The sequence below is a fragment of the Lithobates pipiens genome, unplaced genomic scaffold, assembly GCF_037356315.1.
Source record: "Lithobates pipiens isolate NorthernLeopardFrog02 unplaced genomic scaffold, aLitPip1_a1.2 Scaffold_19, whole genome shotgun sequence".
Lineage (NCBI taxonomy): Eukaryota > Metazoa > Chordata > Amphibia > Anura > Ranidae > Lithobates > Lithobates pipiens.
In genome coordinates this window covers 475914919-475987007 of record NW_027507764.1, presented here as the reverse complement: position 1 = coordinate 475987007, position 72089 = coordinate 475914919, and positions in this window count along the sequence as shown.

Sequence of the window (72089 nt, the reverse complement as noted above, 5' to 3'; positions counted from 1 at the left end):
GTCAGGGCAGCTTTAGGCCCCTTTAGGTCCGGGGTAGCCCCCATACGCCCCTAATAAAGGTTTAACCCCTTGATCGCCCCCCAGGTAACCCTTTCACCCCCTTTTGCTAGTGTCACTAAGCAATCGTTTTTCTGATTGCTGCATTAGTGCCGCTGGTGCCGCTAGTTATTTTTTTAAGTTCACCACCAGGTTTTTATAGCATCAGGTACCCCCATATGCAACCTTAGAGTTAACTCTTTCACCAGCGATCACCGTATAAGCGTCATTGGTGACGCTGGTTAGCCAGTTAGTTATTTAGGTTCCCCGTCAGGTTTTTATATAGTGTCAGGTACCCCCATATATTACCTAATAAAGGTTTTAACACCCTAATTGCTCCTAGTTAACTCTTTCACCAGTTCACCAGTGATCACCGTATAAGTGTTACGGGTGACGCTGGTTAGTTAGTTTGCTTTTCATAGCATCAGGGCACCTGCCATTTATTACCCAATAAAGGTTTAATCCCCTGATCACCCGGCGGGTGATATCAATTAGGTTTTGGGGTCTGCGTCGCTCAGGCAGCGTCGGGTTAGTGCCAGTACCACTAACACCCACACACAAAGCATACACCTCCCTTAGTGGCATAGTATCTGAACAGATCAATATCTTATCTGATCAGATCTATACTAGCATCCCCAGCAGTTTAGGGTTCCAAAAAACGCATTGTTAGCGGGATCAGCCCAGATACCTGCTAGCACCTGTGTTTTGCCCCTCCTCCCAGCCCAGCCCACCCAAGTGCAGTATCGATTGATCACTGTCACTTACAAAACAGAACACACATAACTGCAGTGTTCGCAGAGTCAGGCCTGATACCTGAGATTGCTAACAGTTTTTTTTTGGGATGTTTTATACAGTTCCTGACAGCCTATGTGCTTTTTTACCTGTGAATCTCACTCGTTGTACCAGTAAATTTAGATTTAAAAATGGCAAATCTAAGGTACACTAGCGAAGAGGCCTACACGTTTCTGAGCATGACAGATAGTGAAGAGGTCACTCATCTGTCAGATTCAGCCTGAGATTATGATCCTGTAGATGACAGCGGCTCCATGACAGCTCTGGCGACAAAGGTGAGGTCCCTGCTAAGGTCAGGCATTCCCGATCCCGATTTTCTGATGTTGTTGAGGTGCAAGAACCACAGGTCCCTCGTATGGAGCAGAGAGCCAGTGCTAGTACCGCTATTCCTTCTGGTGAACTGGCAAGCACCAACGGCCTAGTACACTCTGGACATACATCAGGCACTGCAGTAACACTTGGTGATGTGCCGAGTCCCGTAAGTGCAGTTCAAGCTGGCGAGTTGGCAAGCACAAGTAGTGTCCCGCTGCCACCAAGAAGAAGACAAAAGCAGGCCTGTCGTGCCCATAGTGTCCTTCCTGCAGAATTCGCCAATCCTGATTGGGTGCCCACCACTTCTGCAGAACCCGTACTTCCCCCATTCACTGGCCAACCCAGTATTCAGGTGGAAACAGCTGATTTTATGCCACTTGATTTTTATTCGCTGTTTTTCACGGAATATCTCTATAGATCTATTGTGGACCAAACTAATTTGTATGCCTTTCCCTCAACATGGGTATACATAAATTCATGAAGTGGTCGTATTGGTCCACGAGCCCAATTGACCACATGCCTGTGTTCTCTGCCTCCATGTCCAGGAAACGATACAAGCAGATCTTGCGGTTCATGCACTTCAACGACAATTAACTTTGTCATCCTCGTGGGGACCCTAAATACGATCGGCTCTACAAAATTCGGCCCCTCATAAACCACTTCAATGAATGTTTTGCAAATATTAAATCATAGTGTAGCGCTAGAGAACAAACTAATACATAGCAATATGTGATCATAGAATATTTTAACCAATCACAGAACTCATATAGTGTGCAAGAAATACACCTTAAGTGTATAATTCGTAAGTGTATATAAAAAAGTCCAAAGAAAAAATAAAATAAAAATAAAAAATAATAAAAGTCTCTGTATAAACGTTGATCGAATCCAAACGTGAGATAAAGGTCACCATCCACCTTCCTTAAATGAGACTAACATGCAGACACCATGTGGTATTCCCGTCACCTTTCAAGATAAAGGCTTACCAGATGTAATAGACCCACACGAATCTACACTCGGAGGGTCACACAGGCTTGTGTACTCGTATACGAGATTTTAGACGTCATTTTTCCAGGAAAGTAGTGAATCAGACTGGATGTCTCGGCTAGTTGACAAATCCTTCAGCAGTAAAATCCAACTCAAATAGTATTGAACCCATACAAAGAGAAAATAGGGGCCACAATAGTGTAATTCCGTTTAAGAAAAATATTTAATAAAAAGGTAATGAACTTACATGTAACCAAAAAATCAAGCGCTTAGTCAGTAAAAACAGTGCTACAGCAGGAGTCCCGACGCGTTTCGTCCTCCACAGACGTCATCTGGGGTAACACTCCACTGTAGCACACTCACTTTTATATCCCCCCTTTCAATCTGGGCGAAAATTCCATCTGCCTGTGTCACCGTATATTACTTCCGGTTTAAGATGGCGCCCGGCGTGCGTTCCACGCCTCGCTCTAATACTACAACAAAAATCTGCCAGCGTTTTAATGCCATAACACATACGGAGTAAACCGATAAATAAAATCAGCTTTAATCCACCTAGAAAGACAAAATACTAAGGATCTTCCCATCGCACAAAAAACCTCATATCCGGGTCATAGCTGAAATAATGACAGACGCCCAATAAGAGGACTGATCCCACAGTGGGCGTATCACATTGCATAACTAACCTCATATCCGGGTCATGAGTGAAATGATAACACACGCCATACATGGGAGACTAATCCCGCGGTGGGCGTGTCCCCGATTAGAGCGTGAATGAATGTTTTGCAGCCTTGTTTACTCCCGATCAAGTTGTCTGTGTTGATGAGACCCTGATTAAATTTTCTGACCGCTTGTCTTTCAAACAGTACATTCCCAGCAAGTGTGCCAGATATGGGGTCAAGCTCTATAAGTTCTGTGACAGGGCAACAGGCTATTATGGAGCTTTACGGTTTATGAGGAAAAAGATAGTTACGTAGAGCCGGAGAACTGCCCAGATTACATAGGGAGCGCTGGCAAGATAGTGTGTCACCCTTGTTCAGAAAGGGGTACCACTTGTATGTGGACAATTATTACACGAGCGTGCCACTTTTTAGTCACTTGTTTGATCATCAGATCAATGTAGCACCATGCAAAAAGCTTTGCTCAGCTCAGCGACTTGTAGATTCCCATCTTAGGCTGGGGGAGAGAGCCTGCTTGAAGTGTAATAATGTGCTCGCTGTGAAGTGGAGGGATAATAAGAATGTTTTCGTTCTTACCTCCCTTCATGCAGACACGACAGTCCAAATTACTACGGTGACTGGTGTTGTGGAGAAACCCCTCTGTGTCCACGAATATAACCAAAATATGGGAGGCCTGGACCTCAACGACCAGTTGTTGGCGCCGTATCTAGTTGCCCGTAAGGCCAGACGCTGGTACAAAAAAGTGTCTGTTTACTTATTTTAATTGGCTTTCTGAACGCTCATGTGCTATACAGAGCTTCAGGCAGGAATTTATCCTATTCCAGGAAGAGATTGTCACAGACCTCTTGTATCCAGGTTGTTCTGCACCTCACCATTCCCAACCAAATGCAATAAGCCGGCTGCATGAGAGGCATTTTCCGTATGTCCTCGAGAGTACCCCTACCCCCCAAAGAAGATGTTGTGTCTGTACCAAGCGCAGATATAGGCGTGAAACCCGTTATTATTGTCCATGCTGTCCTGACAATCCTGGTCTTAGCATTGGTGAATGTTTTGAACGCTACTGCACACTAGTGAAGTTTTAGCATAGGGTACAGCATTTCACAGACTAGGACACACTTACACAGGGTCTCCCAAGATGCCATTGCATTTTGAGAGACCTGAACGGTTACAGTTGTTACAATTACAGTTAGCCCTTGTACACACGGTCGGAGAATCCGTCGGAATGTGTCCTATCGGACCGTGTCGTCGGATAATCCGACTGTGTGTGGTATGCATCGGACTGATTCCGTCGGAATATCCGTCGGACCCAATTTTCCAACATGTTGGAAATATTTCCCGACCAACTGGGCCGATCGGACATACTCCGATCATGTGTAGAGAATTTTGATCGGACCAAGTGCCACACATGCTCAGATCAAATTCCTACATCAAAGCTATTGGCTACTAGCCTGAATGTAGTCCCATCGTAACGAAATTACGTCATCACGTTCTGAAAGATCGGATTTTTTCTCCAACTTTGTCCGACCGTATGTATGTAACAGTTTCGGACAAGATCCGACGGACAAAGTCCGACAGGCAAAATCCTACGGATTTGGTTGTGGAAATCTCCGACCGTGTGTACAGGGGCTTAGAGTGTAAGTGTAAAAATAAATAAATAAACGTAAAAAAAAACCACAAAAAAAATATTAAAAAAATATAGTTGTCGTTTTATTGTTCTCTCTCTCTCTCTCTACTCTCTCCATGCATGCTTTTCAGGTATGTCATTTTTTTTATACTTTACTGTTTACTGTGTTTTATTGTTAACCATTTTTTTGTTTTCAGGTGCGCCATTCAGCTGCAGCGTGGATTTATTTATCCTGACAGCAACAGCGTTTGCTCCCACGATACAGTGCTGTAGGAGGTGATTTCACCACCACAGTTTAAAAAAAGAGCATATATGCCGAAGCATAGGGGCAGCAGGGGAGGAGGAGCGATTTTGCTCCTAATGCCGCTTACATACGGTCGAAATTCCTACGGAGGCTTGCCTGTGGAAAATTCCGACCGTGTGTACACAGCATAACTTTTTTGCGGGAGGATGCCCCCATGCTTCAGCATATATATATATATATATATATTAGGCACAGGTTAAAAAATATTAAAAAAAGTTTTATATTTTACTATTTTTTTTTTTGGTATTTGCTTTTCAGGTATGGTATGGTAAAGTCTTACTGTTATACTGTAATGTTACTTTGTTTTAATGTTAACCATAATTTGCTTAGCAGGTACACCATTCAGTTGCAGCACGGATTTATTTATCTTGACAGCAACAGCGTTTGCTCCCTCGATACATAAAGCCGTGACTCCAACGCTGTAGGAGGTGATTTCACCACCACAGTTAAAAAAAAAGCATATATGTCGAAGCATGGGGGTAGCAGGGGTGGAGAAGTGATTTGCTCCTAATGCCGCGTACTACGAGTTTCAAAATGCGTCTGTCCACTCACTGAATTGGGCACTGTCCCCACCTCCATTAAACTTTCAAAGAGTCACTTTGCCACAACCTCATCGTACTGCTTATGCTGTAAGCTGCGATCTTATGATCGTCATGGATGTGTTGATGTCATGTTGGCACTTTTCATTAGCCAAAAGCTGCTAACTTTTCAGAGCAAGGAGGAGTTAGTGGTGCTGGCTTAATCACTTCAATACAGGACATTTATACACCCTTCCTGTACAGACCAAATTTTAGCTTTCAGCGATCTCACAATTTGAATAACATCTTTAGTAAAAATAACCCAAATTAGTGTACATTATTTGGTCTCTGTGAAAGTTATAGAGTCTACAAGCTATGGTGCAAATCATTGAAAATTGACCACACCTGATCACACCTGATGTACTGAAGGCCTATCTAATTTCTTGAGACCCTAACAAGCCAGGAAAGTACAAATACCCCCCAAATGATTTTTTTTTTTTACTCAAAATTGTCATAATAAAGTCATAAAAGTTCTCTCACACAGCACATGCATACTTGCAATGACACCCCAAAATACATTCTGCTACTTCTCCTGAGTAAAGCAATACCACATGTGTGAGACTTTTGCACAGCCTGGCCACATACAGAGGTCCAAAATCCAAGTAGCACCTCCATGCATTCTACGAGCATACATTGCACATCTCATTTGATGACAACCTATCACAAATTTTAAAGGCCATAGAGCACCAGATCAATGGAAACACCCACAAAGTGACCCCATTTTGGAAAGCTAACACCCCAACGTATAATCTATGAGGCATAATGAGTCTTTTGAATGGTTTATTTTTTCCAGAAGTTTTTGGAAAATGTGGAAGAAAAATTAAAATGCTTTTTTTTACACAAAGTTGTCCATTTATAAGATATTTCTTATATCCACAGGAAAAGAGGGGGGACAAGAGAGCACCCCTCTCCTGAACCGTACCAGGCCACATTCCCTCAATTTGGGGTAGCCCCCAAAGCACGTTGTCCCCATGTTGATGGGGACAAGGGCCTCATCCCCACAACCCTTGCCTGATGGTTGTGGGGTCTGCGGGCGGGGGGCTTATCAGAATCTGGAAGCCCCTTTAACAAGAAGACCCTCAGATCCCAGCCTCATCCCCGTGTGAAATAGTAACGGGGTGTGAAAATGGTAAAAATTACATGACACAGCTTGGGACAAGTCCTTTATTAATAAATAAATAAATGCAACTGTCTCACAAAGTCTTCTTCTTCTTCTCTTGCTATGCCGATGCAGTGAAAAATTAAATAAAAATAAATGTGACCGACCCGCCTCCATGGCAGACTCCCCGCCGCATGACGCGTCTTCACTTTGACAGTTCTTTTATAACTGAGAGCGGGGCCACGTGGTGAAGTCACTGCGACTTTTTTTATACCAGAACAGGGATTTTCATGCTCATAAACAGGACTGCAGCATTTGATCATTTAAAGCCACCCCCCCCCCCCCATGAATTTACTCGAGGATACAGGAAGGCTTTTGCGAAGTTCCACCGAGATGTCATCATGGATGGTGGACATGATGTACACATCTTTCCTATCCCTCCACTTCACAGCCAACACTTCCTCATTTATCAAAATTGTTGATTCCCCCCTTTGTAGCGCTGTAGTGACTAGATTCTGTGGGAAGCCCTTTCTGTTTTTCCCTGCTGTACCACAGACCAAAGTATTTTTCAGGTATAGGTGGCGGAAAAGGGGCAAACTGGTCTATTAGTTGTCTATGTAAATGTGATAACCCTTTTTGAGGAGTGGGAATGCCAACTCCCAGACAATTTTTCCACTTATTCCCATGTACGGTGGAAACTCCGGGGGCTGGAGCTGGGAGTCTTTGCCTTAGTACACGTGGAATGAGTGCACAGATCCAGTTGAGCTTTCACAGAGCTTGTTGAGCTTCAACCTGTACCTCACCCTCTTACTGGGGATAAACTGCTTGGTTCCCAGTCGGCCTGTGAAATGGACCAGGGATTCGTCCACAGAGATGTTCTTGTCAGGGATCTCACTATTCTGGTTTTCAGGATTGGCTGATTTTTTTTTATGCCATATTATGTAAAGGACTTTTCTCAAAAAGAGGTTTATGTCTTTAACCACTTCAGCCTCGGAAGGATTTACTCCCTTCCTGACCAGAGGACTTTTTGAGATACAACACTGCGTCGCTTTAACTGACAATTGAGTGGTCATGCAAAATTGATGTTCAAAAAATAGAGTTTTCTTTTGGTGGTATTTTGATCACCTCTGCGGTTTAAATTTTTTGTGCTATAAACAAAAAAAGAGTGCCAATTTTGCAAAAAAAGCTATATTTTTTACTTTTTGCTATAATAAATATCGCCAAAAAATAAAAAAAATCTTATTCAGTTTATATGAATTGATATGTATTCTTCTACATATTTTTGGTAAAAAATCGCAATAAGTGTATATTGATCGGTTTGCGCAAAAGTTATAGTGTCTACAAATAGGGAATAGATTTATGGCATTTTTATTATACATTTTTTTTTTTTATTAGTCTGAGATTTTCATCATGACTGCGACATTTCAGCGGACACATCGGACACTTTTGACACTATTTTGGGACCAGTGGCATTTATACAGTGATCAGTACTATAAAAATGCACTGCTTACTGTGTAAATGACAATGGCAGGGAAGGGGTTAAACACTAGGGGGAGATCAAGGGTTTAACTGTGTTCCCTTACTGTGGTCTAACTTTAGGGGGGATGGGCTCACTAAAACTTGAAGAGATCATTGCTCCCGATCCCTGGAAGCAGTAGATCCCTGTCATGTTGCTAGGCAGAACAGGGAAATGCCTTGTATACATAGGTATTTCCCCGCTCTGCCTCTCCATGTCACGATCACAGGCCACTGGCAGACATCAAGTCCACAGGAACCAGAGGCATGCTCACGCAGTGCAAGGCGGGCGGACCCACTAGCCTGCAATTTAAAGAAGACATACAAGTATGCGCAGCTGTGCCATTGTGCCAACGTACATCGCCATGCGCTGGTCAGCAAGCGGTTAAAGACCTCAAACTCATTCATTGGGGAGGTTGGGAAATGGACAAACCCCTTTGTAGTAATTGTGTATGGTGTCCATTCAAATGAAAATTGGAAAATTGGAAAGATTCACGACTTTGAGGTCTTGTGTTTTAGGGTCCTGTGGGCAGCCTCCTAATACCTCTTTTGGTTCCTGAGTCTCCCATTTCTGTGGCTCCTTGTTCTCTCTATTTATTTTCCTTTTCCGGCTGTGATATTTTTTCCTCCTTCCTTTCTCTTTTTGTTTTTGGTTAGCATTTACTTGGGATCTAGGTTCGTCATTATTCCCCCCTCTCTCCTCTAAAAAAGTTACTATTTTACTTGCAGTTTCTAAATTACTGTCTGAGGATTAGGGATGATTCGAACACCCCCTGGTTCGGTTTGCAACAGAACATGCGAAGCAGACAAAAAAAAATTTGAACACACAAATACCGTTAAAGTCTATGGGACGCAAACATGAATAATCAAAAGTGCTAATTTTAAAGGCTTATATGCATGGTATTGTCATAAAAAGTGTTTTGGGACCTGGATCCTGCCCCAGGGGACATGTATCAATGCAAAAAAAAGTAAAAAATTTATGGTTTTTCGGGAGCAGTAATTTTAATAATGCTTAAAGTGAAACAATAAAAGTGAAATATCCCTTTAAATTTCATCCTGAGGGGTGTGTATAGTATGCCTGTAAAATTGTTCCCGTGTTTAGAACAGTTCAAGAGCAAAATTAAGTTTCTAAAGGAAAAAAATAATGTAAAACTACTAAATTGTCGGTCCTGGCAATACACATAAAAGTCATTGAAAAAAATGGCATGGCATTCCCCCACAGTCCATTACCAGGCCCTGGTCTGGTATGAAAATAAGGAGGACCACGAACCAAAATGTAAAAAAAAATTGCGTGGGGGTCCCCCCAAATTCCATATCAGGCCCTTCAGGTCTGGTATGGATATTAAGCGGAACCCTGCGCCAATTTTTTTTCAAAAAGGGCGCAGGGGCCCCCCTCAAAATCCATACCAGACTCTTCAGGTCTGGTATGGATTTTAAGGGGAACCCAGTCAAAATTAAAAAAATAATGGCATGGGGGTCCCCTGCAAAAATCCATACCAGACCTTGTAGACCGCAGGAAAAGAGGGGGATGAGAGAGCGCCCCCCCTGAACCGTACCAGGCCACATGCCCTCAACATGGGGAGGGTGCTTTGGGGTAGCTCCCCAAAGCACATTTTCCCCATGTTGATGGGGACAAGGGCCTCATCCCCACAACCCTTGCCCGGTGGTTGTGGGGGTCTGAAGGCGGGGAGCTTATTGGAATCTGAAATGTACCCCTACCATTTCAAAAAAAAGTGTTAAAATGGAAAAATTACATGACACGGCTTGGGACAAGTCCTTTATTTAAAAATAAAAATGTCCCACGAAGTTCATTCATCTTCTTCTTCTCTCGCTCCGGCGGACAGAAAAAGAAAAAAAAAGCCGCACGCCACCACTGATCCACCTCCATGGGAGGCACCCATCGTAATGACTGTCCTCTCAGGTGACAGTTCTTTTATAACTGAGGATGGGGCCACATGGCGACGTCCCCGGGAGACCTCGTCCCCCGTCACCTGAGAGGACGGTCATTACGGCGGGTGCCTACCATGGAGGCAGAACGGTGGCGGCTTGCGGCTTTTTTTTCTTTTTTGGTCCGTCGGAGCAAGCGATAGAAGTTTAATGGACTTCGTGGGAAATTTTTATTTTTTAATAAAGGACTTGTCCCAAGCAGTGTCATGTCATTTTGACCATTTTCCCACTTTTTTGGGGAAATGGTAGGGGTACGGTACCCCATTACCATTTCACACAGGGGGTGGCTGGGATCTGGGGGTCCCCTTGTTAAAGGGGGCTTCCAGATTCTGCAAATGAAGGTAATTCAGTGGTTTGAACAGATTCAGGAATTCCACGTATCTTAAAGTTATTACGTCTGGCCCTGTCCTCTAAATCTGCGATTTTGTCCTTAATCCAGCACGTTTCTTGGGCCTGTGCTTCTTGGGCATCAATCATGTCATTTACAGTAATAGTGACATCTCCCATGTTAGCTTCAAGCTGTGTGGCTCTGTCCTCTAGTGCATTAATACTAGTGCTGAAGTTCTGCATAAGGGAAAGCATGTCAGACTGTAAGGAGCTCCTAAGGGACATCAGCATCTCCTTGAGAGTGGTGTCCATGACTGCCTGACCTGCTGTGGGGAAGGAGGCAATGGCGTCCGGTTGTGGGCTCTGCTGAGGGAAGACATAGGGCATGGTAGAGGCCTGTACACTATCCTGAGGTAAGCCACTATCCATTCTCATCTTAGACTTCGCCGGACTGTTAGCCAGCGGTGTACCTGGGGGTGAGGCATAGATTCCTCCGGGATTGGCACTTACCAGTGCGGTGTGATGTGTGGAGATGTTCTCTCCTTGATGGGAAGAAGTAGCTGCTATGTTCATCCCGCCGCGGGACAGGGCCTCGGCGCCATTTTGACTGCGCCGTGCGGACGGCTGATACATGAATTCCGTCAGCTTCCGCGGGATCCTGTCCTCTTTTCTTTTGAGGGACATCTCTCCTCAGCCTAACAGTAGAAGCTGCGGTCAGTCGGTGGAGAAAAAAAGTCCCGGGTGTCGCTGTAAGCCGCTGTGTACCGCCGTCAGTGTGGAGAGCACTGAGTTCAGGCGTCCATCATGGTCACGCGCCGGACACGCCCCCGGGGGCTTCCAGATTCTGATAAGCTCCCTGCCTGCAGACCCCCACAATCACCGGGCAATGGTTGTGGGGATGAGGCCCTTGACCCCAAAGCACCCTCCCCCTGTTGAGGGCATGTGGCCTGGTATGGTTCAGGAGGGGGGCGCTCTCTCATCCTCCCTCTTTTCCTGCAGCCTGCAAGGTTGCGTGCTCGGATAAGGGTCTGGTATGGAATTTTTGGGGAACCCACGCCGTTTTTTTTACATTTTGGCACTGGGTTCCCCTTAAAATCCATACCAGACCCTTCAGGTCTGGTATGAATTTTGAGGGGGGGCCCCCACACCATTTCTTTTTTTCAATTTTGGTTCGGGGTTCTCCTTAATATTCATACCAGACCCAAAGGGCCTGGTAATGGAATGTGGGGGAATCTCATGCTGTTTTTTTTCAATGACTTTTATATATATTGCTGGGACCGACAATTCATTACAGCCACGAGTAGTTTTAAATGACATTTTTTCCTTTAGAAATGTAATTTTGCTCTCGGACTGTTCTAAACACAGGAAACATGCGCCTCTTTACAGGCATACTATAGACAACCCCCAGGTACGAAATTTAAAGGAATACTTCACTTTTATTGTTTCATTTTAAGCATTATTAAAATCGCTGCTCCCGAAAAAATGGCAGTTTTTAAAACTCCAAACACTTTTTATGACAATACCATGCATATAAGCATTTAAAATGTAAAAATAGACTTTTAAAAGGTGTTCTGTGGCTTTTGAATTTGCCACAAAAACACCCCAAATTGTTCACTATTCGGCAAACAGACGGACACCTGATTTGAACATCGGGCTCATCCCTACTGAGGATGATCCTATCCTGTTTGTATAGTTACTTGTTTAGATCTGAACTCTCTAGACCTGCCTCTACTTCTATTCTGTTTACTAGGATCAAAAACATCACCCCTCTCTCAATCAAGCAGGTTTTGTTTCATTTTCTCCTGTTTAGTATATTTAATATTCTTTTATATTCTTTCAATTTCTTTTTTAAGAAACTTGTTGCTTTTTCAATTTTTTTTTCTTCTGCATAGGGTTCTAATTATTTAGCACTATTTTCATGTTCCTCCTGTAATTCCTGTAGCTTTTTTTTTTCCTTACATTTAAACCTCTGTTAACACATTCCTCCTTCCAAATCTGCATAAATCTGGGTGTATGGAGATGTTCAGCTGGGACAACTTTTTCTCTCAAACCCCTTGGTATAACTTTATTAGCAATATAGGAATTTAGTGAGGAAATGTCCCATTTTCTATTCACTAATTTTATATTTCATTTCTTACGGTTCGTAAAAAGTTTCTTAAGGGGTTTTTAATCAGTATCCAGATTATCCCCATCCCTAGAAAAAGCTATTTGTATTTCATGGTCTATATTAGCATCAATCATATATGCCATAGTATACTCAATGGTTATGTCTGGGAAAGAATGCCACACAGATCCTCTTTCTAAATAGTAAATTGGTGCAAATGATGGATCACAAAGGCAAAAGAACAGATCCAAAGGATCCAAAAGACCAGTTAAAAAATATTTGCAATGCCTGGATCTACCGCTATTAACTATATACAGTGGTGTGAAAAAGTGTTTGCCCCCTTCCTCATTTCCTGTTCCTTTGCATGTTTGTCACACTTAAGTGTTTCGGAACATCAAACCAATTTAAACAATAGTCAAGGACAACACAAGTAAACACAAAATGCAATTTGTAAATGAAGGTGTTTATTATTAAAGGTGAAAAAAAATCCAAACCATCATGGCCCTGTGTGAAAAAGTGATTGCCCCCTAAACCTAATAACTGGTTGGGCCACCCTTAGCAGCAACAACTGCAACCAAGCGTTTGCGATAATGTGCAATGAGGCTTTTACAGCGTCCTGGAGGAATTTTGGCCCACTCATCTTTGCAGAATTGTCCTAATTCAGTTACATTAGAGGGTTTTCGAGCATGAACGGCCTTTTTAAGGTCATACCACAACATCTCAATAGGATTCAGGTCAGGACTTTGGCTAGGCCACTCCAAAGTCTTCATTTTGTTTTTCTTCAGCCATTCGGTGGTGGACTTGCTGGTGTGTTTAGGATCATTGTCCTGCTGCAGAACCCAAGTTCGTTTCAGCTTGAGTACACGAACAGATGGTCGGACATTCTCCTTCAGGATCTCTTGGTAGACAGCAGAATTCATAGTTCCTTTTATCACGGCAAGTCTTCCAGGTCCTGAAGCAGCAAAATAGCCCCAGACCATCACCCTACCACCACCATATTTTACTGTTGGTATAATGTTCTTTTTATGAAATGCAGTGTTCCTTCTACGCCAGATATACTTGGACACACACCTTCCAAAGAGTTCCACTTTTGTCTCATCGGTCCACAGAATGTTGTCCCAAAAGTCTTGGGGATCATCAAGATGTGTTGTGGAGAAATTGAGACGAGCTTTGATGTTCTTTTTGCTCAGCAGTGGTTTTCTCCTTGGAACTCTGCCATGCAGGCCATTTTTGCCCAGTCTTTCCTGATGGTGGAGGCATGAACGCTGACCTTAACTGAGGCAAGTGAGGCCTGCAGTTCCTTGGACGTTGTTGTGGGGTCTTTTGTGACCTCTTGGATGAGTCGTCGCTGCGCTCTTGGGGTAATTTTGGGCGGCCGGCCACTCCTGGGAAGGTTCACCACTGTTCCATGTCTTCGCCATTTGTGGATAATGGCTCTCACTGTGGTTCGCTGGATTCCCAAAGCTTTGGAAATGGCTTTATAACCCTTTCCAGACTGATAGATCTCAATTACTTTCTTTCTCAATTGTTCCTGAATTTATTTGGGTCTCGGCATGATGTGTAGCTTTTAAGGATCTTCCGGTGGACCTTACTGTGTCAAGCAGCTCCTATTTATGTGATGCCTTGATTGTGAACAGGTGTGGCAATAATCAGGCCTGGGTGTGGCTAGAGAAATTGAACTCAGGTGTGGACAACCACAGTTATGGTATGTTTTAACAAGGGGGGCAATCACTTTTTCACACAGGGCCATGATGGTTTGGATTTTTTTTCACCTTTAATAATAAACACCTTCATTTACAAATTGCATTTTGTGTTTACTTGTGTTGTCCTTGACTATTGTTTAAATTGGTTTGATGTTCCGAAACACTTAAGTGTGACAAACATGCAAAGGAACAGGAAATGAGGAAGGGGGCAAACACTTTTTCACACCACTGTAAGTGAGCTACACTGTTAACTGTAACAGTGTAGCTCACTTATATAGATGTATTATCAACCTTTTACCATGCAGTAATTACCACATGATGCAGTCCATGTGACCAAAAACCACATATGATAAAGGGGGAGGAAAACCTTCCAAGAAGGCCACAACTGCGGGACACTAAGGTTAAATTCACTGGATTTTATTATAGAAAAAACACCATAAATATGAAAACAGAAACAGAAACAGAAACTCAAGTGTAAACCTTCCAAAACAAGCATTAAAAAGTCAACGTTGTCATTAAAAGAGGGATGACAGCTGTGCATGCATCAATTCAAATAATAATAGTAAACGTTGCAAAACTTCTATTATCACTATCACATGTCCAAAGCAGTCCCAAATTTCATTTTTGACAGAAGGAGAGTATACAGCTGATTACTGGTTAAATGTTGATGTAATCAGGCAAGGTATTCCCAGAGCCGCCCTATAATCAAATAATGTGTGTGGTAGTCCAAAAATAAGTGGAAGTCCTTACAGCCTAAGACTGGGCTCTCATTTACCTCTGTGAGATGTTGGTGGCTGATATATAAAGGTTACAATGTCCAGGAGCAGGCTGCGGGGATCAGCCTCTGCTGAGGTATATTGAATATAAAGATTGTTCATGGAGGATGAGGAGGGAGGATGTATACACGGGGAAGACAGAAAGCGCCAGTCTGCAGCGCAATCAATTCCTATGGAAGAATATGTATAGACGCTTCAGAGAGAGAGGGTACTCCCACAAACCCCTAAGAACGGCTAAAAGTAAGGCTACAAAGTGTAAACAAGATAATCTATTAGTAAACCTTGGAAAACTAAGTAAAAGTCAAAAATAATATCCAAGAATAATTACTAAATTTGGCTCCCAATGGAATCAAGTTAGAGGTGTTTTTGAAAAACACTGGCATGTTCTGAGCTCGACCCCCCCCCCCCTTATTGCTGACATTGTTGGCCCTAGACCCCTTATGACAGCAAAAAGGGCACAGAATCTGAACGACACACTAGTACACTCTGAGTATCAGAGGACACAGACAAAAAACTGGCTGAAAAAATGAACACCTATAGCCGGTATGCATGCCTGTGGACATTGCAATATTTGTAAATATGTGCACAAAACTGATGTTTTCACCAATACTGATGGAACGAAAGAATATAAAATTAAGCAATTTGTAAACTGCTCTACAATGAGAGTAATGTACATGCTTAGCTATCCATGTAATAAAATCTACATAGGAAAAACTAAAAGACAACTCTGTGTGAAAATTGGTGAACACATGGAAAGCATTAGGAATAAGGATGATGAGCGCCCTCTGTCGCTGCACTTTGCACAGTTCCATATGGCTGATTTCTAAAGCCGCGTACACACGTAGCCGTCTGTCCAACGTACTTAGTCTGGTGGACTTCCCGCCAGACTGTCCGTCGGACTTTCCGAACGGGCTACTTGCCCACACACGGCACTTTTTCAGCGTACTAATACGGCGTACTAAGTCCGCCGTACTATCCGCCCTACTTTTGAAATGAACGGACTCGCCCACACACGCGGAGGAAAGTCCTCTCATTTCTAGCGCGTATCCAGGTAGGCGGGGCCTGCGAAGGAGATGTCGCTGGCCCTGCCGCCTGGTATGGACTTAAAGGGGAACCCCAACGCCGAAAAAAATCGGCGTGGGGGTCCCCCCAAAGTCCACAACAGACCCTTGTCCGAGCACGCTACCCGGCGGGCCAGGAAAGGAGGGGCGAGCGAGCGCCCCCCCTCCTGAGCCGTACCAGGCCATGTGCCCTCAACATGGGGGGTGCCTTGGGGAAGGGGGGGCCGCGCGGCCCCCCACCCCAAAGCACCTTGTTCCCATGTTGATGAGGACAAGGGCCTCTTCCCGACAACCCTGGCCGTTGGTTGTCGGGGTCTGCGGGCGGGGGGCTTATCGGAATCCGGGAGCCCCCTTTAATAAGGGGGCCCCCGGATACCGGCCCCCCACCCTATGTGAATGAGTATGGGGTACAATGTACCCCTACCCATTCACCTGTAAAATAAAGTACAAAAAAAAACACAACACACAAGATAAAATAATTTATTGTACAGCTCCGGGGGTCTTCCGTCTTCGGGGGTCTTCTCGCCGGACTCCTCCGCTATCTTCTTGTAGCTCTTTTACTAGCGGAGGAGCCCGACATTCTTATTCATCGCCGCGGCCTCTTCTTCCGACTTCGGGGGTCTTGTCCCCCTCTTCGGTTCTTCTACCGGGCCACCGCGCCTTCTTGTAGCTCTTTTACAGGCGGTGGCCCGGTCTTCTGTCGCCGCCGCCGCCGCCGCCTTCCGTTCTTCTTCTTCTCCTAGAGATGTTGACTCGACACTCTCTCCGGCCGCAATGCCAGGGATGCGCTGCGCTGCCACTTATATAGATACAAGGGGCGGTGTCACATGGGTTGATGTCACATGGATTGGTGTCACATGGTGACCCCTCCCCCTTACGGTGTCACAGTCCCGGAGGATGCTGGAACTGTCGCCATGTGACATCAACCCATGTGACCAACCCATGTGACATCAACCCATGTGACACCACCCCTTGTCCCTATATAAGTGGCAGCGCAGCGCATCCCTGGGCATTGCGGCCGGAGAGAACGTTGAGTCAACATCTCCAGGAGAAGAAGAAGAAGAAGAAGAACGGAAGGCGGCGGCGACAGAAGACCGGGCCACCGCCTGTAAAAGAGCTATAAGAAGGCGCGGTGGCCCGGCAGAAGAACCGAAGAGGGGGGCAAGACCCCCGAAGTCGGAAGAAGAGGCCGCGGCGACGAAGAAGAATGCCGGGCTCCTCCGCTAGTAAAAGAGCTACAAGAAGATAGCGGAGAAGTCCGGCGAGAAGACCCCCGAAGACGGAAGACCCCCGGAGCTGTGCAAAAAAATTTTTTATCTTGTGTGGTGTGTTTTTTTGTACTTTATTTTACAGGTGAATGGGTAGGGGTACATTGTACCCCATACTCATTCACATAGGGTGGGGGGCCGGTATCCGGGGGCCCCCTTATTAAAGGGGGCTCCTGGATTCCGATAAGCCCCCCGCCCGCAGACCCCGACAACCAACGGCCAGGGTTGTCGGGAAGAGGCCCTTGTCCTCATCAATATGGGGACAAGGTGCTTTGGGGTGGGGGGGCCGCGCGGCCCCCCTTCCCCAAGGCACCCCCCATGTTGAGGGCACACGGCCTGGTACGGCTCAGGAGGGGGGGTGGCGCTCGCTCGCCCCTCCTTTCCTGGCCGACCGGGTAGCGTGCTCTGACAAGGGTCTGTTGTGGACTTGGGGGGGACTCCACGCCGATTTTTTTCGGCGTTGGGGTTCCCCTTTAAGTCCATACCAGGCGGCGGGCCAGCGACGTCTCCTTCGTGGGCCCCGCCTACCTGGAGACCCGCCCGAAATAAGCGGACTTTTCTCCGGGCGGGAAAAGTCCGTTCATTTCAAAAGTACGGCGGACTGGCATACACACGGCCGGATTGTCCGCCGAAATGCGAGTCCGGCGGGAAAATTGGAGTGTAAAACTCCATTCTAAGTCCGCCGTACTTTCGGGTCAAAAAAGTATGCCGGAGGCTACACACGGGGGGATTGTTTGGCGGACTTGAGTTTGCCGGACTTTTCCACCCGCTTGTTTGATTGTGTGTACGCGGCATAAGGGATAAAGGTGAAAGGCATCTATGTTTTAAATCTCCCTATGAGAAGAGGTGATTTTGATACAAAAGAAAAAATGTGGTTTTATAATTTAGGTTCTTTAATTCCACAAGGCCTCAACAATGAATGCAATCTACAACCATTCTTGGAAGTATAAAAAATAAGATAAATATAAAATTAAAAAATCCATTAATAAAACCCTTTACCTTGTGGGTCTTGGATTGTTCCCAGAATAAGGTAAATTTATAAATATAAATTACAATTCACTGGTGTAGTAAGTGAATTATAAACCTAATTAAAATGATTAATTCCAAACCTCAATTAAATTTCTTCCTTTTGTCCCCTGTTTTGTCCTCTTCTTCCTTTTGCTAATTCTTCTTTTTCATAATCTCTATCTAATTCTCCTTCTCTCATGTTCTGAATTCTTCCCCTAATTAAAACTGACATTAGAGTCCATCCATGTACTCCTGTCTAACCACAAACATCATATATTTTTCCCTATCCCATTTTAAGTATGAGCCAAGTGTACTTAATGGTCTGTTAATCTGTTCTTATGCTGAATGTTTAATGGAGGAGAATGCCTGGGTGACATCTAGTGGCCGAAATTAGGTACTGCAATGTATTGTGCAGGTATTTAAAGCGGAGTTCCACCCTAAAGTGGAACTTCCGCTCATCGGGGTGCAGATACCTGTCTAAGAAAGGTATTTGCACCCACTTCCGGGTATAGAATGCCACGGGAGTCTATCCCTCTTCCTGTCCCACCATGCTGTCTGTTGGGACACACACAGGTCCCAGAGACAGCGCAGACCATTCCTATGCGCAGTAGGAAACCGGGAAGTGAAGCTGCAATGCTTCACTTACTGATTCCCTCACCGAGAATGGCGGCGGCAGCAGCCAAGAGCCAAGTGATCGATCGGCCTCCGCTGCCGACATTGCTGGACCCTGGGACAGGTGAGTGTCCATTTATTAAAAGTCAGCAGCTGTAGTATTTATAGGTGCTGGCTTTAATAATTTTTTTTCGGGTGGACTCCCTCTTTAAGCCAACACCACTAACTCCTCCTTGCGCTAAAGAAGTTAGCAGCTATTGGCTAACAAAACGTGCCAGGATGACGTCAGAGCGACTTTAGCACGTCCATAATGATCGTAAGATTGCAGCTTACAGCATAAGCAGTACAGTGAGGTGGCGACAAAGGGACTCTTTGAAATCGGAGGTGGGGACAGTGTCCCATTCAGCGAGTGAACAGTCACCATTGGAAACTCCTTGGAGACCCGTAGAGCAGAGCTGAACCTGCAGGGATGGGTGGAAGTTTGAGAAAGGGGTGGAAATGGTGAGAGTACCTCTATCTGTTTATCTATACAGACTCCATAGGAATTGATTTTGCTGCGGACTGGTGTTTGCTGTCTTCCCCCTGTATACATCCTCCATTCTACTGATGTACAATCTGTATATTCAATATAGCTCACCACAGGCTGATCCCCTCAGTTTGCATCTGGACATTATAGCCTGTATATGTCAGCCACCAACGCCTCACATAGGAAAATGAGAGCCCAGTCCTAGGCTATAAGGCCTTCCAGTTATTTCTGGACTGTCACACACATTATTTGATTATAGGACGGCTCTGCGAATACCTTACCTGCTTAACTGCATCACCATTTAACCAGCAAGCAGATATATACTTCCCTTCTGCCATAATTGAAATCTGGGACTGCCTTGGAAATGTGATAGTGATAAAAGAAGTTTTGCAATGTTTACTATTATTTTTTTCCAATCCCTGAAGTTATTAGTGTGGCTGGTTGAATGAATGCATGCACAGCTGCGATCCCTCTTTTAATGACAATGTTGTCTTTTTAATGTTTGCTTTGGAAGGTTTACACCTGAGTTGCTGTTGTATTTCATATTGATTGTGCTTTTTCTATAATAAAATCTATTGACTTCAACTGTAGTGTCCCACAGTTGTGGCCTTCTTGGAAGGTTTTCCTCCACTTTTTTCATATGCATTTTTTGGTCATGTGGACTGCACCATGTGCTAATTGCTGCATAGTGGAAGGTTGATAATACATCTATATAAGTGAGCTACACTGGTAACAGTTAATAGCGGTAGATCCAGGCATTACAAATATTTTTTAAGCTTTGGAGGCATTGCAGATGGTTTTCCATCTCCAGAACCCTTGGGAGTAATACGTTACTGGCAGGAAGCAGTTCCAGATACTGTAATCCTCAGTGACCCTGAGAATGCTGCTTCTCATGCCTCCGCAAACTTGCGGTGCATGGGCTCCCTCATTCTTCAAAGCCTACAAAAGGACATGAGAATACATGACATCAAGGAGAAGGATCACTATTGGTTGGCAACTCTCCTTTACCACCATTACAAGGGGAAAGTCTCAGAACTCATCCTGTCTCCACAGAGGGAGCAAAAGATTAAATCTCTTGATGACACCTTAACCACTTTCAGACCGGACCAATTTGCTGGTCAAAGACCAGACCACTTTTTGCGATTCGGCACTGCATCGCTTTAACTGACAATTGCGCGGTCGTGCGACGTGGCTCCCAAACAAAATTGACGTCCTTTTTTTCCCACAAATAGAGCTTTCTTTTGGTGGTATTTGATCACCCCTGCGGTTTTTATTTTTTGCGCTATAAACAAAAATAGAGCGACAATTTTGAAAAAAACGCATTATTTTTTACTTTTTGTTATAATAAATATCCCCCAAAAATATATAAAAAAACATTTTTTCCCCTCAGTTTAGGCCGATACGTATTCTTCTATATATTTTTGGTAAAAAAAAATCGCAATAAGTGATTATTGATTGGTTTGCGCAAAAGTTATAGCGTTTATAAAATAGGGATAGTTTTATAGCATTTTTATTAATAATTTTTTATTATTTTTTTTTTACTAGTAATGGCGGCGATCAGCAATTTTTATTGTGACTGCGACATTGTGGGGGACCCATCAGACATTTTTGACACATTTTTGGGACCATTGTCATTTATACAGTAATCACTGCTATATAAATGCAGTGATTCCTGTGTAAATGACACTGGCAGTGAAAGGGTTAACCAGTGGGTGGCAGTGTAGGGGTTAAGTGTTCCTAGGGGAGTGTTACTAACTGTGGGGGGGTTGGGCTTTCATTTAGTGTACACTGATCTCTGCTCCAATCACATGGAGCAGAGATCAGCGTCACTAGTTGCTAGGCAGAATAGACAAATGTTGTTTACACAGCATTTGCTCTATTCGGCCGATCCGTGAGACGATCGCGGGGATGCCCGCGGCGATCGAGTCCGCGGGTGCCGCGACCGGACTCACGGGGGTCCCGACCAGCGCGGGAGTGCGCCGCCAGCGGCGCGCTCCTGATGGCAGGGCGGCATCGAATATTGGACGTACCTGTACGCCAATATGCCTGCCCGTGCCATTCTGTCGACGTACATCGTCGTGCGCTGGTCGGGAAGTGGTTAAAGAGGCATTTATGTAATTTTCCTGACTCTGGTAGGTCACAGCCTAGTGGAAAATGTAGTTTTAAGGCTTCTGTTGGTCTAGAGAGGAGTGGTGGAGAAAGAGGCCACCTCAGTGATGCATTTCAAAAAAATGTATCTCCTCTGTGCCTAGGGATTTCAGCTTCCACATCCCATTGACAGTGTCTTCATCATATAATGGGAGATTATTTAGGGGCAAAAACACACATGGAGAGCTTTCTAGTTAATGATCCACTCAGTTACTGGGTCATGGGAATAGACCACTGGCCAGAACTTGCCCAGTATGCAATAGCGCTGCTGGGCTGCCCTGCATCTAGCATGCTTTATGAGTGTATTTTCAGTGCTGCCAGAAGTTTTGGGACAAATAAAACAGTGCATCTGTCCATAGACTCAATGGATCAGCTGACATTTATCAAAATTAATCAGTCCTGGATTAGCAGCAGCTATCAAGCCCCTGATGTCGATGTCGCTGATTAAGTGCTTTCTGGATCTGTAACCTCTGAAAGACTGTCTAGGCTGCCTAGCTTTGTGGTGTTAATTTTATCTGGAAGACATTTTTTGGTGTAGGTTTCATGAGCACAATTAACACCAAGGACCAATTTTTCCACATCTGTTTGACAGGTGCATATCATTGCAATTTTTGACAGCAAAGCCAATTCTTGCTTTCATCAAGAGTACCTCTATAGGGTTACGATGTGAAGGCACCACCAACACCCAAGGCCCAATTTTTATGCACCTGTTTGACAGGTGCATATAATTGCAATTTTTGACAGCAAGGCCAATCCTTGCTTTCATGAAGAATATCACTATAGGGTTACGGTGTGAAGGCACCACTGACACCCATAGACCAATTTTTCCACACCTGTTTGACAGGTACATATCATTGCAATTTTTGACTGCAAAGCCATTTCTTGTTTTCATCAAGAGTACATCTATAGGGTTATGGTGTAAAGGCACCACCAACACCCAAAGCCCAATTTTTCAGCACCTGTTTGACAGGTGCATATCAATGCAATTTTTGACTGCAAGACCAATTCTTGCTTTCATCAGGAGTACCTCTATAGAGTTTTGGTGTGAAGGCACCACTGACATGATGTCAGATGTCAGATGTTTTTTTACAAACTTTTTTCATTGATACATGTCCCCCTGGGCAATACCCAGACCCCATAACCATTGTATGCTCTATTACTTGCATATAAGCCTTCAAAATTGGCACTTTTCCAGTTTGGGTCCCATAGACTTCAATGCGGTTTGTTATTTGGTTCCGAACATTTGCGATGTTCGAAAGTTCTGCCGCGGACCAAACAGGGGGTCATTTGGCCCATCTTTATTTTTAGAGCCGGAGTCGGTTCTTCTCTTGTAACAGCAATCAAAGTGGCTAACTAGCTACTCAATTGCTAATACAAGCAGCGAGGGAGGACAGCCCCCCTCCTGTCACCTTCCACAGCTCTATTTGGCTCTCACGTCCCACTGAGAGACCCGAGCTACCAGCCAGCACATCAGCCAGCTAGTTGGAGACCCATACAAGTCTGAAATTGGCTTTGATCGGGTCTCCGCTATTAAGGGTCCAGAGGTAGAGATAGTCAGTGAGGAACATATTCCAGAGGGTAGTATTGGGGGCATTAGTGATTGGTTGACCAAAGCACATAAACCCAAGGTAAGTATAGTAGCAATTCCTAGTTTCAATCTCGGAACACCCAATAAGAGGATAATATGCAACTGGTCTAAACTGTGTGGCATATTCAGACAAGATGGGTGAACTAGAGATCCCGTTGTATGAGGAGGATTTGGATTTTGTGGGAATTTCAGAGACCTGGTTCAACAGCTCTCATGATTGGCTGGCAATCATTCAAGGGTATTATACCCTTTATCGCAATGATAGAGAGGTTAAAAAAGGGGGAGGGGTATTCCTATATATCAAGAATAATGTAAAAGTGAAAGTGAGAGATGACATCACTAAGGGAGCTAGGGAGGAGTTGGAATCCTTATGGGTAAAGCTCCAAAGGGATGAAGCTAAGGGGCAAATAATACTGGGAGTATGCTATAGGCCCCCTAACCTGAGGGAGGAAGGGGAGACAGATCTCCTACCACAAATTTGATTAGCAGCAAGAATGGAAAGTGTTATCATAATAGGGTATTTTAATTAAACAGACACAGACTGGGAGGAGAGATCCACGCATTTATCTAATGCCACGTACACACGATCAGACTTCCCGGCCGACTTGATCTGGTGGACAATCTGCCGGACTTTGCAGCGGAGGTCTGCCGGACTTTCCAAAGGAGCGGACTTGCACACACATGACCGGACTTTCTGGCGGACTAGGTCTGACGGACTTCCTGTCGGACTTTCCCACCTTATGCCGGTATGGATCTTAAGGGTAACCCCCTACACCGAAAAAACGGCGTGGGAGTCCCCCAAAATCCATACCAGACCCTTATCTGAGCAGGCAGCCTGGCCGGTCATGAAAGGGGGTGGGTGCTTTGGGGAACCCCCTCCTGAACCATACCAGGCCGCATGCCCCCAACATGGGGAGGTGAGTGCTTTGGGGAAGAGGGGCACCCTGCAGCCCCCCACCTCAAAGCACCTTGTCCTCATGTTCATGAGGACAAGGGCCTCTTCCCGATAACCCTGGCTGTTGGTTGTCGGGGTCTGCGGGTGGGGGGCTTATCGGGATCTGGGAGCCATCCTCTGGGGGATGGGAGGAGCCGCTGACACGTAGCAGCCGCCGGAGCGGCGTGCGTCCTCTTCCCTCGTCGTCCCCGCCTCCCGCCTTCCGTGTCGACCGCACCGCCCGCCTGCCATCAGCTGTTCGCCTGTACGAGACAGAGCGGACACCCCAGGTGAAGACAGCACAGAGAGAGCGAGCAGAGCGAGCGTTCCCTTGTGAAGCAGGGACACAGCGGTAGGACGGCAGCAATGTGCGGAGCCCTGTGCCCCCCCCCCCCCTCTCCACTGAGCCGACCTGACTCCACGGACATCTTTACCCCCCCTCACGCGCAGGTAAGGTCTCGGATCAGATAACAGTGACAGAGCAGAGGAGCAGCGGAGCGGTGAGGTGAGCAAGTAATCTGGATGAAAGAAGGGGGAATGGACAGTTGATCTCTTATATATCGCTACACACTAAAACTGACTGAAAGTACCGATGAAAATGGCTTCTTTTTTTTTTAAAGTGATAAGGCGAATAGTTATAACCCTCCTAATGAATGCTATCAGTGTGACGCTCACTACCAGACCACTGGATTGCTATTAATCTTGTCTGATCAGTTGGATATAAACCCTGTAGGACGAGAAGTTGTGTGAGGTGGATGGATATATGAAGGGCAGACAAACAGCCATGCAGTGTGGAGTTTTCTCTCTCTTTTGCATACATTTCTCATACAGAGGCATAAAGTAGTGAGGACGGTTAGCGCTCGCTTGCGACTATCTTCCCCCTTGCCTACTCGACAGTGGACCGGCAGGCAGACACAGGTGGTAAATGCTGGTATTGACGCGGGAACTGAACTACGCCATATACCTGTGACAAAAAGGGAAGCCCACTGCCCATCTGCTGTCGCCTGTTGGCAGACTGGCATAAGGGGGAAGAACTACATCATTGTGCGCCCCCCACTTCGTGAAAGAAGGAACGGGGAAGGGGAAGAAAGGAAAAAAAAAAAAAAAACTCCCACGCAAAATAATTCTCTTCAGCACCTCTCCCTAATTGATAGAAGTGCCCCGCTCCTAGAAAGTGATGTAAGCAACCGGTACCCCACAAAGAGTTACAGGAAAAGGAAAAGGACCTTGGCCCTGAAAAAGGCCTTGAGTCTCTGGAGCTGACCCACTACAAAAGGAGTATGCGGGGGAAAATGAATAAAAGGGGAGGGGCGGGACCTACTAGTCCTGGGGGGATACAACGATATCTGGTGGGGGAAACAAGTACGACGGAAAACAGCCAGGAAACCCCCAGCCAGAAGACACTAAGAAAATCAGGCGCGGGCATCAGTAAAACTATGGAGATGGGAGAGGGGCGGGGAGCGGAAAAACCTAAGGACTTATGCTCAACTCGCACTAGGATGGGGGGGGTTAGCTCCCGAGAAGAAGATAAGGTCAAAAGAAGGGAAGAACTGGGGAGAAAAGGAGAGGCCCCTCCCCAACCCGAAACTCAACCTGAAACTCAATTTGACATAGAAGGAGACCCAGTGCTGGCGGAGCCACAAGCGACCTTGGGCATGTTGAAAGAGATATTTACAGAGGCATTGACTAAAGTAGAAACTTCACTTAAATCCGATATAGCTGGGATAAGGGCGGACATTGGTCTAGTACTAGGCAGGGTCGAGGAAATGGAGGAAAGAATGAATGGGTATGAACAGAAACTGAGGGACCTAAGCGAACAAGTGAAATCAGCCCAAAAAATAAATAGGACAATCCTATATAAAATCGAGGATCAGGAAAACCGCGGAAGAAGGAAAAACTTAAGGATAAAAGGTTTGGAAGAAAAATTTAAAAATGAAGAACTTCCTAAAGTGATGCGGGACCTGTTTAATCCTATCCTAGGAAGAGCGGAGGATGAAATACTAAAAATAGATAGAGTGCACCGAGTCTTGGGTTATCGGCCCCAAGCCACAGGAAAACCAAGAGATGTAATAATCAGATTTCATTTCTATGAGGAAAAGGCGCTAGTACTGGGGAATATCCGAAGGAAGGACAAGATTATGTTCCAGGAATCGGAGATACAGATATTCTCAGATCTGGCGGGGGAAACATTGAGGAGAAGAAGGCTCCTTAAACCCCTGACAGATCTGATGAGGTCATTAAACGTTCCCTATCAATGGGGATTTCCAGCATGTCTTAGGGGAAGGAGAGACGGCCGCACTGCAGTATTAAGGTTCCCAGAGGACTTAACGGACTTTTGTAATAGGCTAGAAATCCCTCCACCACCAATTCCAGGATGGGAGGAGGGGGGGGGGGAACAACGGAAATAGTGGGGCTATGCAGTGGTCCAGGGTCGGGGATAGGGGGGGGAGAGACGGGGTATAATCACCATCATTGGGGAGCGGGGGGTGGGGGCGGGAGGTGGGGGGGGAGGGCGCGGGTGCTTCGATAGGCTGTGATTGAGGCGGCCCTCCCAAAGAAAGCTAGGCGGGCAAAAAGGTGACCTACGGGTCACCGGGACACCTATGCGAGGAACAAAAATGGAATTTGTTCACTCCTCTGAAGGGAGGAGGGGGGGAGGGGGATGGGGGAGGGTTAGGGAGGGAGGGGGTTGGGTAGCGGGTGGGAGGAAGGGGGGGGTGGGATGGGGGGCAATCTCTCTCTCAAATAGGGGACATGTACTCTCTCTCGCGCTCTCTCGTCTCCCCCTCCTCTCGCTCCCCGCGTCGACCCCCGGCGGGGGGGGGGCCTTTGCCCCCCCCCCGGCGGGGGGCGGGGGGTGGGGGGAGGGGAGGAGGATGAGTGAGATATGACAAGGTTGAATTTGATAACATACAATGTGAGGGGTATAAGCACTCCCCAAAAAAAGTTTAGAGTAAACAAGGAGCTAGAATTATATGGGGCGAATGTGATCTGTCTGCAGGAAACGCATATGTCACACGAGACCAGAGGGGGACTGACATCTTGGAAGTTCCCTACATGGTTCTATGGCGACTCTACTACATGCTACGCGAGGGGGGTAGCAATAGGATTCGAGAGGAGTGTCAGGTTTGAAGTTGAGAAACAAATGGCCGATCCGGAAGGGAGATTTTTGTTCATAAGGGGAAGAATCTTGGATGGAGTATACACTTTTGCGAACATATATGCCCCAAATAGGGACCCAGATAAATTCCTAAGGAAGGCCCTGGATTTATTGGCAGAGTTCAGAAAAGGTAAATTGATAGTGGCGGGGGATCTGAATATGTGCCTCGACCCTCGGGTGGACTCTTCTGCGGGGTCCCCCCGATGGTCGGGGCTTAGATATAAAAAGATAAAGGCTACGCTTTTAGAATTTCAGCTGGTCGACGCTTGGAGGATTAAACATCCAAATAGCAGAGACTATACCTTCTACTCATCGGTGCATGGGACATTTACACGAATCGACTATGTACTGATTGAACATCAAATGCTCCCAGCACTCAAAGATATAGTAATAAAACCTATCTCCCTATCTGACCATGCCCCAGTTATGGTACAGCTGGAGCTAGCAACAGACCAGGCCAAAAGAGAGACATGGAGATTAAATGAAGCGCTAATTCAGGACCTAGAGACTAGAAGTAGGATTGAAACAGAGCTGGAAGAGTTCTTTATAAGAAATGACTCCCCAGAGGTTACGAGGGGTACGATATGGGAGACCCACAAAGCATTTATAAGAGGAATTTTAATAAGCATCGGGACAGGGAAAAAGAGGGAAACAGGGAAAAGGTTACAAGAGTTAAATAAGGAGATTTGGGAATTGGAGCAACGAACAAGACCAAAGGGGATCCCAGAGAGAGTAGAACTAAAAGATAAGAAGCTAGAATTAGAAGGACTCATGGAGAAGGAAAGGGTGCGAGTCAATCACTGGGCAGAGAGTATAAGATACCAGGAGGGGAATAAATCTGGGAAATGGTTAGCAAGAGTAGTGCGGGAGAGAAGAAATGTCTCCTTCATATCAAAAATAAAAAATGAAAAGGGGGAAATGAAGCATTCCACTCCCGAAATTGCAGCGGTCTTCCATGGTTATTATAGCCAGCTATATAAGGTAGGACAGGGAAAGGAGAAAAGCAGGAATAAAAAAGATACTATCGAGTACCTAACAGGAATAGAGTTCCCTACAGTTCCAGAGGATGAGTTAGAGAGGTTAGACGCCCCGGTAACGGTAGACGAGGTGGTGCGGGCAATAAGGGGGATGGCAATCGGGAAGAGTCCAGGCCCGGATGGGTTTCCAATCCTTTATTATAAAAAGTTTGAAAAAATATTGGCGCCCAAACTATGCGAGTATATGAACGCAGTCGCAGAAGGGGAAGAACTTAGGGAAGAAGCACTAATGGCTTACATAACTTTGATATTAAAGGAGGGGAAGGACCCAACAACCCCGGGGAGTTATAGACCGATCTCTCTTCTGAATACGGATGTGAAGATATTTTCAAAAGTAATAGCAGAAAGGCTAAAACCATTACTACCCCAATGGGTCCATAGCGATCAAACGGGGTTTGTCATGGGAAGGGAGGGTAGAGATAACTGCCTTACAACCCTCATGTTGATCCACGGAGTGGAAAGCAGCGGATCCCCAGTCGCCCTGTTATCAGTGGACGCTGAAAAAGCATTTGACAGGGTCGACTGGGGCTTCATGTTCGAGACCTTAGGGCATCTGGGATTAAAAGAAAAAACATTGCGATGGATAAAAGCATTTTACTCCCACCCGACGGCAAAAATAAAAATTAACGGTAACCTTTCCCCAGTAGTAAAGCTATATAATGGAACCAGACAGGGGTGTCCTTTGTCCCCAATGCTGTTTGTTCTGGCCTTGGAACCCTTGTTGGTCTCGATTAGGAAAAATGAAGATATAAGGGGAGTGAGAATTGGTAGAGAAGAGTATAAGGTGTCTGCGTATGCAGATGACATATTATTTTATGCCTCAGAACTCAGGGTGACTCTCCCAAATATAATTAAGGAGATCCATAGATATGGGAGGTTGACAAATTTTAAGATCAACATATCAAAAACCGAAATTCTGAACATAACAGTACCTAAAAAAGAACAAGAGGAACTCCAGAGCTCTTTCCCCTTCATTTGGTGTAGGGAGGAGCTGAGTTATCTGGGGGTAAGAATTACGCCCACATTGTCATCTGTATACGCGGCCAATTATACATATATATTAAATAAGGTTAAAGAATGTTTTAAAAGTATGAGATATAAACCCTTGTCATTAATAGGGAGAGTAAATGCGTTAAAAATGTTCATTTTGCCAAAATTGACATATATGTTCCAAATGATCCCAATAAAAGTTCCGCAGGAGTTCTTCACGAAACTTAAAACTCTAACTTTAAAATACATATGGGGACGTAGGAATCCCAGGATCTCTTATGCGACTCTGGAAAGGGGGAAAGTAGGAGGAGGATTAGCAGCCCCAAACTTTAGAAGATACTATCAGGCAGCAGTAATCTCACGAGTGGTGGATTGGGTGTATGATAAAGGGGATAAAGGGTGGGTAAATATAGAGAAAATACAAAGTGGAGTTAATCTAGGAAAGAGGATCTGGATACCAAGGGATTTTCGCGATTTGGGGAGGAGCACTAATCCACTAACTACTATTTTGTTTAAAACATGGGATAAAGTGGGCGAATCAAATCACTGGCAGTACAACTCACCTTTAATTTCTTTATTAGACACAAGTTTTTTTAAACCAGGGAAGGAGGAATTTGTTTACTTCACTAGATGGGCAAAAAAAGATGATATTTTACTGAAAGATGTGATGAACGGGGACAGATTTTGCACTTTAGGAGAAATAAGACAAAGATGGGGAAGTAGGAATTTAGATAGCTGGAGATATGCACAAATTAAACACTTTGTTCAGACTTTGCCTAAGCCACTCCGAGGGACAGGAGATCTCAGACCAATGGAGAGAATGCTCTCGGACTCGAGCTGCAAGAAAAAAAGTATGTCCAAAATCTATAAAATCTTACAGGAGGAAGAGGACCCAGGGGAACCACTATACCTGAAAAAATGGGAAGAAGAGTTGGGCACCGTGGGGGATAAGGAACGTAGAAAGAAGATCTTAAGAATAGCAGGTACAATATCTAGGGACAATATGTCATTAGAAATGTCATTTAAATTAATGGCAAGATGGTATGTTGTCCCACAAAGAGCCCATAAGAGGAGAGCAGGTATATCAGCACTATGTTGGCGGGGCTGCGATAAGGTGGGAACCTTTGCACACATATGGTGGGAGTGTGGAAAGATTGGCCCATACTGGGAGAAAATTATAGAAAATATTTTCCGAATAACAGGGGAAGAGGTAAAGAAGGAACCATGGACATGCCTGTTTCACGACACTGACAAAACACTGGGGGAATATAAAAACTCATTGACCCCCCACTTACTGATTGCAGCAAAAAGCCTGATCCCAAAGAGATGGGGCACTCCCGAACCCCCATCTATGAGGGAATGGTTAGGCAAAATAGAGTGGGTAAGATCAATGGAGGAATCAATATCTAGAAGAGGGGACCAAGTGGAATCCTACCTCAGTAAGTGGGAAAAATGGCTGGAGTATAAGAAAACAAGGGAATATCTCAGAATGAGTGGATCCGAGGGGAAATGAGGGGGGGAGCGCGGGGGAGAGTTGGAGAGAGAGAGAGGGGGGGGAGGGAGCGGGTCTGGGAGGGGGGCCGGGGATAGATACGAAAATGGAATGGGTAGTATATTTTTTTTTTTGTAATATACTTCTTCTTTGAAACCTTAATAAAATAAACAAAGAATTAAACAGAGGAAGTGTTAAAAAAAAAAAAAAAAAAAGGGGTCTGCATGTGATGTGAAAATAGCACTGCCAATAGGCAAAATGGTGGCGATAAGAAGAAGGAACTAAGGTAACAAGGGCGCAAAGTTGGCCACAATTTGATGAAGAGAGACCATGGCGTGCTGTATACTGATGCAAAAAAAAAAAAGAAAAAAAAAAAAAAAATTATAATAAATCCCAAGCCCCGAATGTCTCTCTTGCCCCTGGGACGGAATCTTTACTGAAACAAAACTTAAAATTTGATTGGAATGACTCATCAATCAAATACATAGGCATATCCATCACCCCTAAGTTTGAAATGTTGTACTCCAGTAACTACCCCCCTATGTACAGCAAGCTAGAACAAGATCTAAAAACTTGGTCTAAACAAAATCTTTCATGGTTAGGGAGGTTAACTGCAGTCAAAATGATGCTATTACCTAGAATACTCTACCTGTTCCGTTCGCTACCTATCCCAATAATCTTCTTACCTTAGGTCCTTCAATAGCAAAATTCTTAAGTTTATTTGGGGCTCATCAGGTTATAGGATAAGGTAACAAACTCTGTACTGCTCCCGTAAACAAGGTGGGCTGGGTCTCCCCCACCTCCATAGATACTACCAAGCCTCCAGACTAGTCCAACTATCCACAATTTATTCTTACGGGGAAAAACCCAACTGGGTATAGATGGAGTACCAAGCTGTTCTGCATTATACGCTGGATTTTCTCCTCTGGAATCCCCCCTGTTCTCCAATCCTGGCTCCCTCCCTATCCCATTCCTTCGCCCTATGGGACACATTAACCACTTAAGGACCAGCCTGGTTTTGAGATTTTGATGTTTACATGTTTTAAAACATTTTCTTTTGCTAGAAAATTACTTAAAACCTCCAAACATTATATATTGTTTATTTTTTTTTTTTTTTATAACACCCTAGAGAATGAAATGGTCATTGCAATAATTTTTTTCACACCATATTTGCACAGCGGTCTTACAAGCGCACTTTTTTTGGAAAAATTCACTTTTTTGAAAAAAAAATAAGATAACAGTAAAATTAGCCCTTTTTTAATATTGTGATAGATAATGTTATGCCGAGTAAATTGATACCCAACATGTCACGCTTTAAAATTGAGTGGCCAAATAAGTGATAACATGCACTTATGTGTGCTCGCCATCCTCCTCCTCCTCCTGCCACAAGTCCACCTCCAGAGCCATAGCCTCCAAGGAAGGCTGCAGGGAAGCATGGAGGGAAGGCTGCAGGGAAGACAAGAAAGTGATGGCCTTGGTTCAGTCTGGTCTGACAGAAGACACAGGCTGTTGTAGTACCACAGCCTGGGGACATATATGTCATCTGCTGCTGTTCATGATCTCTGGGAGTCCTGGACCAGACTGGGCTCCCCATTGTATGGAATTCTCCAACTACCAATTTTATTTTCCAAATAGTTGATGTGTGCCCTGGTGCAGAAAAGCTTTGCAAATTCCAGCAGTTTCTCCCACGTTGCCTTCTTTATTTTGTTATCAGCCAGAATAAATGGAGATTTTTTTCTGAAAATACTTGCCTATGTGTTTTTCTTCAAATAGGACAGTTTGTGAGTAGGCAGGTACATTTCAAAAATACAATGTCAAATTAACAAGGGACACTAACCAACCTCCTTGAGCTTTAAAAATACAAGATAATAATGTTGTTGGGTAAACTTGACAAACACAAAAAAAAAAATTTAAAATGATGGAGATGACTAGAAAATAATTTAAAAATATTCCAAAAAAGGAGTTCTTGATTAAAAAAAATAAAAAATAAAATGACATAAAAAAAAAATGACAAACATTATTATGGAGATCTGGCTTTAAAAACAAAATGATTATTCATGAAAAATAATAAAGAAAGAAGTTTGTGAGAACTCTGTATGAATATGAGCAGCAAAACAACTTCATTCTTCTAGCATTCTAAAGAAGAAGACAATGAGCTGCATTAAACTATTTAAAAAATGTCAGCATGATAAATGTGCTATGTCCATTACGAATGGTAGTTTTAACAGACCGAGCACTCCCGTCTCGTACTTGAATCTTGAAACTTGAGCATGCATGAGTTTTTGCGCGTCGGAATTGCATGCACATGAACGCATTTTCGAATAGGAACTTTTTCCGACTGAAAAATCGAGAACCTGCTCTCAATCTTTTGCTGGCTGGAATTCTGCCAGCAAAAGTCTGATGCAACATACACACAGTTGCATTTTCCAACCAAAAGCTCTCATCGGTCTTTAGCTGGCCGAATTTCTGATTGTGTTTACGCGGCATACGTCTCCATAAAGGCAGCTAAATGGAAAATCTCCTGGATTATGGCCAAAGAAAAGTTAGTATCATTTCAGACTTGGCACGCAAGTTTGAAATCATTTGGGAACCATGGGAATGATTCATGGGAATTTCAATCATCCTGGGTATTTTACCCCGCCAGGAAATTTCAAACCATCATTCAGGTGAATGAATCTACTTCAATATACCCACTCCTCCCCATTCTCTACTCCTTCTCTTTCCTCTTTCTCACTTTTCTCCTTCTCTCCCACTTTTGGAATCTCTCCCCTTATTACACAATTTTGTGGGGGTCCTGGACTGGGGGGTGCGGGGGGCTGCCCCATCATCCGACACAGTATGTTCCCAATAGGGGTGCCAGAGGGGCGCGGTCCTCAGGTCCTACCCAGTTCGATCCCTCTCCCAGGACCCCGGAATCTTTATCCCTGGGCCGCTTCCTTAGCCCAGGAGAGGATAAGCACAAGAATGTATTTGCACCCTGAAGTCTGGTAGTCAATATTGCTCTTTCCTCTGACTTTTAGGCAAGTTCCATTTCTTTTATGTCTACCAGTACCATGACTTGTACCCAATGTATCCCTATTGTACACTCAATGTTTCTCTTTGACATCAGTGAGAGTAACTCTGTTTTGTCGTTTGCGAAAAAAAAATACTTTGAAAGTAAAAAGGGAATTAATTCCAGAGATAAAACAATAATTCTGTCACTCTACCAGACTCTGGTCCGGCCGCACCTAGAGTATGCTGTCCAGTTCTGGGCACCAGTCCTCTGGAAGGATGTACTAGAAATGGAGCGAGTACAAAGAAGGGTGACAAAGCTAATAAAGGGCCTGGAGGAATAGTTATGAGGCAAGGTTGCGAGCACTGAACTTATTCTCTCTGGAGAAGAGATGCTTGAGAGGGGATATGATTTCAATTTACAAATATCGTACTGGTGACCCCACAATAGGGATACAACTATTTTGCAGAAGGGAGTTTAACAAGACTCGTGGTCACTCATTAAAATGAGAAGAAAATAGGTTTAACCTTAAACTACATAGAGGGTTCTTTACTGTAAGAGCAGCAAGGATGTGGAATTCCCTTCCACAGGCGGTGGTCTCAGCCGGGAGCATCAATAGTTTCAAGAAACTATTATGCCTTGTACACACGGTCGGACATTTCGACAACAAAATCCGTTGGATTTTTTCTGACAAATTTTGTCCTAAACTGGTGTTGTATTCACACGGTCGGACAAAGTTGTCGGAAAATCCGATCGTTCGGAACGTGATGGCATTTGTTCGTTACGATGGTACTATGTTGAGGCTACTAGCCAATAGCTTTGGTCTCGTAATTTGATCTGAGCATGCGTAGCACTTTGTCCGATCGGAATTCTCTACAAACGATTGGGAAAAGTCAGATTTTTATTTTTTTACTAAAAATTGCATTTGAAAAACTTCTGTGCAAATACCATGACATAAAAATTTGCAAAACCCACCAATTCATTCTCTAGGGTATCTGCTTTAAAAACATATACCATTTCTGGAGTTCTGAGTATTTTCTATCATAAAAAAAACAGATTTTTTCATGTATATAATAAGTGCCAGAAAATGCCTGGTATCCAAGTGGTTAAATACTTCTCAAACCATCAACGCTGCAGTTTGTTCAGCAGAAGGTACCCCCTTAACATGCATTAAATTAGCCATCTTAGTGAGATGGTCAATAACGACCAAGATAGTGGCCATTTGTTTTGAGGAAGGTACATTTATCACAAAGTCAATAGAAATTGACCTCCATTTTCCTGGTGGAACAGGGAGTGGCTGGAGCAATCCTAAAGAAGAAGCTTTGGGAGTTTTACTGTGTGCACAGGTCAGACAAGAGGCCACATAGTGTTTGACATCTTTTATATAGCACAGACCACCAAAAAGAATGTGACAAAAGTTCTTCAGATTCAGAAACCCCAAAATGCCCCACACGTGTTGAGTCATGAACTAAGCTGAGGGCTTCAACCCAAGCAGATTCAGGTTCCTGTTAACAATGCTGGCCAGAGCAGCTTGAGCTTGTGAATGCAAGGAGTTACTAGGTGACAACCTGCTTTGGGGGCTTTATCCTTGGATGATGCCTTTTAGCCAAAGGTACTAAACATTATTACCACTGGTCTGTGGCAGACGAAGTGCGACCACCTTGTCACTAATTAACAAGGGCTTGTTTACACATTGCATTGAATGACTAATATTTTATGTGCAATTTTTAGCCCATGGGTGGTTTTATAATTTCCTTTTATTATTTTTTTTTTATCTTTTTTTAAGTTTTTGTTTGGCATTAAATAAATCCCACAGTGGTTATCAACACTAAGTTTGAATGGACTAGTAATTATATAGTTCCCCAATAGCGCACACATCAAAATCCAACACTGTGATATATGGAAAGTCCTAAGAGTTTATATAGAGATATTTTTGTTTGTGTATTCCAAAGAAATTACACTTTAAAAGGGAACTATAAGTCCCAGCAAGCTTCTACAAGGTTTCCTCTGTCTCTCAAGTTCTCCTGGGGCCCAAACCTCTTCCTTTTTATAACACACGGGAGGGGGGCTGGACCCCAGAAAAAGATTGCTAACATGATCAGCGAAGGCAACAAAAATATTAACCCCTTCCTCATGGCCTGGGCAGCCAAGCAGCTAACTAAACATACAATACAGTAGGCAACCTGTCTACACTAACTCTATCAAATCTTTAAATATCCTTTAAGAAGACAATGTACTGAAGGAATGTTGAATTTATATTCAGCAGAATTCAGTAATATGACAAATGCTAACAACAATTTCTGCATCCATAAAATCAATAACTTGTGCAGTTTATGGTCCTTTCCTTCTGTTCGGCAATTGATCATTTTAGCTGAGACAGCAATGGGCACTTCCATATGTTTCAAGAAAAAGATGGCAAGAGACATATTAGAGGCAAGATTCGGTATTCACCACCACATCCCTAATTTTGAATTCATTAATCTATATCCAAGAAAACCGTGGATTATATTAAGTTAGGGCTACATAACCCTAAATTAGGATGGAAATAAAGGTTATTTTTTTAAATTTTGTACTGTTTCTTTGAGAGAATACCCACATTAAAAGTCCCATACTAAATATAATCCAGGGTTTCCTTGGATATAGTTGAATGCATTTCAAGAAAAACAGGCAAATGAGAACTGCAGTTGGTTGAGAAACATTTTGATAAACGATGAAATACTTAAGTTTAAAAAGCATAAAGCTACCCCAATGAGAACAATTTATTTTATTACTAAGATACAAATAAAAATAAAATATTGTTTTAGATGACATTAAGGCCAAGTAAAGCAGCCACAATACCCATGCAATAATATACTTTGTTCAGCTCTCAATGGTCATTATCAAGGTCATTTGAGATATTAAGTAAAAAAATAAAAGTAAAAATTACTTTTTTTAGAACCTTAACAATGTCAGCTTTAACAACCAGAATTTTCACAACTCAATTCCCAAGTGTGAGTTTAAAAATGCTGGAAAGCTTCACACATCCTTCCAGCGAGTTTCATCATGATAAAGTGAGAAAAGCCATATTTAACTTCCATTAATTTTTGACTTTGTGGATGCTGCTTTTTGTCATGTGACAATAACTAATGTTATTTTTTTCTATTTGTGTGCATTTATTCAGAATTTTACTATCTGGTCTACTCAAAGCTTTTGGTGAAAGTTTAGCATTGCCTGGTAGATTTCTCATTATTGTATAAAAACTGCTTCCTGGACTGCTTAATTGTTTATAGTGTCAATAAGTTTGAAACCCAAGTACAAGAATGTACTTTGAGGGATTAATTTAGTGTAATCGATTAGGTTAAAAAACTGTTAAATTCCTAATCATTTTTTATTTTTTTTGGAAAGATCAGGAAAGGATTAGAGTCTCTTTACTGTCTTTATTGCATTACAGCATTTGTACATTCAGTACTGAAACTGTATAAGACAGTTTAAGAAGATTACATAGTTACATAGTTATATTTAATTTAATTTTACAATTTAATTTGACTTTTTATTTTTCCATTACATTTTTTTACATGTTTACTAGTTTACTTGGAAGGTAAGAGGAAGTTTCTGCCTGCCAGGGGAAGTTGCTGAGTGACCATATGCACTGCTCACTTAGAAGATGGGCGACAGCATGTGAAGTCAGGCCAGAAGGTGGCAGAATGCAGGTCTAATTGCACCAGCAATGACAATTCCCATGTCTATCCTAACAGATTTTAAAGGTTAGATTAGGGTGAAGTTGTATGTAGTTAAGAGAAATTGTTAAAGTAACAGTAACAATGTGGCTTTAAGGGATATTTTAATGCAAAATCAATACATTCAGTGTTGATGTTAAGACAAATACAGAACTCAAACCAAACATAATATTAACACGTACATAGACCATTCAATTCTAAAATAAAAATATAGTTTTTGCTGCAATATTTAGCTTCAATTTAAAGATTTCCCTCTCTGTACTTTTTTGTAAAACTAGATGTCCTTAGTCTGGTGGCCAATATCAACAGACTTCCTCTGATTAGACAGTGAAAGAAGAAGCTTGCTTCTTGTCAGCCAATAAACTGATTGGCTCCATGTGATACTACTTCCTCTCACACACCAAAAGTGTCCAAAAGGGAATTTCCCCTCTCTTTGAAGAGACTTCCCCTTATTTTCCCACAAGTAGAATCATTTTTCAAAATTAAGTTTAGCTTTAAAACACAGCTACATAGCTAAATACCACAGCATAAAACTCCACCAAGTTGGGAAGATTTTTTAAAATTATTATAAGCTGCATTTCAACAAACTCATCCATAAAGTGTAACTCCATTTTTTTTATTTAGAAAAAAACAACAACATATTCTTGGTGTCTGATGTACATTGTAGCGTTTTCACAAACTTGATTGCAAATTTCAACCTTTTTCTGCTCTGCAGATTGAATCTGAAGAAGTCTTTAAAAGTATATAACCCTGGGGAGTATCTAAGCAAAGATAATGTTAATATTGCAAGAGGTGCCTAAAATGTGACTTATAGCCTGCTTACTCCCTTCCTGTTTGTGATAGCCATCAAAACTTTGGCCATTGCAATCCAGTCGAGCCCTGACATCAAGGGGGTAGTCTGTGGAGACCAAGAACATAAGTGTGCCTTATACGCTGACAACCTACTTCATTTTATTACTTCCCCACTAACATCCACTCCTACGGTATATAAGATATTGCAGAATTTTAGCAAGGTCTCTGTGTTGCGGGTTAACATGGACAAATCGACAGCTTTAAATATATCAATTCCCCCAGACCTGCTCAAACAGCTTACTCACAACTTTTCCTTCTCATGGGTTCCTACCGCAATACCATACCTAGGCATCAAACTCACGCCAGGCATCAACAATCTCTTTAAAGTGAACTATCCATCTATAATACACAAATGTAGAGGGGACCTGGAGAAGTGGTCAAAATGTGGTCTTTACTGGCTGGGCAGAGTTCACACAGTTAAGATGACCCTACTCCCCCGACTATTATATTTATTTTGCTCTCTCCCGATTCAGATAAAGAAACAATTCCTCAGTAAATTCCAGTCCACCATAGTCCAATTCGTTTGGGGTAACAAAGGCTATAGATGCTCCACTGGGATACTTTTCCGATTAAAATCCCGGGGGGGGGGGGGGGGCTGGGTCTGCCAAACCTCTGATGACACAAATTTCCACGGTTTTCTCCAAAGGCTCAAAGCCTGATTGGCTCTCTAGGGAAAGACAAGCCATTCTATTAAACACCAGAGACTACATTTTCTGGTGTTAACCAAAATCTAGACCAGCAATAATGTCACCTACTCTCTCCCACTCTGTTGCCCTGTGCTCCATGCTTTACTCACAACACTGCTTGATCTCTCCCTTGAAGTCATTAGTGCACTTGTTTCAAAACACAAGTTTCCCTCTGGGCATGAATATTAAAGTCTTACAATGGTGGACGGATAAGGGCCTTTACTGAATTGGTCATTTCCTCTCCCCGTCAGGTCCGCTTACCCTGACCTACTGTAGGAAGAAGCTGTAAACGCCCAATTCGGAACTATATAGATTTTCTTCATCTGGACCAATAAAACCGAACCCCCCACAATAACCCCATACGAACACTGGTGCTCCAACACTATGGATCAGAGGGGAGGGATTTTGATGATAATTGCAGCCTCCCCGGCATATGCTTGGGCCGGGGAGGAGGACACGCGCAGCGCCTGGACTAGCCCGGACTGGTTTAGCGGGTCTCAGTGTGCATTTAAAGGTATTCTCAGCATATCCCTTATAGAAGCTAGCCTCACGGTGCTGACTAGGTGGTACTATGTCCCCTCCAGACTGGCAATGATTTACCCAGGGACCTCTCCCCTATGCTTTAGAGGCTATGAGTTCCACATATGGTGAACTTGCACCCGCATCAGATATTTCTGGTGAAAGGTATTTAACACCATTAGATCCATAACAAATGTCACGGTCACCCCTGACCCCAACATATCACTACTGAACCACCCCATACTGGACATACCTAAATACTCGCAAGCACTGTAGTTCTACATACTATTAGGTGCCAAGGTAACGCTCGCCAAAGCCTGGCAAAACCCCACCGTTCTCTTGGATAATGGGCCTCCTACTGTAATATCTTGATCTGCCCAGGTATTCCACACAGAACTATGGACGTTCCTGAACCCCTTTGAAACCTTATCTTCACACCTGTCTCTCCCTCACACATTTTCCCCTCTTTTCTGTCTGGGACACTCTGCTCTCAATCCCCTTTCACATTAAGCAAGGCTTATCGCAACCTCTGAGCTTGAGTTAAAGATTGTCTTGGGGCAAGCTATCAGAGTTGGGTCTCCTCTGCTATCTGAAAGGGGACACACTGTTAGGCCAGAATTAAACAGAGTACTAGTTAGTGACTCACTAGCCACACTTTTCTGTAAGCCAGTAGCAAGACCAGGGGAGGGTGGGGCTTGGAACCCCAGGAGGAACCGAGCACTTCCACACAGTTCCCAAAGGGATGGGGAACTTCCCAGGGTGAACAGCTGTCACCCTCGAGTTATTTCCTGGCTTTCCCTCTGACTGATTTCTTGTCGCACTGTGACAGGGGTCGGGCTCGGGTTCCTCCAGTTGGAATGGCCGACCCACTAAATAACTGCCTGAATCAGGGACACCTGTTGTTCTAGACCACGTCTCATAAGATATCCACTAGTTCTCTCTATGAAAATGTTATCATGCTTATTTCAATGGAACTGCTTTAATAGTTATGTTCCGGAACTATATGGTTCTATTACAAAATCTGCACTGCTTTGAGCAAATTATTGTACTGTCTGAAAAATGTTCAATAAACATAAAAAAAAGAAAAAAATAGTGACTTATACTGTATCTTAGTGCAGACTTCTGGGAAAATCAGTGAACCAATCGCACAAGCAGGAAATTATGTTTCTGGGGATGCTCTGTATGCCAGCCATCTGCAGATTACTAGTAATTTTTAATAACATCAATAACTTTAAATCGCAATATGGCTTTTGTATAAATTGCATATTTTTTATTACATATTGCATTATTGTTTGTGTAGCCATTTTTCTTTCACAAGTGTGGTTACCTATTAAACACAATTATGTTGAAATCCATGTATAGTTCCAGCGGAACTTTTGTGAATATATGTTATTATATCTTTTCATGTGACATCACTGAAGAAATTACACTTTGTCACTTTATAAAGTAGTGAGTGTACAGCTTGTGCAACAGTGTAAATTTGCTGTCCCCTCAAAATAACACAACACACAGCCATTAATGTCTAAACCGCTGGCAACAAAAGTGAGTACAAAGAAGTTGAGTGCACATGCTCACCATCCAGAGGTTGTTTTTTGGTAAATAGATGTATCAGTACAGCCAGCGTTGCTGCAGAGGTTGAAGGGGAGGGGGGTCAGCCTGTCAGTGCTCAGACCATACGCTGCAACCTGCATCAAATTGGTCTGCATGGCTGAGGTCCCAGAAGGAAGCTTCTTCTAAAGATGATGCAGAAGAAAAAGTACAAACAGTTTGCTGAAGATAAGCAGACTAAAGGCATGGATTACTGGAACCATGTTCTGTGGTTTGATGAGACCAAGATAAACTTATTTGTTCAGATGGTGTCAAGCATGTGTGCTGGCAACCAGGTGAGGAGTACAAAGACACGTGTGTCTTGCCAACGTTCATGCATGGTGGTAGGAGTGTCATGGTCTGGGACTGCATGAGTGCTGCCGGGGAACCATGAATGCCAACATGTACTTTGACATACTGAAGCAGAGCATGATCCCCTCCCTTCAGAGACTGGGCTACATGGCAGTATTCCAACATAACAACCTCAAACACATTTCTAAGATGACCAACGCCTTGCTAAAGAAGGCAAAGAAGGTAAAGGTGATGGACTGGTCAAGCATGTCTCCAGACTTAAACCATATTGAACATCTGTGGGGCATCCTCAATTGGTAACTGGAGGAGTGCAAGGTGTCTAACATCCACCAGCTCTGTGGCAACCTGTGAAACTCTGGTGAACTCCATGCCCAAGAGGGTTAAGGCAGTGCTGTAAAATAATGTTGGCCACACAAAATATTGACACTTTGGGCCCAATTTGGACATTTTCACTTAGAGGTGTACTCACTTTTGTTGCCAGTGGGTTAGACATTATTGGCTGTGTGTTGAGTTATTTTGAGGGGACAGCAACTTTACACTGTTATACAAGCTGTACACTCACTACTTTACATTGTATAAAAGTGTAGTTTCTTCAGTGTTGTCACGTGAAAAGATAAAATAAAATATTTACAAAAATGTGAGGGGTGTACTCACTTTTGTGAGATATTGTATATATATATATATATATATATATATATATATATATATATATATATATATATATATATATATATATATTTATATATTATCATTCTAAATCAAGGCATGTTTCTATATATCTATATATATCTATATCTATATCTATCTCTCTCTCTCTCTCTCTCTCTCTCTCTCTCTCTCTCTCTCTCTCTCTATATATATATATATATATATATATATATATATGTTGGTTTCATTTATTTTGTACTGTATGAAGTTATACAGTATGTGTCGTACTTCTGCGTGTAAACAAAGTCTATAAATCAATCAATAAAAATGATCATTACCTGTTCTGATAATTCAAAAACAATAAGACCTGAAATTAAAAAGTATACATTATTTATGCTAACATATTTACTTTACACAAAGAAACAACACAAGTACATTTTCTATTTCTCATTTCCCCTTATATTCCTAAATGCCACAAAATCCACAAAGCCCATCACTCGAGGTTATGCTGTGTATTGATTGAACACATCTTGAGACCTGATTAATCAAGCACATGTTTTTATGATTGGCTAATACTGATGCACATCAGGGTGGCTAAAGAATACTCTGTTAACTAATGTCATCTGTAGCCTATAGATACTTATAGTTAGTAACTAATAAAAATGTTAGTCTTAACCTCACAGATTGACCCTATACCTTTTATGATATCTACAGTATATATATATATATATATATATATATATATATATATATATATATATATATGTAGATAGATAGACAGATAGATAGATAGATAGATAGATAGATAGATAGATAGATAGATAGATAGATAGATAGATAGATAGATAGATATGCATGTTTTTCATTTTATGGTTTAAAATCCTTTTACAATATTGATAAATAAGTCACACACGCTTAAGATTAATAAGACATGTAAAACATTTTCTTAATAAAGTGGCTGGATATTTGCATTAATATTCAAATATAGTGCAATTTAGAAGTCCTGTTTCACCATAATAAGGCATGATGGTGACATTGCTTGTTGTCTAACGATGTTTAAATATAAATTACTTTACCTCATTTAAGGGGTGTTTCTCAATTTAGAATGCATTAGCTATTTAGTGGTTTAAGCCTTCATATTCTTGTTGTAAATGAAAAATTCAAAGATCCTATAGAATATGTTAACATGCAATATACCTTGGGGAAATCTATTACCGTATATACTCGAGTATAAGCCGAGATTTTCAGCCTCTTTTTTGAGGCTGAAAGTGCCCCCCTCGGCTTATACTCGAGTCATCGCTGTCTGCCCGCTCGATCAGCGTGTCGAGCAGACAGACAGCGGCCATTCTATTCAAAAGCCGCGCCTCCGGCTCCGCCTTCGCCTGTGATAGGCGGAACACTGAATTTCCCAGCAGCCTGTGTTCCGCCTATCACGGACATCGTATCATCCTCGTACTACGGACGAGGATGATACGAAGGCAGTGATAGGCGGAACACAGGCTGCTGGGAAATTCAGTGTTCCGCCTATCACAGGCGAAGGAGGAGGCGCGGCTTTTGAATTTTACAATGGCCGCCGAAGAGGGCACGGGACGGAGGCAAGGCAAGGCAAGGCAAGGCACGGCACGGCACGGGACGGGACGGGACGGGACGGGACGGAGGCAAGGCAAGGCACGACACGACGGCAAGGCACGGCACGGCACGGGACGGAACGGAGGCAAGGAGGCAAGGCACAGGACGGAGGCTCGGGACAAAGGTAGGCTGGACACACACACACACACACACACACACACACACACACACACACACACACACACACACACACATACACATATACACACACACACACACACACACAGGGATGGGTGGATGGATGGAGACACACACACACAGGGATGGATGGATGGATGGATGGAGACACACACACACAGGGATGGATGGATGGATGGACACACACACACACAGGGATGGATGGACGGACACACAGGGATGGACGGACACACAGGGATGGACGGACACACAGGGATGGACGGACACACACACAGGGATGGACAGGCATGTCTCACCCTCGGCTTATACACGAGTCAATAAGTTTGCCAGTTTTTTTGGGGGTAAATTGGGGGCCTCGGCTTATATTCGGGTCGGCCTATACTCGAGTATATACGGTAGCTAGAAATGATTTTTTTTTTTTTTTTTTTTTACTTTCCAGAGCTGGTTTTCCCTAAGATATGTCACAGATTAAAAAGAATCAGTGGTAATGTAGCAATTAAAATGTTATTTTCATTATTAAAAGCATATTCCTGAACTATACTAGAAATAATACAAATGGGCTGAAGTTAATGTGCAAATGTATACTCAATGTTTTTAGATCTGCAAACATACCATATTTTTTATGGATAATTATATTTTTAATAATCATAGAAACCAGGGGGGCGTGGCGACTGAGCTCCAAGATGGACGCCTGAGCTGAGAGCTCCGTTCGACCACCGGAGAGAACAACCCTATCGCAACTCCATCGGTGACATATTTCTACATAAACCTATCTACAACGCAGTGTAGACACCTTCGCTTCCACCGAAGATGCCAAAAAATAGAAAGAATCAGCAACCGCCGCGGAAACTTCCGAACCTCTTCAGAGCGCGCGGAATCACACAAAATGGCGCCGGATCGTGTGTGACTGAAAATCAGGAGCAGGCCTCGCAACAACATCACCTCCGAACGACTTCCCTCAGCGGTTCCTCCTCGGGGACGAATAGCCCAACGACTAGAAGCCCAGCCAAACAAAGGCAACGGATCTCTTCTCCAGATGCAAACCGAGCGGACCGCGACATGGAGGTAAGCGGATCCGCTCCTGTAGGCCATGCTCTACATCCACCGGCCTCCGACCTGATTGCGGCCTACCCCACATCCGATCGACCGGTCTCAGATACGGTCCTTAAGGAGATGCTGATGTCACTCAAAGCCTCCATACAAGCTGACCTCACTGTAGAAGTCACTTCTACAGTGGATCAAGTGGAACGCAACATGGGGGAATGCACTACCTCCTTCAATACTTTAGTAGAGGCTCACAAGTCCCATGATGAAGAGATAGCATGGCTAAAGAGTAAAGTAGCAGACCTTGAGGACCGCTCTAGGAGGTGCAATATTAAAATCAGAGGTGTTCCTGAAGCCATACCTCCAAACCAATTACTGCAGTATGTACACACGCTATTCTCCACCATTATCCCTACATTATCTCCTCAAGAACTGACCATTGACAGGATTCAGAGAATCCCCAAGCCAGCATTTCTCCCTGAAGGTACCCCTCGGGATGTTTTGCTCAAGATGCATTACTATCATATCAAGGAACAAATTATGACTGCGTTTCGTACTCGTGGCAGCAACCTCTCTCAATATGCAGAATTGATCCTCCTCCCTGACCTGTCAAGGCATACTCTGCAATTGCGCCGAAACTTAGCGACCATCACGAAGGCCTTGCACAACCACAATATACCACACAAGTGGCGTTACCCAGCAAAGTTGTCCATCTCACATGATGGTACCACGCACACAGTTACCACTTTAGCTGAAGGTATCGCACTCTTGCGCCAATGGGGCATACTTCCACAACAAAGCCCTCTGGAACCACCCGCAACACAACTATGCCCTATTCCGGACGAGTGGCAAGTAGTTTCGCGCAGACGAGCCCCCAAAAATGTCACTGATGACAGTAAATGATCATACACCGCTAACAAATATGTTCTCTCCTGGACACAAGGATTTCTTCATCTCTCCTTGTTCTTACCCCTGACATTTGTCATTTCTGCAGCTTTGTTTGCATATGGATCGCTTATATGATTCTATTTTTACTATTCTATACGTTATTGTTTATTTTTGTGGTTACACCCTTTGTTTCAATAGCACTGGACCTACACATTATGGACCCTTCATCTCCTGCCCTACTACATTTCTAACTACCATGGCAGCATCTCTTCTGTCAACCTCATGGAGATCAGATGACTCTAATAACTCTCGAAGGACACTGTGAGTACACCTACACATTTTTTCCCACCTGAAATATGACTATTACTTTTGTTTCCATTAATGCCAGAGGCCTCAACCACCCCGGGAAACGCTACTCGCTGTGGACCGAAGCTCATAAACTAAAGGCGTATATTTTATGTGTGCAGGAAACTCATTTTCAACAGGACAACCATCCCAAATGTACACACAAAAACTACCCACATGTATTCCTGGCAAATAATCCAAATAAAAAAAGCGGAGGTGTTCTTCTTGCCATCCGTGACACGGTCTCCTTCCATCTCAAGAACTCCATCACAGCCGACAATGGTCGCTATATTATTATCCAGGACGATATTAACTCTAAACCGTACACCATTGTATCCATATACGCCCCAAACACCCGACAGATTAGGTTTTTGAATAGACTAATCCGTAAAATACAATCTATCCAATACGGTAGTCTCATTATTGGTGGCGATTTCAACCTCATTGTCGACCCACAACTTGACACTTCTAATGTCAAACGTAGCAACAACACCTACCTAAATAAGGTCCTACATTCAGAGAAACTGTACGACGTGTGGAGATGCACACATGGCAACGAGAAAGACTTTACCTTCTTCTCCCATGTACATGGGTCTTATTCCAGAATAGACTTCTTTTTATCAGATCAATGGACTTTACAAAATGTTTCATCCTCTGAGATATATGATATTACGTGGTCTGACCATTCTGCCATATCACTTTCTATACATGAGAAGGGTGTCTCCCCCTCGTCACCCATCTGGCGATGCAGTGTTAGATTACTACAGGACTCCGGTACTAGGGAACTGATTTCTCAAAACCTTAAAACATACTTCCAACAAAATGAACATTCAGTAGAGAGTCCTTTCACACTCTGGAACGCCCATAAAGCGTTTATTAGAGGCATCCTTATCCAGCTAGGAGCTAGAGCTAAAAAGAAGTATACTGCAACCATAGACTCCATTACTTCCGACATCCACAATTTAGAAGCCTTTAATAAAGCATCTCCCTCCCACCAGTGGACTATTCAAATAACTTTACTTAGAGAAAAATTGAGAGATCACCTGGCCCAAAACTATGATTTCTACCTTAGACGCTTGAAGTTACGTACCTACGCCTGTGCAAATAGAGCAGGCAAATATCTTGCCAATAGGATTAGAGCAATACGCACCAAAACTAGGATTTCCCATTTGATACACCCTACATCCCATCATAAAATCATTAATCCTCAGGAAATCGCTAACCACTTTGCACAATATTACAGTGAGCTTTATAACCTTAGCACACCTACTGTTCCCAAAATACAGCATTTCCTCAAAGATTTAGATCTCCCTAGACTCTCCGAAACACAGCTTGAATTGCTGAATTCACCGTTCACAAGCCATGAAATAACATCAGTCATCACTTCACTTCCTCATGGGAAATCCCCCGGTCCTGATGGACTAAATAATGAATATTTCAAAACCTTCTCCACTATTCTCTCCCCGCATCTCCAAAAAATGTTCACACAGGCAGCACACTCAGCATCCTTTCCAAATGAAATGTTAAAAGCCTACGTGACCACCATACCCAAACCTGCCAAAGATCCCACTACCCCTAGTCATTTTAGACCTATTTCTCTCCTAAACATGGATATAAAGATCTACGCCAAACTTATCGCCCTTAGACTGTCGGAGTTTATGCCTTCCTTAATTAAGAGCGACCAGATGGGCTTCATCAGTGGGAGACAAACTTCTGATGCTACAAGACGTATTATTAATATTGTTCATTATGCTAATTTAACTAAAACGCCTTCTCTGCTGCTCTCCATAGACACAGAGAAGGCGTTTGATAGGGTGGAATGGTGTTATATGAAAGAAGTATTCCAAAAATTTGGCTTTCACGGTCTCATCTCCAACGCAATGTTGGCTTTGTATTCCAATCCATCCGCCCAAGTCTTAACAGCTGGTATGCTCTCCACACCGTTCCCTATTTCTAATGGCACCCGTCAGGGGTGTCCACTATCCCCAACCATATTTAACCTTATGATAGAACCCCTGGCGGAGGCCATTAGATCCCAGGCCGATATTACTGGACACGTGTTAGGATCTCGTAACCACGTTATCAATTTGTTTTCCGATGGCGTTGTCCTGATGCTGACAAACCCATCCAGGTCTCTCCCCTTAGTCCATCAAACTTTGAAAAACTTTGGTGAGATTTCGTACTATAAAGTTAATTTTGCTAAATCATTGATTCTAGATTTAGGAATTGACAAACGTATCAAACTCCAACTTCAAAACACCCTTCCGTATGTATGGAAAGAGGATAGCATACCCTACTTAGGTATAAAAATCACCAATTCCACAAAAACCCTAGTCTCTGTCAACATTAAGCCACTGCTTCTAAAGATAGATGAAACGCTTAAATGCATAGCCAAGACTGAACTATCCTGGATGGGTAGATTGGCAGCGTGTAAGATGTTAGTTCTCCCTCTCATATTGTATATGTTCAGATCCATACCTATACCTATCCCAACCCATTTCCTTAAGACCTTGTCTACTACTCTGTGGAAATTCATATGGAATGGTAAAAAAGCTCGCTGCTCTCCTAGCAACCTGATCCCGCATAACCGAGTAGGTGGAGTGGGACTAATTGACGTTTATGATTATTTGTGGGCATCTAGACTAGACCATCTCCAACACTGGTTCAAAACTATAGATTCACCACTTTGGGTTGAGCTGGAAAGGTATATGGCCCCTATGCCAGATCTAGTGGCACTACTCGTGAGTGATGTCTGGAAACCCTGGGCTCTCCATTCCATGGCTCCCACCCTCATAGCCTCCCTACAGGCATGGAGGTTCTTCCTCAATCATACCCATAAATCTCAAAACGCTGTGGAATACAAATTTCCGCTTAGCTTGCTCGAGAATAGAATCCCTATGCTGTCCCTAAAGCAGTTTCCCAACCACGGTATCCATACCATCCAAGACCTATTGTCTAATGGTACAGCTCTCTCCAGCACACAGATTATGGCTCAATACGATCTCCCCAACAAGTACCAATTTACATGCATCCAAGTGGCACATTTTCAGAAACTTAACCCTCCCCCCACACTAACAATGCCATCCAGTGCATGGACCTTCTTAACTCGCGAACGCCCCACCAGGAAAGGCATTTCGCTTTTCTACTCCCTTCTACAGGATAAACAATCCTTTGTGAAAACAAAATCGATTAATAAATGGGAGGCAGATTTAGGGAAAACATTCACGGATGACCAGTGGACAACTGCATTTCGAGAAATCCAAAAAGCCTCACGTTCTATTAATCATTGGGCAATGACCATTAGAATCATCAACAGATGGCAATACACACCGTGTAGACTGGCAACATTTTCTCCATCTGCCCAGAGTACATGTTGGAGAAATTGTGGACAGCCAGGACAACTACTACATATGTTTTGGGAGTGCCCCAATTTGGTTAGTTACTGGAACCAAGTGTTCCAACTAATAACATCACTCACGGGTATCGTCACTCGCCCAAATCCATCCCTAGCAATCCTACATATGGGTATTGAACAATTTCCACATGATATGCGGATTGTTATTTCCAACATCCTTCTTTCTGCTAGATCCATGATATTACAACATTGGAAAACTGTCATGACGGTAAACATCTCTGACCTGATTAGAAGAGTGAACCAACACCACACTATAGAGCGTGCACTTGTATAAGTGCGGTCTATTTGATAAGCAATGGAAAATTTGGACCAACAAATATAAGAATTCTGTGACCTAGATCTTAATCCTGATAAGATATATTCTGTGTAGTAACCAGTATTTGCATTACTGTTTGTGTAACCACCTACTTATCCATTTCTTTCTTGTTTCTTTCTTCTTTTTTTTTTTTCTACCTTCTCTTTCTCTCTCCCCTCTTCCCTTCCTCCATTGCATCGACTGTTAATTACAACTGTAAAGTCAACATGTCCTGTACCAATTACCTGTGTATCACCTTTATAAAACAATAAAAATTTATTGACAAAAAAAAATAATCATAGAAACCACTTTTTATTTAGTATTTTGAAAAAAACATCTCTATGCTTCAAAATAACAACTTGTTGTTTTTTTTTTTTTGCCTAGCTGTACACAATGGAAAACGTCATATATCTGCTCTCTTGGCACAAGTAATAGATAAATCTTTGAAATCACTTGACTGGAGATAAATACAGAACTGGGTCCTTCTTTACTTCTCACTCCCTTTTTTGTATCTCTAAATGCCATCATGAACAAATGAGAATATAAGGGAACGCGTGTTGGAAATGTCATTGACAACTAAAGTGTATGTAAACTCCAACAATTAATGTAATTTTAGGATCCCTTTTGATTTACTAAAACTGGAGCGTGCAAAGTCTAGTGCAGTTCTGCAGAGAAATGAATCAGCTCCCAGATTTTTTTGTCAAAGCTTAATTGAACAAGCTAAAGCTAATTGGTTGGCATGCACAGCTACACTACATTTTGCGCTCTCCAGCTTTAATAAATTGACCCCACTGTCTCCAAGAAACTCTTTTTATTGTTGCCTTTGTATAGCAATTAATTATGCCTTGCGCCAGTAATGTAATTTTTTTTCAACATTTGACACTTCTGTACAGCCCTTGCTACTCCCTCCCTTACCCTCCTGGCCCAAAAGGGTGTCCAACTGCTGCCTTTGAAGCCTTCAATGCTCTGTACAGGAAATAGGCTGAGTTTTTTTTCAGAGCTTAGTGAATGTGGTGAAGCTTCACTTTGTAAAGAATATGTAATCATTTGCAAGGAAAACAAAACGGAATTTTTTATTGCACATGGTTGAATGATGGAAATCAGCAGAGCTTCACTATATCCACCAAACTCTAAGCAACTGCACTCATGCACTCAACTTGCAAAGTGTACTGTCTATTTGGCTTTAGTAAATCAGCCCTAATGAGTGCTGCTGGTACTACCTTCCTTATTACCCTTTTTCCCTCTACCAGGCATACACTGGCCATCAGGACTATCGAGAGATTCCCGGTGGGCCGATGGCTCAGTGGACCAGTTTCAGTGACAGCCTGAGCCTGTCAAAGTAATGGCTGTGTGGCTTCTGCCACACCCTGGCTTTTCCCTGTGTCCTCCACTTCTGTGTTCTCCTCCGATGCCCCCAGTCCGCTCCGGCTGCTCCTCCGGTTCCCTGTCCTTCTCCTCTGCCCCGTGTGCGCCGGCTTCTGCTCCGGTCCCCTGTTCTTCTCCTTTGCCCCGTGAGCTCTGGCTGATCCTCTGATCCCCTGTCCTTCTCTGTTCCTCCCCTGTCCTTCTCCTCCGCCCTGTGTGCTCCAGCCACTCCTCTGGTCCCCTGTCCTTCTCCTCCGCCCCCCCTCACCCCTGCAACTGGCTTCCCTCCTCTCCCGCCAGATGCTTAGTGGTGGCAGGGGCCAGTATCAGTATGCAGAGTGGAGGAAGGGGCCAGTAAATATGTTATTTACCAGCCCCTTCCTTTTCTCAATTGGACACAGTGAGCAATTGCCCCTGCGTTTTTTGATAACTGAGCAAAGTAAACTCTACATCAGTTTATGAATAAACAGGAGCCTCCCCCCCACCCCCACCAACACTGTCCACTGCCTCAACCCCCGCCCCCCCAAAAAGCATTGTTTAAAAAATATAAAATAATAAATTTGGAGGCGCATGCGCGGCAGCTCGATGGACGGTCGCAGGTCCTGAGAGCTCCGTACACTCCGACCGTGATTTCCCGCTGCTGAGCCATACGGAGAAGAGCTCCTCACCGCCAACTCGCCCTCACACTCCAGCGGACCGGTGCCATTTACCCGGCGAACGGTTACCACGGTGAGACGCAGTTTATCCCGGCAGTTAGCTCCGGAGATCCAGGCCGCATCCGCCGCCATGATGGCGGACAACGCTTCCCACGCACAAGGCCGGAATCTTAATCCGATGCCATCCATCACAGATCGGATCCCGTCTGATCCACACTCCAAGGATCTTCCTCCTCATAATGTGAGTTACCCGCAGATGTCCTTATCATCCCCAGCATCCACGGAATCATTGCTGGGGAGATTTCATGGGGGATCTCCTCTCACTCCTATGGAAGATTATCTCTCCTCTCCAGCAGCGCGTGGGGCTACCCCATCTGCCCACACTAATCCCACTGATATGCCTGCTCTGCTGGAAACATTCTCCCAAATGCTATCGAGAGGCCTTGCTCAGAATGCTTCCCATATTACCTCAATTATTCAGGCTGACCTACAGCTCCTTGGGACCAGGATTGAAGCAATAGAAATAAAAACTGATCAGACTGTAGCCAGGACCATACAGAATACTGACAGGATCTCTGAACTACAGGAGCAGTTGGACACTGCTTATTCTAAATTAGATGACCTCGAAAACAGGAATCGACGCTACAACTTTAGGCTCCGAGGCCTACCTGAATCTTTTAAAGATACAGATACGGTGGTACGCGCCTTCATCTCGTCACTCTTACCAGATCTGCCGGAACATCGTCTAGAGCTAGATCGCGCTCACCGAGCTCTTCAACCCCCTCGCCAAGATGGGTTACCTAGAGACATTGTGGTCAAACCCCACTTCTTTAAAACTAAGGAAGAGGTCATGCGAAAGGCCAGAGAGACTGAAAATCTTTCCTTTCAAGGTCATCCAGTCCAAATCTTTTCGGATCTATCCCCATACACGATCCAACTGCGGAGATCCTTAAAACCACTTCTACAAGTCCTAACGCAGAACTCTATTACTTATCGTTGGGCATTCCCATTCAGGCTACATTTTACACATGCAAACAAGTCGTATGGTTTTTCTAACTTCACTGATGGCGAACGCCTGCTCCTTCAACTGGGCATTATCTCTCATTCTCCTACCGACCCCGCAGACCCCAAGTCCTCAAGTTCCTCGAAGAGACCACCCCCAGCGAGCCCAGACAAGCCCCTCTGGCAGAAGCAGAAGGCTAAACGGTCTAAAGATGGACGTCCTACCTGAGTGGGAACAATTCTGGATGAGTCTTCTGTGTTGAACTTCCTTGACACTACCTTTTGCTTTTTCACTCTTTGGTAAAGGCTCTTAATTTGCGCATTTTCAATTGCTCCCCCCTTTTTCGGGTTGCGAGAGTATATCCCCTCAGACGGGTGCGATCCGCACTGCCACGGACTTCCTACATGACTTTTGACTTTTTATTTTATATGTTTTTGTTTTAGGCTTTTCCCTTTCTTCACTACAGCCCTAGCTGGGCTTTGCCACTACGAGCAGAAGCTCTTCTCCACATGGCATTTGACAAACATCGCAAGCTTAAGGCTCTCCCAATTTTTGTTTGGTTTAAATTTCTTGTTCCATGTTTTATGCTGTTTTTTTTTTTTTTTTCTTTTTCAAAAATTATATTTTTTTTATTTATTTTTTTCTCTTTATTTTGTTTCTTCTCATTGAGGGGGCTGTAGAAGCCCCCCATTTCTTTTGATTGGGTATTGGGCCTCAGGTGGGATCCGGTCGGGGTGGTTTGCACTGCGCCCCCTCCAGTCTCCGAGTGACGGACTGTTCATTCCTCTCACTCAGAGACTCCCACACTTTCCCCTTCGCTGGGAATTTCTCCCGAGACTTAGTCTCTCGGGCCCTACATGCAGGGGACTGACATGTGTCCACCTCCCCTGCATTTAGTTCTATGTGTTATATGTGTTATGTTAGTTTATGTTCACTCACAGTTCACCAAAGTTCACAGGTGGTTAATATCGCTTTTGTTTTATCTCCGCAGGATTAGTCATCTCCTCCCTATCCCCTCTTTCCCACCCCCCTTTTCCGGGTCTACCAGGGCATCACTACGCTGACAACCTCTCTTCCTTGGCCTGTTGCTTTCCTAGCCTGGGATGATCCCTATCGCCGTAGGGGTATGGTAAGAAACCCCTCTATAACGCTTTTGTTAACCCCTTTGACTCGTTAAGCCTGACCACAAACACCCCCCCTCTTTTTGTATAGCTACACATAACGTGCAGGGGATGAACTCTCCCATCAAACGGAGGAAATTATTTCAATTTTACCAAGCCCAAAAGATAGATGTGATTTTCATGCAGGAAACGCACTTTAAATCCACTTACAATCCCTCCTTCCTACATAGTCGTTTCCCTCAGTTCTTTCTGTCTAATGCCAAAAACAAAACGAAGGGAGTAGCAATTTGTTTATCTAAGAACCTTAGATTTACCTCTTCAGAAATATTCAGAGACAAAGAAGGTAGGTTTATTATGGTTAAGGGATCCCTGGAAGGAACTATCTACTCTTTTGTGTCATATTATGCCCCCAACAAGGGACAATCTGCTTTCTTTAACTCCATGATGTCCACTTTAGACCCCCTATTAGAGGGTAAGATAATAATGGGGGGAGATACCAACCTCCCATTTGACCGCACCCTGGATAAAGCAGGTAATAGGTCAGCGCACAATCGAAAACCTCCTAAACAAAGCACTAAGATTGCGACTACTCTAAACGCGAGAGGTTTAGTGGACATCTGGAGGGAAAAGAACCCCACTGGTAAAGACTTTACGCATTACTCAGCCCCCCATCAGGTACATGCCAGGATTGATCACATTTTTGTACAATCACACACTATTCCATTGGCCATAACAGCAGAAATCAGGGACACGTCACTATCTGACCACTCGCTTGTGCTCCTTCGACTTCAGTCCACGCACAACCCCTGCACTAGATTCACTTGGCGACTTAATGAGGGTCTCCTTAGTGATCCTGCACATAGTGCGGAAATTTCAAATGCCATCAAAGAATACTTCTCCCTTAACAAGGAACCCCATACTGCCCCGGACATTGTCTGGGCTGCGCATAAAGCTGTGATCAGGGGGAAAATCATTCAACTCGCCTCTCAACTAAAAAGAGGGCGGAAGGCTCACATAGACTCTCTATCCAAGGAATTCCGTTTGCTAAGTAAAGCTCATAAGCGTAATCCCACTAGAGAATCCATGGAAGCCATGCACACAGCCAGGACTGCCCTCAATCTGGCTCTTACTACTGAAGCGGAGAAACATTTGCGATGGTCAGGGGCACGGTTTTACTATCAGAAGGACAAGATAGGGGCTAAACTCGCAGCCAAATTATCCCCGAGGCTACGTTCTTATGCGTTCCCGAAAATCAGAGACCAAGATGGGATCCTAACACAGAATCCCCTCCGCATTATGTCTTCCTTCCACAAATTTTACACCTCCTTGTATAAGGACGATAAAGATATTCGTATTTGACAGCCTCGGTGCACGATTTGGTCCCCCAGTTTGATAAAGTGTGGGAACCCTGGGATCGATCAGCATATGGGGCCCCCCCTGCCGGTACGTCCATCTGACTGCAGCTACCGACCGGGGCCCTTTGTTGATGGCTTCCGTCCCCCCCCCCCCTCTTCCCTACCCTGTTCTGTCCCCCTCCCCTCCCAGGGACATACTATGCTGACCATGTGAATATTCATTTGTTTTTTTTCTTTTTGCCTCTTTTTGGCCTCCGGCCTCTTGATGCTCGGAATAGTTTGTTTGCTTTACATTGACTGTTTGTTATTTATAGTACGAGATACGGATACGCAGTTCACCCTTGTGCCTGCGTTTGTGGACATTTTTCTCTGTCTGTTGTAACTCATGCCTTACATCTTGATCTATATCTCTCTATATTTACTGATTTTTCTAATGTTCTCGTTTATTATTTTTGTTTTTGCTTTAAAAATTAATAAAAATTACAATTATAAAAAAAAAAAAAAAAGATATTCCGCGGACCCCAGTGGCTCAATTTTTGGACTCTGTCTCCCTTCCAAAGCTGTCCCCAGACCATTCTACCCTATTAGAGGAACCAATTTCGGTGCCTAAAGTCCTAGAGGTGATCAAACGACTCAAAAACAATTCTGCCCCGGGGCCTGATGGATTCTCTGTGGGATACTATAAAAAATTCGCCCCGATCCTTGCCCCCTCTATGGTTGCTTTCTTCAACTCCACCCGGTCTGGCTCTCCCCTGGATAAAGCCCTGAATTTAGCCTATGTTTCTGTCATCCCTAAACCTGGCAAAGACGCTTCCCTGGTACAAAACTATCGCCCTATTTCACTTATCAACAACGATCTAAAAATCTTAACTAAGGTGCTTTCTAATAGGATCTCAACATTTATTTCCCGATATATTCACAAGGACCAGGTGGGCTTTATCCCGGGGAGACAAGGACCGGACCAAATTCGGCGAGCAGTGGACATCATTTCTATCCTTAACTCTCATTGGGATGGCGGTCCCTCACAGGAAGGCTTTTTGCTGTCTATTGACCTGCAAAAGGCTTTTGATACGCTGACATGGCCTTTTCTATTTCAAGTCCTGGAAAGATGGGGCTTCGGTCCACTCTTTCTGGGGACCCTCCGAGCTTTGTACTCTACACTGAGCGCTCAAGTTCGTTTGCAAGGTTGTTATTCGGAGACTTTTAGCATCGAAAAAGGCACCAGACAGGGGTGTCCGCTTTCACCCCTGCTGTTCGCTATAGCAATAGAGACCCTAGCCATTGCCATCAGAGCTCACCCTGACATTAGAGGAGTGCGTTGTGGTCAGCAAGAACATAGATGTGCCCTATTCGCGGATGATCTCCTCCTCTTTATTACTTCCCCTCTGATCTCCACTCCTAATATATTTGCACTCCTGGACACGTTCGGATTGGCCTCGGGCTTAAAAATGAATGCTTCAAAGTCCTTAGCTTTAAATGTCTCGGTGCCCCTGACTTTGGTTAATACACTACAAAATCACTTCCCTTTTACATGGTGCCCCACTTCGTTGCCTTATTTGGGCATCTACCTAACGCCTTCTGTTAATACTCTCTACTCGGCTAATTATCCCTCAGCCTTTGCAAAATTATATGCAGATTTACTAAACTGGTCCCATCTTGGTCTCTCATGGCTAGGTCGCATTTTCGCGATCAAGATGACGCTCCTGCCCCGCATCTTGTACCTGTTTAGATCCCTTCCAATACCCGTAAAGAAAGCCCAAATTCAACCACTTCAATCAAAAATCCTCCAATTCATCTGGGGTTCCAAGGGTTGTAGAGGATCAAAACAATTATTATATAGACTCAAAAAACAGGGAGGTTTAGCGCTACCCAACATTTGGTGGTATTACCAAGCGGCACAATTGACGCAGATATCTATGGTTTATTCCAGGGGTCCCAAACCTGATTGGGTTACTATTGAAAGACAGGCTGCTCCCCGTCACACCATTGACTACCTCATCTGGGCTCCTCCCAGAAACAGACCCCCTATCATGTCTCCCACCCTCTCCCATTCGCTTGCCCTATGTGATCGGCTGCACAAAAATACTGCATTGATCTCGGAAATACGCCCGTTAACGCATGTTTTCCATAACCCTGACTTCCCACCAGGCATGAATATTTTGGCATTTAGTTGGTGGCTCAACAAAGGTCTTCTGAGGATTGGCAACTTTTTCAACGCTTCAGGCCCAATTTCACTTTCGTACTGTTTGAAGAAACTTGAGATGCCCCGCACCGAACATTTTAGATATTCCCAACTAGCCCATTTCCTTCACTCCAGATGGCCCAAAAGACCAGAACCCCCTTCTGTCACGGCATATGAGTCATGGTGTTCAGACATCGCGAGTCAAAGGGGAGGGATATCCACAATCTATACGTCTCTAGCTTCTGCAATGTCCAAACCTACCTATGCGATAGCCTGGGAAAATGACCTCAATATTTCATGGGATAGTGACCTCTGGTTCTCCTGTTTCCAGAGATCCTTTACTGGGATCCTCAATGTTTCCCTGATTGAAGCTAGCCTCAAAATTATTACTAGGTGGTACAGGGTTCCCGCTCGACTGGCCCAGATCTTTCCGGAGGCGTCCCCTCGTTGTTTCCGTGGTTGCGGTCACGTAGGTTCATTACTCCACACATGGTGGAATTGCCCATATATTAGGGGCCTTTGGAACAGGGTATTTGCCCTCCTTCGCAAACTGGTATCAGTCCCGATTCCCCAAAGTCCTGAAGTGGCACTGCTTAACCTCAAAGTGGAAAAAGCTAACAAATCATCCCAGGCACTCATATTTTTTATCCTTCTAGGCACCAAAATCACCATAGCTGCTCACTGGAAACAACGTTCAGTCCCATTCAGGGCTGTCAAATGAAAGATCTCATGGATTATGGCTCAAGAGAAGCTGGTCAGTCGCATGATGGACAAGGCCTCTTTCTTTGAGAAAGTCTGGGAACCCTGGGCCACATTCCACAAAATCCCCCTTTTCCCGGGACTATAAACGTGATTTGTTCTTTCTCTCCGATACCCTGGTAGACCCCCCCACCCCTCCCTGATTCCCCTTCTCCTTCCTCCCCTCCCCCCTCTTTTACACCTCTTTATTGGACCGTTTTTAGTTCTGACTTGGGTTGACTATTCCTGTATTCTCCATGATATCTGAACATCTAATGCCCCGTACACACGAGAGGGATTAAGTCTGACAGACCTCCAAAGGAGTTCCGCCGGAGTTCCGCCGGAGTTCCGACGGAGTTCTGGCGGACTTTTCGACCGAACGGACTTGACCACACACCATCACACCAAACTCCGACGGAGTCGAACGTGATGACGTACGACTGGATTCGACGTAGGAAGTTCCTAGACAGTAGCCAATAGCTGCCCTAGCGTCGGTTTTAGTCCGTCGGAGTAGCACACACACGAGCGGATTTTTCAAAGGGGACCGGGTCCGGCGGAGTTCCGTCGGGAAAATTTAAAGCATGCTTCATTTCTAAAGTCCGTCAGACTTTAGCTTCGCTAAAGTCCGTTGCAGCCCACACACGATCGGATAGTCCGCCGGACTCAGTCCGTCGGAGTTTGGATGTCGAAAAGTCCGCTCGTGTGTACGGGGCATAACTGTTTTTTATGCCCACCGTATGGTTTTCACGGCCTTTTAATTTCTATGGTCGGAACAGGGGGTAACGGTAACTATAATCTAGATTGGTCTTAGTTACTGTGTTCATAACGAGCACGACGCAGCCTGGGCTTCCTGGGTTTATCTAGGGGACTCAGTCTTCTGTGCTATTTTTGGCTTATAGGTTTGATCTAAAAATTTTCGGTAATCTGTCCAGACTCTGACGGACTATCCAGGTCTGGGTTGGGTGGGAAGGTACCCTACCACAGCAAGAGCCCTTTTCGGGGTGGTGGGGGGCCTTCGGTCACTCTGCCCAGGTCCGCGCGCAATAGGGTGCAGGTGTGAGATGCACCCCCAATAACAATACTGAGCAGTGACAATTGGCTATCCAAGTGATCTCTAACGGTCCAACTTATCTGGATGGCTGGGATCCATGCATGGTTGTTCTCCTTGAAGTTATTCCTTTTTTTTATTCCAAATTGGTCTACTGGTATACCTACCCAGATCCTGACCACTGTTCAATACATGTACGGTTCTGTTACCCCCTCTGTTTTTCGTATATGATTCAAATTATATATGTTTTATATTTTTCGACACCATACGCCTCTTGTTCGACAGTCTTAGTTTACTATCAATAGTCTAATGTATTACTGCTTGATGTTGTAAGCCTGACTTGTCATGTTATTCTATTGTTTTGTTTTGCATAAAATCAATAAAAACATTGAAAATAAAATAATAAATTTGTAAAAAATTATTAAATAAAAAACTACTGACACCATTCACAAACCTATACCCCCCCCCCCCCCCCCCCCCACACACACACACACACACACACCCCTTTCTCCAGAAACACTGTGGAAATGAAAAAAAATATATATTTAAAAAAGTAAAAAACAACAAAATTGTAAAGAATAATAGATAAAATAATAAAAACAAAAAACTACTCACGCTGTCCACTACCCCCCCCCCCCCCCCCGCAAATCACTGTAAAGAAAAATACACAAATAAAAAACTATATATAAAAAAAATTTAGCAATGTTTTCTGTGACGTTGGCCCTTCCATCAGTTTATGAATAAGCAGGAGCCGCTGTCTCCTGTCCCTTCATCTTCAATTCTGAAACAGCAGAGGAAGGGTCTGGGGAATCTGTGTCCTCAGTCCCTTTCTCTGTCTCAAAGGGGAGATGTCAGGAGTCTGTTTTGTTCACCAAAGGGCTGATAGAAAAAAAATTGCAATCAATATTAAGAAAATGTACAAAATTATAAAAAATGGAATTGTAAAAAAACAAAACAAATAATAAACTACTGACACCACTATTTCTTCACTTTCACTTATCACTAGGGATGGCCTTGCGGTTCGCGGCGAATTTTGCGTGTTCGCGATTCGCCAAACCGGCGGACTTCTGGCGCTGTTCCTGCGGTGGACATATGCGTTTACATTGTGAAAGAACTGTGACCCATGATGACACATACATCATGGGGTGCAGGACAGCCAATTGAAACATTTCAGTACATGGACAATTGGACATTCCCCTACCTTATAAATAGACCTGATCTGGCGGCCATTTTACATTCTGTCTTTTGTCAGTGTAGGAAGAGGTTGCTGTGTGGAGCAGGGACAGACTGTAGTGACACAAATCACTAGCTTTTAGGTCCACAAAAGTCCTTTTAAGGACTGGTATAGGTGTACAGTATATAGGGTTTTGGTGCACTGCTGCTGACTGCTGTGCTGCTGATTGCTGAGTGCACTGCTGACCGATTTTGCAGCTGTCTTTTGTCAGTGTAGGGACAGGACGCTGTGTGGAGCAGGGACAGTCAGTTTAATCACTAGCTATTACTATTAGGTCCACAAAAGTCCTTTTAAGGACTGGTATAGATGTACAGTATATAGGGTTCTGATGCACTGCTGCTGACTGCTGTGCTGCTGATTGCTGAGTGCACTGCTGACCGATTCTGCAGCTGTCTTTTGTCAGTGTAGGGACAGGATGCTGTGTGGAGCAGGGACAGTCAGTTTAATCACTAGCTATTACTATTAGGTCCACAAAGGTCATTTTAAGGACTGGTATAGGTGTACAGTATATAGGGTTGTACACGTATAATATACTTTCTTTCAAATATAGAAAGCCTATTATACTTGACTGCTGACCGATTCTGCAGCTGTCTTTTATCAGTGTAGGGACTGAGGGACAGTCTGCAAATCACTAGCTACTAGGTCCACAAAGGTCCTTTTAAGGACTGGTATAGGTGTACTATTTGGTGTGCAGTATATAAATACTTTCACATATAGAGAGCATAGTATAGTCCATTTCCACTATGCAGCATTGTGACTGCTGAGGGTTTCTGCAGCGATACTACAAAGAGTGACAAACGCAATAAAAAAAAAGTATTATAACTGGTGTGATAGACCAGTGGCCCCCAAAAATGACAGATTGAAGTGGGGTGTTATATACCTTCTTCCACATACATACTGCACTGCTCTAGAGACTTTTGTCACAGGGTCATTTAAAAAATGACAGGCAGAGGAAGAGGCAGGCCCTTCCGCAGGGGTGGTAGGGGTAGGGCAGGAGCAACAAACTTGAGCCAAAGTGGCAAATTGCAGAAGGTGCGTGCGATTATGTCAAAGGATGCACCAGACTTGGTTGAGTGTCTTATGCCGCGTACACACGGTCGAACTGTTTGACGTACTTAGTCCATCATACAATCCGACGGACAATCCGTCGTACTTTCCACTGAACGGACTTGACCACACACGGATACCCAAACAGTCCGACGAAAGCTTGCGCGATGACGTACAGCACGTACGACGGGACTAGAAATAGGAAGTCCAAGACACAGCAAAGCCCTGTAAATCCTTTCTGGGCATGCGCCATTCTTAGTCCGTCGGACTAGCATACTGACGACCGTATTGTCCGCTGAAACCAAAGTACGACGGACAGATTTTTGGAAAAACCGAAATTCTTAGTACTCCGGACTGCACGCTGAAAAACCCAGCTGAAGCCCACACGAGCGGATTGTCCATTGAAATGTGTTTCAACGGACTAAGTACGTCAAACAGTTCGACCGTGTGTACACGGCATTACTCAGCCTTACTCTTCTGCACCCTCCTCATCCTCTCGATCTGCACCCTCTTCACTCTCTGCTGTGTGCACCCCCAATGACACTACCACCAACACCACCACCACCATATACCTTCCGCTTGAGTCATAGGAATTATTTTCCAGTCCATCACAAGACATTTCCGATGCTCAGCCATTCTTGGCATTGGATCAGGAAGAGGAGGTAGCAACAACCGCCACTCAGCAGTCTGACGACAGTACCCAGATCAGCCCAAGGAGGAGGTTGGTCCCCGGTGTTGCTGCCTACTCCGAGATCTCTAATGATAGCGGTGGGGAAGGTCACGTGGGTGCCCACAAGAGAGGAAGAGAAGGGGAGTTCAGAGGGAGATATGGACCAGCAGATAGGGAGGAGAAGCAGGCGGAACTTAGATTACACAGGAGGGACAAAGCAGACTGCTAATGTATCAGGAGCGAGGCATCAACCATGTACGGTCACATCTGGCACTCCCGGGATGCCGGCACATGGCTCTGCAGTGTGGGCTTTTTTTAACGTGTCCGCTAATGACAATAGTGTTGCCATCTGCAATCTTTGCAGTCAACACATAAGTCGTGGAAAGCCCAACACTCACCTAGGGACGACCGCCTTAAGAAGGCACATGAGCTGCCATCACCGAGCAACGGAACCCACAAAGCCACACTCCAGGCTTTCACCGTCTAGCCTCTTCTACTTCTCCTTCTCCTCTCTCCTCAGAATTGTCCTCCACTCCACCTTCCATCATGCCGTCCTCACGTTTTTCTGGAAAAAGGCAGGCTTCCATGGGCCAAATGTTCGAGCGTAAAAAAATGATGATGCCAGATAACCCTCTTGCCCAAAGGTTGACGGCTGGCTTGTCAGAACTGATACCCCGTCAACTACTGCCATATAAACTGGTGGACTCGGAGGCCTTTTGAAAATTTGTGGCCATTGGAACACCACAATGGAAGTGTCAGGGAAATGGCCGTAGGAGAACGGGCTATAGTGTCAGTTGTCAGGGAGCCATCAGCAGGAGAAGGGCTCTAGGACCCAGAATCTCTGGCAGGAGAAGGACTTTAGGACCCAGTATCTCTACCAGCAGGTCACATGGGCCTATTTAAGGAAGTCTGCTGGTGTCTGCAGTTGCTGGTTTGTCAGTCTTCCTGTGTTCCTGAACCTCTGTGAAAGTTCTATTTGGATTCCTGTTGTGACCCGGCTTGTTCCTGACCTGTTTGATCTGCTCTTCTGGTTTTGACCCCCTGGCTTGCTTTACCGACTTGCTGTCTTCTCCTATACCTGATCCCGGCTAGTATCACGGACTTCGCTACAGTTATCTGTTCCTGCCTGCTTCCTGATACCAGACCTTTGATTCGTCCCCGTTTCTGCAACCTGCCTCATCCTCCTGCTGGATCTACTGTGTTTGACCCCTGGCCTGGCTTCCACTACTGCTCCTTACGCACACCTTGCCAAGTATTACCGAGGATTCTCATAGACTTTAACTCTGCTGTGCTTCCTGCATTACCTGGTGTCCTTCTGGTGCCCACCAGCTCTTATTTCCGGAATCCATCTGGCAACCTGTGCTTCTCTGGGCACTACACCCTCTGTACCCAACTTCAGGGGTGTACTGCACTCAGCCGCAAGGGGAGCCCTCTCAGCATTTCGGCCTCCAACCAGGTACGTGACAGGAAGGTCCCAGGAAGGAAGTATTTCTCACAGAAGGGCATCCCAGAGCTATATGGCCATGTTCAGCGGCAAGTGAATGTATCTCTGGCACACAGGTATATAACTTTTACTGCCCACTGGGTGAACCTTCTGACGGCCATCAAGCATGTAACCCGTGGCACCCGTGTAGATTTGGTTTTACCACAACGGATTGCATGCAGGCCTGGCTCTTCTTCTCCTCCTCCTACTCCTTCCTCCTCCCTCTCCTCCTCGGCTGACTCCTCCTTTTCCGCTGCTAGTGTTTCTTCCGCTGCACCACCCTAGCTCCCCAGAACCTATTCGACATGCCAGGTGAGACGTTGCCATGCTGTGCTGCGTCTGTTGTGCCTGGAAGCCAAGAGCCACACTGGCCCTGCACTCCTTTCAGCTTTGCGCTCACAGGCAGATCAGTGGCTAACACCGCTCAATTTGACAGTTGGTAAAGTGATGTGTGACAATGGTGCCAATTTGTTTAGCACATTGAAACAGGGCAAAATTACACACGTGCCATGCATGGAACACGTCTTAAACTTGGTCGCGCAGTGATTCGTTGTCCAATACCCTGGGGTCCAGGACATCTTGCGGCAGGCAAGGAAAATCTCGGCCCATTTCAGAAGATCTTACACGGCCATGGCTCGCCTTGCTGACATTCAGCGGCGACACAATCTGCTGGTCAGACGTCTTATTTGCGATTGCCCGATGAGATGGAACTCAACCTTCTATATGCTTGATAGGCTGCTCCAGCAGAGACGTGCAGTTAACGACTACCTGTACAAACTCTGCGGCAGAACAAGTTCTGGGGAGCTTGGTTTTTTTCACCACGCCAGTGGCTGATCATGCGCGATGCATGCAGACTTCTGCGGCCATTTGATGAGATCACCAAACTGGTCAGTCGCAGCCATGGCGCAATCAGTGACATCGTACCTTATGCCTTCTTTATGGAGCGTGCATTGCGTCGTGTCATTGATCAAGCCGTGGAGGAGCAGGAGCAGGAAGATGAGGAAGTCGCAATGCTGGATGAATTCCCGGGGGGGGCTACTCTGAGACAAGTCAACAACAGGAGTCTGAAGAGGAGTCAGAGGAGAATGGTGCCGGGGCAGATAAGGGGGAGCAAGAAGAGCATGCTTTAAACCTTTCTGGGATCCCTGTTGTTGTGCGTAGATGGGGAGAGGAGAACGAGGAGGACGACATTATCCTGGATGATGAACAGGAGCCAGGCCACCACACCGCTTCCAGTTTAGTGCAAATGGGGGCCTTCATGCTCCAGTGTTTTAACAGGGACCCCCGTATAAAAAGCATAAAGGTCAAGGACCAGTACTGGGTGGCAACGTACTTAGACCCCCGGTACAAACACAAAATGGTGGAAATGTTACCACCTTCACAGAGGGCTGTCAGAATGGAGCACCTCCAAGTCTTGCTTCGAGAAATGCTGCATTCTGCTTTTGCTTGTGCTGGCAGAGGAATTCCCACTCCCAGAGAAAGAGTTGCGGGTACCAATCCAACAGCACCTGCAAGAAGAGGGCGGTTTGAAGATGTGTTGGTGACATCTGATATAAGGTGATTCTTTCAGCCGACCCTTCGACAGGTATCATCCGGATCCAGCATCAGGGAACGCATAGACTGACAGTTGTCCGACTACATCGGGTTAACGGCCGGTGTGGACACTCTGAGGAGTGATGAACCCCTGGACTATTGGGTGGGCAGGCTTGAACTCTGGCCAGAGCTTGCACAATTTGCAATCGAACTGTTGGCTTGCCCTTCATCCAGTGTCCTGTCCGAAAGGACGTTCAGCGCAGCAGGGGGAATCGTGACGATAAGCCCACTCGCCTACCTCACAACAGTGTTGACTACCTAACATTTATAAAAATGAATGAGGCATGGATCTCGGAGGAATTCAACACATGTGACCAGTAGACCATGTATATGCATAACTCTATAAACTATTTATTTAATCGAGCACACAGACCTTTTTTCTACCTTTGGCTCACTTCCTTGTACAAAAAAAGCACCCCGTACTATATGCCCGTACCCTCCTGTTTGAAGAGGTTGAGCGGTGTCATATTTTTGGGTCCCGCGGCGAGTTGCTGGTATCAGTGCTGCTGTCAGTGCTCTCTATCTCGGTGCTGGTGTTAGAGCTCTCTCTCTATCTCGGTGCTGGTGTGGTGTCAGTGCTCTCTATCTCAGTGCTGGTGTGGTCTCAGTGCTCTCTATCTTGGTGCTGGTGTGGTCTCAGTGCTCTCTATCTTGGTGCTGGTGTGGTCTCAGTGTTTTCTATCACGGTGCTGGTGTCAGTGCTCTCTATCACGGTGCTGGTGTCAGTGCTCTCTATCACGGTGCTGGTGTGGTGTCAGTGCTCTCTATCTCGCTGCTGGTGTCAGTGCTCTCTCTCTATCTCGGTGCTCGTGTCAGTGCTCTCTCTATATTTTCGGTGCTGGTGTGGTGTCAGTGCTTTCTATCTTGGTGCTGGTATGGTCTCAGTGCTCTCTATCACGGTGCTGGTGTCAGTGCTCTCTATCACGGTGCTGGTGTCAGTGCTCTCGATCACGGTGCTGGTGTGGTGTCAGTGCTCTCTATCTCGTGCTGGTGTCAGTGCTTTCTATCTCGGTGCTGGTGTCAGTGCTCTCTATCACTGTGCTGGTGTCAGTGCTCAGTCTCACAGTGCTGGTTTAAGACAGTGAGGGAGATAGCAGCAGAGAAGCCAATCAGCAGGCAGTGCCAGCACCATGGCTGAGGATCAGCACTGGACTGGCACCTCTGGACCACCACAGGGGAGCCCTGCATAGGTGGGGGTAAGTGCCGGGCAGAGGGAGGGGTTCAAGCACAGGTTGGCACACTGGGATACTGGCACAGAACTGCGCTGCCCTGACTGTGGCACTGATCATCTCCTGAACCCCCTTAATAGCCTGGCCTGACCTTGCCTCTCCTCCATGGCCTTCATGCGCTCCTGAATTGTCAAAATTTCACAGATAAAAAAAGAATGTTTGTCGTTGTCGATCCCAGATTCACTTAATACTTTTGTTATGTCAGTGTCCATGTGTGCACAGCTAGTAAGTATTTTGTGGCTGAAAATATGACCTGTAGGTTTTTAAGGTTCACCTTCCATTAAAGTCAAAGGGGTCCGCCGCGAACTTTGTGGTTCGCAAACTTTTGGCCGTGTTCACGGTTCGCATTCGTGAAATGTCCCATCGGAAGTTTGTCCATCACTACTTACCACCTTCTGAATAATATAGATACTCTCAAATATCACATTGCCTCTTTAGCAACCCTAAGCTTAGAGGTAATCTCCACTGGCAGGTGTGGCAACTTCCGAAGCAGTATAATCCAAAAAGTTGCAAACTAAAAATTGAAAAATTTGTTCCAGGATAAATATACCTTTGTTAAATACTCCCTGCTTGAGGTGCAAAAGAGAGATGGATTCCCATTTCACAAAATGGTTAGCTGCTTTTGCAGTACCCTAAAAAGTAACATCCTGTACTAACTTATCGTAACTGTGGAGAAGAGGCCCTTGTCCCCATCAACATGGGGAGAAGGTGCTTTGGCGGGAGCTCCAAAGCAATCCCCCCTATGTTTAAAGTATGTGGCCTGGTATGGTTCAGGAGGGTGAGAGCTCGCTCATTCACCCCCTTCCTGACCTGCCGGATTGCATGCTTGGATAAGGGTCTGGTATGGATTTTGTGGGGGACCCCATGCCATTTTTAAAAAAAATTGCCGTCAAAGTTACCCTCAAAATCCATACCAGTAGGGACAGCTGATGACTACTGCAGGCTTTAGCTACTAAATTACAGCATGACTTCATAAAATAGTGTATGTGGAATTTTAGGAGTGTTTTTTAATGAATGACAAAACACTTTTTGAAAAATGCTATGCGGTATCTTGCCACATACTCGGATGCAGTAAGATACTTTGTGAATGGAGCCCAATTTTTAAAAAAATATTATGTAAATGTTGTTTTTGCAGTGATGCCTTGACTCATTTGTCTTTATTTTGTTATAGAAGAAGAAAACAAAATAAACCTACAGTTAGTAAATGAACAACAAGCAGAAAAGTATAGTCTATCTCGAGATGTAATTGCTACTTTTGATATCTTTGATGAAAGCACTGAGCTCAAAGAAAATGGACAAAAGCCTTGTATTAGACTTTTATGAGGCAAAGAAACACAAATTTCATATTTTTGTAGCTGTTTTTTTTCATCATTTCATCTAAAGCTCTTTTCTGCTTGGAAAATTCATATGTATCATTGAACTATCTTACATTATGACATAAAAGCATATGGTCTATGACAAGACAAACTTGTTTATAACACAGATTTCACATCTAGGGTAACTGCATTTTGCTATCTGAAAAATATTATATTCCATGCACCCATTCCCCTAGTTCACAAAGGCACTTAAGGCAAACAATAAAGTTTTTTATTTACTTATTTTTATGTTTACAAACATATATAGTACGTTGCTCTTTCAAATCATTAATTTCACTTTTTGTGTAAAATCTTTTTTTTTTGTTGTTTTTAAACATAAAAGCAGGGGTGATGATTGAGGATTGGATTTCGATCAGACGAGAGTTTGATACGGAATCAGCCTGTTCACTGAACTGCCTAAAAATATCTGAAATTTGCCAGTTTGTCTATCTGAATTTCTAGCTACTGAAATGTAAAACAACAGCCAGGGTTCCCGACTGACATTTTTGACCAAATATAGGAGCCAAATATAGTCATAACCATATTTGGTCATTGAGGTCACCAGCATCCCCAGAGCTGTGGTTACATTCCCACAGTACTGGGGACCTATTATTTAGCAACAGATGTGGAAGGAAACATCATCGGACAGTGGATCATTTTGGCGGTGGGGAAGACATAACAGGTCAGCATGATTGATGGTAGGATCTTATGGACATTTGTTTATGTGTTTTATACTGCGATGTTATTAAGTTACCTTTTTTTAAGAGGCCTGTGTGTTTAGCTACTACTTGCCTACGGGGCACTTTTACCCCTTTCCTGCCCAGGCCAATTTTCAGCTTTCAGTACTGTTGCACTTTGCATGACAATTGTGCGGTCATGCAACACTGTACCCAAAAAATGTTTGATTTTTTTCACAGAAATATAGCTTTCTTTTGGTGGTATTTAACCAGTTAACAACTGCCTGCTCTCCTGCATGAATCCCTGTCACTGTAAGTCGGGTGCACGGCCGCATAGGAAGCGTGTGCTCCTGTCGCAACAGTGGAAATCGGATTCATTCCAGAATTGATCAGTCCACATGCCAATGATTTCTGGACCTGGTGATCAGTTTTGGTGAATGAAAAGCCTTCTCTGCCTATGTAATGTAAACACAGGCAGAGGAAGTGATGTCACCTGCCCTCATGGAGCCCCTTTTGGTTCCAGAGAGAGGAGAGAAGACATCTAATCGTGAGTTGCACCAACACTACACTAACACCAGTACACACAGGCACACTTGTCACCCCCTGATTGCCCCCCCCCCCAGTTAATGTTTTCACTCCCTGTCACAGTGTCACCAAGTGCAGTTTTCAGATTTTTCACTGATCACTGTACTGGTGTAGATTTATAGCTGCCTTATATTACCTAATAAAGATTTAACCCCTTGATTGCCCCTCAGGACAGGTTTTATTGTCAGTTAGGGTCAGCCTCAATCTCAGGCAGCATCAGATTAGTGTCAGTAGAGCTAACATCCATGCACACACCATACACCTCCCTTACTAGTATAGTGCTTGAACAGATCAATATCTTTGATCTGATCAGAACTATATTAGAGTCCCCAGTAGTATAGTGTTCCCAAAAATGTGGAGTTAGCAAGATCAGCCCAGACACCCGCCCAGCCCAGCCCATGCAAGTGCAGTATCAATAGACACTTACAAAACACAACACTCAAAACTACATCATTAGCAGAGTCATGCCTAATCCCTGCGAACGCTAATAGTTCATTTTTTTTGGTAGCAATTGAAGCAGTCACTGACAACCAGGTGCTCTTTTGCCTGTGAGCCGCACTAGTTGTACCTGTAAATTTAGAGGCCAAAATGTCCAAACACAGGTAAACTAGTGAAGAGGCCTACACGTTGCTGAGCATGACAGATGAGAGCGAAGAGCAAGCCTCACTGTCGGATTCAGGTTCAGTATACAAATCGGTAGAGAGTAGCGGCACCCTGACAGATTGTTTGCTTGTCAGATATACACACAAAATGGAGTCTGCTTGTCAAGAGGAAAGGGGAAAATGGATTTACTGGCAGGATCAACACATAATAAAACTATGTTGCAGGGGAGATTCAGAAAACCAAAAACTGGTCGCTACTGCTAGGGACTGATTTCAGCGTACATGTCATTTTTTAATTTTTTTCATAGTCTCACTTTAATGGCTCTGACGACAGAGTAGTGGTCCCTGCTAAGGCCAGACGTACCCAATCCTGTTCTTCTGTTGTTGAGGTGCAAGAACTGCAGGGATCACCTTTGGAGCAGAGAGCCAGTACTAGTGGCACTCATCCTTCTGGTGAACTGGCAAGCACCAGCGGCCTAGTACATCCTGGTCATAGACAAACCAGCACTGCAGTGATGTGGCGAGTCCCATAAGTGCAGTTCAAGCTGGTGTGGTGGCTAGCATAAGTAGTGCCCGCAGCCACTAAGAGTTAAAACACAGGCTCATAGAACCCATAGTGCCCTTCCCGACACATATGCCAATCCTAATTGGGAACCCACCACTTCTGCAGCACCCGTACTTCTCCCATTCACTGGTCAATCCGGAATTCAGTTAATTTTACGTCACTTGATTTTTATTCACTACTTTTTGCGAAAGATCTCTATAGATCTATTGTGGATCAAAGCAATTTGTATGCTGGTCAATTCTTTGTCATTTGATCCTTGCCAGAGAATGGAATCCTATTACGGAGTCCGAATTTAAGGCCTTTATGAGCCTATCCCTCCTCATGGGCATTACTAAAAAGAGTGAGTTGCGGTCATATTGGTCCACTGACCCAATTCACCATATGCCTGTGTTCTCTGTTTCCCTGGCCAGGACTAGATACGAGCAGATCTTACGGTTCATGCATTTTAATGACAATGAACTCTGTCCGCAGAGTGACCCTAGATATGATTGGCTCCACAAAATTCAGCCCCTCGTAAACCACTTCAACCAACAATTCACAGCCTTGTTTATGCCTGATCAAGTTGTCTGTGTTGATGAGTCCCTGATTACATTTTCTGGCCGCTTGTCTTTCAAACAATATCTCCCCAGCAAGCGTGCCAGATATAGGGTCAAGTTGTATAACCTCTGTGACAGGGCAACAGGCTATTCATATAGTTTTAGGGTTTATGAGGGAAAAGACAGCACTGTGAAGCCCCCCAATTGCCCAGACTACATAGGATGCGCTGGTATGATTGTTTGGGACTTGGTGTCACACTTATGCCCCGTACACACAGTCAGATTTTACGATGGAAAATGTTTGATGGGAGCTTTTTGCCGGAAATTCCAACCGTGTGTAGGCTCCATCAGACATTTTCTATTGTAATGGAGATAGAATATTCATCACGCTGGAATTTTTTAAATCTTTTTAATGCTAGAATAATTTTGCTGCTTTGCTGCTGATTTCTTTATTATTTCTTGCGATCTCATGAATTATTTTTTTTTTTTTTGTCAGATCTCCATAATAATGTTTTGAATTTTTGGTTATAGTATTTTTTTTTATAGTGATCTCCGTAATTTTTTTCAAGTTACCACAACACCATTATTATCTTGTATTTGGTTTATGTTGGTGTCCCTTGGCATTGTATTTTGAAAATGTACCTGCCTACTCACAAACAAACTGGCCTTTTTGAAGTAAAACATATAGGCAAATATTTATGAAAAATAAATAGCCATTTATTCTGGGTCATAACAAAATAAAGAGAAAGGCAACGCTGGAGAAATGGAGGAGGAGGAGAACAAGGAAGACGAGGACCAGGATTGAACTCACAAATGTGGGTTTGGCTTGTGATTTCACTCCTCAACCCCTTATTTAGGGCTTGTAACAAAACTTCCTCACAGAAGAGGCTTTGGCCCTCCTCCATTTCATGCATTTTTCAGGCTGCCATGTAGACATAGACCTCGTGAATATTGGTGGGGGTTCTGAGGGCTGCAGTAGCCTTCCGAAATAGCCCAAGTGCTGCTTCCTCCAGGTTACTTCTCTTCCTGGGACCTTTTTTTGGAAGGTGGAGGGAAGAGACCTGGGATTTGGGCAGGCTACTGTGCCCAGCCACCTCCTGGCTGCCACTTTCCATGGCCTCCTGCTGGCTGAGACTTTCCTGTGTATGAAAAAGGGACATCGTTTTAGTTTTTGGTTCATCAATCACACACAATTTTCAGCTCCTGACTGTTACAAATTGAATGTTAATAAATAGAAAAGACTATCATTCTGACCCCAGCGTTTTTTATTCTTTTTTTTTTTTTTTTTTCACAATCGAGATTTTATTGGGTTCAAAAGTTGCAAACAACGATGTAGCAAACATGCAAATGAAAAACAAGATTGGTTTGGTTCATTAC